The sequence below is a fragment of the Hippichthys cyanospilos genome, chromosome 4 (assembly GCF_059441005.1).
Source record: "Hippichthys cyanospilos isolate Australia breed blue-spotted pipefish chromosome 4, RoL_Hcya_1.0, whole genome shotgun sequence".
Taxonomy (NCBI): domain Eukaryota; kingdom Metazoa; phylum Chordata; class Actinopteri; order Syngnathiformes; family Syngnathidae; genus Hippichthys; species Hippichthys cyanospilos.
The window spans coordinates 12,821,384-12,893,472 of NC_142372.1; the positions used below are offsets into that span (position 1 = coordinate 12,821,384).

At 37.7% G+C, this 72,089-nt stretch overlaps 1 protein-coding gene across 2 annotated transcripts; it reads right to left on the reverse strand.

The window, feature by feature from the left end:
- Positions 1-4,252: 4,252 nt before the first annotated feature.
- spon1a (spondin 1a) lies at positions 4,253-57,691 on the reverse strand. Of its 2 annotated transcripts, none has more exons than XM_088413910.1 (16): positions 57,083-57,691; positions 56,018-56,124; positions 50,468-50,601; positions 43,507-43,580; positions 43,056-43,178; positions 40,788-40,936; positions 22,228-22,292; positions 16,656-16,857; positions 12,381-12,521; positions 10,234-10,309; positions 9,956-10,138; positions 9,405-9,575; positions 9,143-9,310; positions 7,649-7,813; positions 6,312-6,581; positions 4,253-5,275 (listed from the first exon to the last, which is right to left on the reverse strand). In XM_088413910.1, exons 1-16 carry the CDS (start codon positions 57,312-57,314, stop codon positions 5,112-5,114), a joined length of 2,424 nt encoding a protein of 807 aa, XP_088270036.1. In that variant the 5' UTR covers positions 57,315-57,691; the 3' UTR covers positions 4,253-5,111. The 2 variants fall into 2 exon arrangements, with proteins under 2 accessions (XP_088270036.1, XP_088270035.1); XM_088413909.1 differs by having other exon boundaries at positions 9,956-10,141.
- Between the last annotated feature and the right edge of the window lie 14,398 nt (positions 57,692-72,089).

Sequence of the window (72,089 nt, forward strand, 5' to 3'; positions counted from 1 at the left end):
TATGGTTAGTGCATCTACTTGAGTACTTTTGAACTGTTATTCCAGACAGCATTTAAAACGAGCTAAAGTCATAGCAAAACCTCTGGTCACTCGATGACTCACCAATATATTTGATATCAATAGTTCCTGGTGATAATTTATTGCACGTTCCTTTTCCAGCAAACTTTCCTCATTCCAGTTCTTCATTTTGAAAATCTAATGGCAAAGGTGCAGCTATCTTTGAAATACTGCAACGGAGCATTTAGCTCGCAAAACATTTCTTGTCAAGGAGACTTTTACAAATCCCTTACTTAAGAGTACAAGTACAACTGCTTATCTTTTAGCTCAAAGTCAACGATGCACAAAGCAGAAAGCTCACAACCAAGGACTACATTCAAGATTCTTTTGAGAGATAATTAGCTCGCTGGCAAATACTTTTTCAGTCTACCAGTATAAAATTAGCTATTGTATGACCAAAAAGTCGATTTGCCTGTGACTACGCAGCTTCTAGTTCGCGTCACCAGAGCAGCCAGCTCAAAGCCAGCTCAAAGCCAGCTAGTATTTTTTTTACAGCATTGAGACTGTTGGAAAATACGAGGAAGAAAAAAAAAAAAAACATTGAAACTCAGAAGGCCACAATCTAGTCAAACGTAAATGACAATCATGGCTGACGGCAACTACAAGCAAATATTTGTTTTGTTAAGTGATGAGACATCATCACTTGACATCCTGACAACAAACTTTGTCTTTTGTTTTTAATTTGCCTGTTAAAAAGTGAGCTTCAAAGATTTTTCAAAGCAAGTTTAAAGCTCAGACTTGTCACAGTCTATAAACTTGTGGATAAGAGTCAGCCACCGCATTGATTTTTCTTTGGAGGGTTATTAGTTTATGAAATTCAATATTTCCGCTCCTTCTGTGGCCATGCCGATGAAGTGCCCTCAAAGCCAAAAGCAGTGCGCTGTAATACAATCTACTTTTAAGTCTCCTTCTTATCAGAAACTTAAGAGCATCTTTTAAATGAAGTCAAGGAATTTTGTGGATTTTAGCAACACTTGAGGATTATTTCTTGGTACTAGGCTTAGGCAGAGAACAAAACTGTTATGATAATCTGCTACAATACTAGAGAATGTTTAAAATCATTACAAAGATCTCTTGTTTTATGATAATGATTTTTTTTCCCAAAATACAAGCCTATGAATAGTCAACCAGCATCTTGAAACAAATCTCTAAATAGATTCCAAAGCTTATGTAATTGTCCTATGCATACTATCTCACAATTAACTATTCAAAACTTTTGACTATACACAGAAATATTATTGCAAAGTGCAAACCCATAATTCGGTTCATTCAAAATGGGACTCATTAGCACATATATTACAAAGAAAATTGAGTCCGGCAGAGGGGAGAAATGAAGCTTGTTTATAGTCAGCCAGCTTAAAAGCTTAAAACCTTTCATCACATCATGATTATATAAAGAAGAAAATGTGGGTTGTAGGTAGTCGTTATAAAACCTATTTATGCATTTTTGACACAAATCAAAATGAAATGCCAATAAAACTAAAGCCTCTTTTCACACGTTCAGCAGGGGACATGGGAAAAAAAAGTCTCACCAAGATCATCCATTTTCAATATCTGAAGTGTAACGTTCATGCAAAATTTCTTTAAGCAGTTAACCAGAACAGTGACATCAATCCACAGTTGCACAAGCTGACGTTAAATTAGATTTAGTGAATGTGCATGTCATTAAAAATGTTAGGTCATCAATTATATTCCTCTACAAAAATTTCTTTCAATGGTCCATGCAGGTTCATTTATTCAGATGAGAAGTCTAAGACCTTACTTCATTCCGAGTTGTAAACATTCAAGAGCAACTAAAGTCTCCACTGTAAACACATCATATATTTGCAATGATCAGGAAATAAAGATTGAAAATGTTTAGTTTTGAGACCGTGCCAACCCCTTGGCAAAGCATAACTGCCATTATAAAGTGATCATGTCCCAAACATACAGCAGGTGAATCTGAATTTGTCTTCTGGGGTCTTTGCGTATTTCCGGAGCTGTGATGGAACAGAAGCCTTGTTAATAAGGTTTCCAGGGCTTTCATTGTGTTATCACCCTCTGTTGGAGAAGATGTGAGGCCTTTGTCCAGTCCTCGGTGTGAAATTCTCCTCCTCAAATTTCAAAATGTTTCTCACCACTGAGTATTCCATGTAGCACACAGGAAATGGTGCAGTTGCTATTTAGTGCCGCCTGCTTCCCAGCTATTGTAACATCACTTCCGGTTGCCGGTTGAGTTTTGAGCTGCGAGGGCTAATGGGGAGCTTCAAAACTATACATTATTTTTGTTTCCATCCATTTTCTACTGTATATCCGCTTATCCTCACTAGGATTGTTGGCTTGCTGGTGCCTATCCCAGCTGCCTATGGGTCGTGGGCGGGGACAGCCTGAACTAGTTGCCAGCCAATTGCACAGCACACAGGAACAAAGAACCATGCAACCAATCAAACCTAAGGGCAATTTAGAGTGCCCAATACACTCATCATACATGATTTTGGAGTGTAGGAGAAAGCCGGAGTGCCCGGAGATAATATGTGAGAAGACGCAAACTCAACACAGAGAAGGTGGAGTGAGCTAGAATCGAACTCAGGACTGAAATGTGAGGCGGACTTGCGAATCACTCATCCACCGTGCCACCCTCTTTTTTTGTTTCTTGTCAGTAGATTTGTTTCAATTTCCACAGCAGTGTGTGTTTTAGTAGCACAGTTGCGGCTTCAATATTTCACCCTGCATGTTTCCAAATCCCGTGGAGTGTGTAGGATTCACATGTGTGGTTGTGTTGGCATGGAAACAGGATTGGCATTACGATGGATCGAATTTTTTTTTCACCCTGGGTCCCCTGTTCCACGTAGAGGAATGCATGACACCCTTCCTTCCCCCCAGCTATTACGACATGAAGGGGGGCGTGTGTGTGTGTGTGTTGGGGGGGGGGGGGGGGGGGGGGTTAGTGTTTCAGCAATCACCTATGGAAAAATATTAATTCCGTTTTTAAAATGCTGACAATAGTTATCCCCTGGACACCAGAGGTTACGTTATGCATGTATACAAATTTTGACAGAAAGTAATAAACTAGCTTTTATAGCCACTGATTAGACAGTTGTCGGACCGGTAGTCATCACCCCCAAACATACAATTGATTACGTGAATCCATTTTTTTTAAGTTCAATCATCATATGACCATCCATTGCGACTGTTTAAGAAATAAACTATTTAATAGTGACATCTAATGGTTGCACATAAGAAATACAGACACCGGCTCATTCATGACGTCGTAGTCCATAAAATCAAGGTTCTAAAGTTTTGGATACAGGTGCTCAGACATGTTTAGGGCTAAGTGCTCAAGCAATTAACCATAAAATTAAGAAAGAAACAAAAAGGAGTTCATGTTTAAATTGAATATTTATTTGCATTCAACACAATCAACACAGTCTAACCAAATATGGTAAAAATCAAGTAATCGGATGAATAAATGAGTAAAACATATGAAAATATTATGATTTAAGATTTATTGTGAATAAATAAAGTAACAATAAAACACCAAAATATTTTCTTTAATACAAAAGTAGTGAAAGTAGGTAATTTACTCACTGCCAGCTCGTGGAACATTTTTATATTCTTGGTATGTGCTGCAAAGAAAATGACAAGTCCATGTTTTCCATAATGATCTACTGTGATTTACTGAATCTCTCTCAGGCTGAGAACATAGTATACAATATTTGACTGTTTTCTGACAATAATGAAGCATTGCAATAATTGTGAATCCATTTTCTTCTTGAAAACGAAAATGTTTTTTTTTTCTTTTTTTGGTGACATACACATACAATCTTGGAGTTGAAGGTGCTGCGGATGTCTGCCATTCTGTGTTTAACACTAATATTGCTGCTTTCAATGGCGCAGCAATAATCAAAATCTGTAGTTTAAAAAATGATCGAGAGCCACATGAGAGCCTCTGGTTGCTTGTTGCCCAACATAGTTCTACAGATTCACAAATGTAATGCTACTGTATTTACCCAACTAAGTTATTCCTTATTTGTAAACCTCAACAACTGAAGTATAAAGGTAAGCATGAAAATGTGTCCTTGACTAAAGGTTATTCCTCCACATTAAACATTAAATATTCTCCTGAAAAATGTATGTGATCATACAAGGTAAAAGACAGGTGTACATACGCATACAAGATTTGCAATGCTTAACATTCTGAATAAGACCACAGATCCATTTGACAAGTTGCCACATTTACTTTTATTGTAAAGGTAATGTTATTCCAAAATATTAACATGTTAGGGAAAAAAAAGATAGACAGGGGTAGGAAAACATTTTAAAAACATCTACACAACACTTTGGTAAGAATCTTACGACAGTCTTTAAAAAAAAAAATCCACAGGGGGGAAAAATATTAAGAATGTTAACATGAATTCTGAATGTGTTGCTCTAGTGAACAACATTGTTGGAGGTCAAAATTCAATATTGGGTGACCCTAAAAAACAGCAGAAGTCAGAGAAGAAAGGTGAAACGGCTGGGCACCTGTGCTTTAAATTACTATTGTGTACTACTAGGAATACCACAAGATATCATTTATGTTCTGAAATAAATTCGGAATAGTTTTAAGATTTATTTTATCACAACACATCCTGCAAAGGTGTATAAGAGCTACAGCACAGAAGAATGAGTTTTGTTTCAAATGGCAGAGCGGCAAATTTGCGATAACTTAAAGTGTAAGACACAAAGGCCCCCTTACAGCTTGTGTTAGCCTTTAACAGGACGATGGAATGAAAACCAAACCGATTTGGTTGCACTGCTAGAATTGTAGCGCCTCAGGGAAAAGCCCTGAGGAAAGTAGAGTGGACAGCAGAGGGGATTATTAGAACTTGAAACAACCAACTTCAAATCCCAGCCGCCACCCCTTGTCAATAGCGCCAGTCGGAATCATCAAAAATGAACAGAATTGTATTTACTAGTAGATGTATAGTATATGACATTAGAGTATCATCAGAGCCCTAAAGAGAGTGCACTGGGCCGTTGTGTGACAATGCCTGGTCTTGTCAGCCCCCCCGATGCCGTCCTCTGGATCCTTCCTAGCAGGGGTGCACGTTACAAGCTCGGATCTCCTTCCTGTCCTTGCAGCTGGACAACTGTGCAGTCTTGAACCTTTGCTTCACAGTCATGAGTCGTTCTTGAATACCTCCGCCGCACACTTTGGTACATTCCGTCCAATTGGACCATGGCCGCATTTTACATCCTAGGATGACAGGAAGAGGTTATAGACGCTTGTCAAATATTCTTTTTACGGCATTTGAGTGTAACCATTTAAAAGCAGCTGAACAAAAAGGATTGAATGCTATTAACAGGCTAATTAAATGGCAATTCCTCTTAATTTGGCAGCAGCTCTACATTTTCAAGCTACTCTGTTACTGCCTTCCACTACACAAACCTAAACGACTTATGCCTTAAATGCTTGCACCCTCTGCTGGTTAATGTAGTAAATACACCCCCTTTCTCTCTCGCTGGAACTGGTTAGTCAATCAACACCACTTTCCACTGTGTGTGGCGTCGTCATCCACCCAGTCATTAAACATAGTTGCTTATCCTCACAAGGGTCACGGGCTTGCTGGTGCCTATCCCAGCTGACTTCGGGCAGTAGGCGGGGGACACCCTCAACTGGTTACCATTGTCATATTGCATCATATTCTGTGTTGCAGCAGTTTTCATCCCTGCATTTTTCTTAATTTATATTTTCAAGTTGATGTCCATATTGTCTTTGTGATTGCACCTTTTTCTTTTTCTATTGTGCAACAACTTTGTGTTCGCATTTTTGGTTTACATTTTCATCTCTATGTGTTATATTCATTTATTAATTTGCATTTTTGTCGTAAAGTTTGCTCCCATTTCGTTTTTTTGTGATTTCATCTTTTTTGTTTGCTTCGTGTTTGCATTGTTTTCTTTTGTTTGTTTGCCTTGCCCCTGTTTTTGTATGTCTGCTGGCTGCCCCCGCCAGCCGTCATAGCGTATAATTTAACTGTCAGATCTTTCACTATACAGACAGCAAGAAGCTAACAAGGTTCTGTACATGAGTGAGTTGTAATTACCGCACATTTATTCAGTCTTGTATAATACACCTGTTGGTAATAATTAGCAACATGATGATGATCTATGAAAGCTGCCTATTGTGTTGGTTGACTTCACAAACAAACACAAATTTGAATATGAAAGTGCTCAAGTGCTCTTCTGAGACCATAGAATTGATTAAATGACAGTGAATTGAAATGGATACCAACCTGGATGCTCAGATGCAACCTCAGTCCTGCCCTGTTTGCTCTTCCGTTTTTCCCGCTGTTCCTTGCGCCGTTTCTTCTCATCACTGTTCCCCTGCCCTCCTCTGGTACACTTCCTTATCTTACACTTCTTCCTCTGGATGCTTTCGGGACAGTGGTCTCCTCCAAACTGAGGCTCCAACTTCACTGTACGAGTCCTGATCGTGTGGCCTTTCCCGCATGACTTATTACACTCGGACCAGTCGCTCCAGTCGGACATGACACAGTCGATGGCTGATAGGAGAGCAAGAAAATAAAGCTATCGTCATTCATCTATATTCTTATAAACATATCTCACCGCAAGGACACTTACAACTTTGAAGACAAGACGAGATGAAACAATTTTTGGAGAAATTGCATGTGAATGCAGAAAGTAAAATAAAAATTATGGAAGCATGTGGATGTGCATGCAATAAAATAGAATTATTTTGAATTACAGTGTAAGGAAGGATAATGAACTGGAACTATATGGAGAGATATTCAACAATAAGGAATTATGAGAAGCGTTAATTTTTCAGGGGCCTTTTTTTTTCTTTTATTCAAAAATTGAGTGCAAACAATTGTAATAGGGAAGGGCAGCACAATTATTGCAGTAATGTTTGAATTGGTGAAAAATTATGATAATTAGGAGGGGAAAAAAGCCATGGGATTTTGCCAGTCTAACAGCCGAGTCCGAGTCAAATGGAGTCTGAGTAAAGCCCTAGGAAAAAAAACAAATAGAAAGTGTTCAGTCAAGAGTCGGGACTCAATTACTACAGCCAGAGGGAGATAGTGAGTGTATTGGTGAAAGGATGATGAAGCTGGAACAGCCAGGCAAAAACGTGAGAGGAAGACCTAAGAGAAGGTCGATAAATGCAGTGAAGGGAGGCATGAGTGGTGTTCGTGTGAGGGAGGAGAAAGAAAAAATGACACGCTGTGATGACCCCAGAAAAAACTGAAAGGACAACTTCTGAAGTATTTGCAAACAACCTAACAAAGGTCAAGTATTAATATGCTGACCCTAAAATTGCCTGGGTCTTGTTTTTATCTGATCCTTATCTCTTACTTTCACAGTTGAAAAATAAAGTAGTTGAAATTACCCTTTAAATGAAATACACATTAAGTTAATTAACTTTTTATTAGAGGAAATTCAATTAGCACTTCCTTTAATGCACTAAACCAGGGGATATAAATGCACTTTAAATGTATTGAATAATTGGGGTCATCAATATCCTTTTGAACTTGGGTGCAATTAACTTCAGTGATCTCCTTGCAAATTTGTAGGTAAACTAGACTGTACATGTAAAATTGTTACAACTTACGACATTCCGGTAGCATGCACTTCTCCACCTGATCCAACTCTTCGGTGCAGTCTCCAAGTTCAACAGGCGACTTGAGCATACGCTGGCGTGTTCGTAGGCCCTTCCCACACGTGACGCTGCAGTCGCTCCAGTCAGACCACATGGTCAGCATGCACGGGATTGTATCTATAAACAGGCAAACACATTAAATCTATAAAAAAAATAATCATAATCGCAATGTTTCTGTCACCGCTATTACTGTCTGTCACCAGTAATGAGCTATTTTCTTCATTGAATAGCAGCTTCCAGAATTGAGTAAAAGAGCCACCTATCTGAAGTTAATTGGATGGCAGTTAAAAGAAATTTAGACTCAGGGAAGTTTGACTAAAGACACATTTACAGTGTCCTTAAAAGGAGTGTACGTAACTCATGTTGGTGCCAGCGTGTACTAGTTAACCCCAAGGACAGCAAAAGTAGCCCAGAAGTATGCTTAAAAAAAGGTCCACCTGTAATTGGACACTGTGACTTGCAGTGAAACTGTAGGAATGTTAACATGTATTTATTTATTTATTTAAACTTAGTGTGGGCATGTGTCTTAACTCACTCATTGCCATTGAAAACTCTAAACATCAACAATCAGTTTTAATGGACGAGTTAACCTTCATTCCTTGCCAAGTCCATTTCATCTTTGATGTCTATGTTCGTAGGTGGCAGTGAAGGAGTTAATGTATAAAATGTATTACATGTGGCTTTGAACTAAAATAGACTGCTGTCAATTTCTTTACCCAAATCCCATGTTAAAAAAGGACAATATAAAGCATAATATTGTAATTAAAGCATGACAGATTATTCAGCCGGCTCATTAAATGGCCCTTTAAATATCAGCCAAAAGTACTTGACCAAATGGCTAATATACGTTGATTATTTTAATGTTTGACCTTTAAGTACTCGAACCCCTTATGGAACTTGTACACAAGCACCACTAGTGTCATTATTTATTATACATATATCTACACTAAAAAATTGTATAAAATCGTCTTCATAAATATCAAGAAATCAGTTAAATGACACCCATTCAACTACTAGTAACACAAAAACATCTGACAATAATCAATGCCTTTCTAAGTTCAGTAAATGTGACACGAAATGCGTTCTGTGAGCCAAAAACGTAACATTTTTTGGACAGTGATACATTTGACCATCCCGGCCCGCCGATAGGTAAACCCCACACATAATTGACGTTTGTTGAAATGCATTTGGAGAAAACAAATGTTATTCTTTTCCATTATATACTTTTTAAAATTAATCAGCATCTGTAATTAGTATTTTTTTTTAACAGAAATCGGCATTGACCTAAAAAAAATCTAGATTGGAAAGTCTCTAAATCTCAATCAGGGCCCAAATTATGTAATAGTTTTGAGGAGGTACAGTATTACAATTATTTTAATACCCATAGTGGTAGTTTTTATGGCATCAAATGTGTGAGAACTACATGTGCTATTCTCATTTACTCACGACATTCTGGCATCATGCACTTCTCCACTTCAAGAACCTCAGCCCCACAGATGGAACCATCTGCAGGAGGCATCTTCACCATGCGCTCCCTTCGCTTCATGCCGAGACCACAAGTGGCACTGCAGGCATCCCATTCTCCCCATTCAGTCACCAGGCAGCTGCTGGGAGCTGAAGGCAAGCAGGGGTTATCAGAAAAAAAAAGAAAAAAAAGATGTACAAGTTTTAGTAGCTGTAAGAAACCAAAGATGAGTTTTCATCTTACAGCATTCCTCATTGACAACACAATCTTCAGTCTCCTCCGTGGTCAGAGTGCAAATTGAGCCATCGTCTGGAAACTGCTTAACGTAACGTTCCCGGGAACGAGAGCCTTGGCCACACGACACGCTACATGGAGACCAGGTGATCCAATCTGACATCATGCAGGTGGATGCATCTAAAGAGTCCAACAGAAAGTGAAAATATACTTTGAACAAACTTTCCCAAGTGAAACATTTTCACAAAGCACATTTGAAAATCTCTTTAACTGAGTCGCCCATAAATTTGAAAGCTTCCCATAGAAACAACAGGTTCTCTAATTTATGTATGACATTATGTATAACACTACACTAATAAACTATGGTTGTAACACTTCACTTTGTAAACAGTAAAAAGGAAGTAATAACCCATAACTCTCAATAAAACTGAGCGAGACATCTAAGTGGTTGTAAAGCAGCTAAGGCAGGTGTCATCCTTCAGACTGAGCGTCTCAAATGATGACTTCATCTTTTTATGTTAGCTAAAGCTTTTTGGGACCTTGAAATGTTTTATACATGCCCTCATCACTGCAACCCGGCCCCATGCAAGGCTCAAAATCCTGCGTGTGAGGACAGGGAACGCTGAGATCTAGCTGGGCCTTGAGCATCCTCTGCCTCATCCGCTTGCCCTTTTCACAAGTCGCCGAGCTGCAAGCGGACCAAGGAGACCAGTTGGAGTAGATGCATGTCTCAGGGGTGTCGTCTGCTGGGTGTGAAAGGATAGAGACATTTTAAATACCCTCTTCTGGAAAAGAAAGGATATACAAGTGTGAAAAGATAGACGGTTAGAATCCAGACCTTCCTCTTTCTCTTCCTGAGCTATATCTGCCACAATGTCATCAACATTGTCTGGCACAATGTTGCACTGCTCCCCCTGCGGATTCAAAAACAACATTCATTATCTTTTGGTGTTTTTTTTTTTTTTTTAATTAACCTAGGCTTTGACAGAGTGCAGATAAATCAGATATGACAACATCCTGTATAGACTTATTCAACACCTGGCGAAATACTGTATAGCATTTTTTTAATTGATATAAGATCCCCAAACCTGCCTCTAGATGACACTAAAGGACCTCTGATGTTACATGACTCGCTCCATACATTTCTACGCTTGTCCGGTTGGACTTGTCGCCAGTCAATGATGGGAAACAAGTAGAAAGTGACAAGCCTTTCACACTCACATTAACACCATTACTGATTACGAATAGAACGCACATTGCATGCACAGCAGGTGAGTCAGGTGTGTAAACCACCAAAACATCAGGGTTATACGAATATCACACCTACAGTGACTTTGAGTTACAAAAATTAAATAAGAAAAAATATATAAAATTGGGATCGTGATCAATTACATACTGTTATAGTTAAAGCATTTTTTATTGTGTTAATAACTTTTAATCCCTAACTTTATGCTTTCTGTAGCATCTAAGACTTGCCGGTCAAATTAATGGTAAATTTAACTCTAAATATTTGCCCCAACCGCACCTTTTGATAAAGGTAGAGCGATTCAACAGTAGCCACAGCTGAGAATAGCAACAAAGACGCAACTCTAGCAACCCATTGCAAAGATCTTTACCAAACTAAATAGAACAACCCGCATTTGAGCGAGTCCGTGATGGACAAGATAGATGATATTTAATGTATCTAAATGTAAATTTCTAAATACTTGGCGATTGACATGAGAAAACTGCACAATTCCTCGGGATGGTCGAAATAAAATATTAGAGCCTGACTGAATGCACTTTTTGTTGTTGTACAGAATGCCAATCGTCTGAGCCACAACAATAACATATTGTGTTAAAATAAACTTGTTGAAGCTTTTTGTCAGAAATATTGAAGTGAGATTAAAAACGGATTAGTTAAGAGAAATTATTACAGTTCTTAAATACTTTAAAATGTTTTGATCCCTTAACAGCACGATAAAAAAGGCAACCAACTTTAGTTAATGCTCCAAAGTTTAACTTTCTGCTTTTTGACCACTGCAACACCTAACACCTCTTCCTCTTAGCGTTGATGGTGTAAAAAAAAAAACAATAATGAAGGGAAGCCAATTCCACTTTTATGTGAGTTCTAATTTGTTTTTAGTAGGAGCAAGAAAGAGCATTAGCCTTGGGTAATAAAATAATACTGTGATATACCTGTGATAGTCAAGTTGTAAGTACTGTAGTTTTAAAATGCTCAAGTCAGTGTAATAAATGCATTCCATTTCTAAAGGCGGTAAAATATTTGCAAAGTTTAGTAAAAAAAAACAACGGAATGTTTATGTATCCTGCCTCTGAAGTCATTCAATGCAACCTTAAAAAAATATAAAAAAAAAAAAAAATGTAAATAAGTAGCCGGTAAAGAATGTTTAGACACCAAGGACATGTAAATACATCTTTGGTACTGAATGAGTTTAACCTTTGTGCAATATTTTGACCTATTTTAGGTCATTTTCTTCCACCTCATTCTTACAGTATTTTAGCCAAGGAATGGTGCACTCCTGGTAGTTTGATAACTGTTTGTTGAAAACTGACAGGTTACCATCTGGGTGAAATTTCAGCTCCTTTGTGTCGTCTTCTCTTAATGCCTTCCCTTTGATATGAAATGACGATGTCAAGATCAAAGGATGGACAAAATACTGTATAAGGTTTCATTAAAATCTGCTATCAGCTGTCTTTTCATACCTTGATTTCTGTGTCAAAAGTAAATGTTTGACTGTGTCGAGAAGGATTAAATCAGGTTAGTTTATGATAGAACAAAATCAGTGTGGTGGTGAGTCTTAATAGGCAAGATCAGATAGTGACCACAGACAGTAAATACTTTTTCATATCAGTAGAATCAAATACTAAGGATTTACTTTATGATATCTGAAATTTAACCATTGCGTTGGATTTACATCACACTTCAGTTACTTTATATGCTATTTGTTTTCGTATGGTCTTTTGACTAGCGTGGCAACCGACCTTTCTGGCAATACGTTCCACTAAGACCCTGGCCACAGGACTGATGGCTCCTCCTTCGGGATCATAGAAAGGACTTTGAGGATGGTCCAGACTGGTCAGAGGCCGGATCTTATCTTCAGGCACCGTAGGCTTGTTGGGAGACTAAAGGAGATATAGAAAAATAAAAAAAATGTGGAATTCATCACACCTTGGAACAGTCTACTTAGCATACCAATAAGAATCACTGCCAGGAGATGGTGTTCCATTGCTGTATGTGGAAGTATGATTCAATGTTGGGTAAATTTCCCATTGCGAGGAGAACTTAAAGGTGAAAAGTGAAAAACAATTCTAAATTTTATATCGGCTCTAAAATGTATATGGACCTCTCATACTACAACATTTTGTGAAAATGATAAATGTGCTTGAACTTACAGTTAGTGCTACCTTAGGCTCTAAAAATGCTTTGCACCAGCATCAGGAAAAACTGTGTTTTGCTCAAAAACACTCAGACATAGTCAGGACGGTCAGAGGATCGCACCCACGACTTCTCAGTTGGCACAAGAACAGCTGTGTGAAAACATTACATCATCATCTTGCAAATGGAGATTTTCTTGCAATTTAAATGTACTTTGCATGTGATCTCATGCATCTACAGTCCATGTAAATCTTTCTGTGCTGAATTTGTAGGGAATGAGAGGAACCGCCATTTTCATTAGCTATGTTTTATTTTTTTAATGTTTTGCATCAGAAAACGCTTTGCGGTAGTAAGTGGGTACCTGGCTCTAAAATATAACAAGGGTTCTAGGAAAATACCAAAACTTAGTTCACCCATGCAGTGTGAGGGAGATTCATCCGTGTCATCATGCTTTCAAACTGTTACCCTCTGGTCAGCGCTAAAGGGCTCATAAAAGCAGGCCAAACAGACTCAGTGAGCACTTTTTCCACAGAGCTGTTGATAATTTGAAACTGAATAACAACACAAAAAAAAAAAAAACATTCTGATTTCAATTTTTTAAGTTATGATTTTTATTCTATTTATTGTGTTTATGGTTCCTATTTATTTGATATACAACATATATACGTATATACATATTCATTTAATATACACCAATCGAAGCAGTGCTCCCAATTTTGTTGTATACCTGCTGTACAGTGAAAAATGTCATTCTATTCTACTGACCTTTGTGGGGTTATACTACCTGAAAATTGTGACCTGCAGAACATAGACTTTAGACACTTATATAAGCATATGTACGCTCAAGTTTCTACTATTGCATGTGTTTGTGTGATATTTATCATAAATGTTCCTAAAGTTGACTATTTATTCCTGTTAGATGCGAGTAAGAGTTTAGTCTACATTAACTTATACAAACACACACATACACACACACACACACGCAACTCTCTTAGGCTTGACATAAGGCACATAGTAAACGAAATCTCAAGGTGAGGACAGAAGAAGACGATGTCCTTGTCGGTCCTCGGAGAATTTGACGGGAGAGTGTTTGGTTGGATCTGTTGCAAACTGGCAGTGAATATATGAAGAAATGAGGCAGACTGTGATTGCCAATGCGAGTAGTAGGCAGGTAGAGGGAGACAAGGTGCAATGACAAGGTCAGAACGCTTGGAAGAAAGGAAGAGGAGGGGCGAGGTTATTCAGGGGGAAGGAGAGGAGAGGGGAAGTTTTTGTGACTTCAGTGGTTTGATAAGGTCTGAAATAGTGCGAAACAAGCGCAATCAATTGAGAGTAGAGGCCATAAAGGCCAAACACCAGTGTCCTGTCCGTAGCAGTAATATCTTTTATGGCTGAGATCTTTCACAATGATAGATTAGGAAATCTGCTTTAACTGTATCTTCACCAAATGTAATATTTTGTTCCTTGGGTCTTACTTTGTTGGTAAAACATAAGACATTCTATGACTGGTGGAAGATATTGTACAATATCCAACTGCGGTAAAATTTGTTCTGTTAAGCACACCGGTTTATAAGGTACCCATATGCATAAAACTACCAAAAAAAAAGCAAAAAATATCAAATATGAAGCTCTTAAGCAACAGCTTGGTGGCCTTTTTTCAGTGTCCTGGCTGGTCAGTGTGTGGATTTTATTTAAAAAGGTGATTAGCATGATTAGTAGATGCAATTTTGGTGAATGGAGTAGCTTGGAATAGACAAATAAATGATTATTTGGTCTTTGCCCAACTCAAGCCCGCCTGACCTATCCCCCACTTTTTTTTTTTTTTTTTAATGTACCACATACAGTACATATAGTCAATGCAGGGCAGGCCTTAGCCAATGTCTTGCTCTGAGCAAGATTTGCTAGAATACCTCCCTCCTTGGACCATTGATGTATACTTAAAATAGAAGTTAAATATTTAAAATAGACTTTAATAGAATGTCACACAATTTTAAAAACATTTGATTAATTTTCGTGACTGTTTCATTTCTGTCAAAAGAAACATGCAAGTGACTTGCTGTTTGCCACATCGAAGTACACGAATCAAAAGGAGCAACAACTTCACCTCACCTATTGTTTTTCCTCTTTTTTCTTGTTCCTTGTACCCTGATGGTTTGGGTAAATTTGCCATGTTCACACACTTCTCTAGGGTCGTATCAATAACTTTGACACTCTCTCCACAGAGATCAAGAAGTACTGATCCTATAGCAGTTCAAGTTTTGCGGCTTCACTACATGCTGGATTTTTTTAAAAGTACAGTAAACTTCACTCATTATAAATGAGTTTTCTATTCTCTCGCTTTGAACCCTGTGGCTGATAATCCACTGTGATTTAGTTAGTTCACATTCCTCCACAACAAATGGTACTGTCATGGCTGTTTTAAGTTTTCTCAGTAGCACAAAATTTCATATTTATGTCCGCATTGCCTTTTAACATAACATTTTTTATTCTTAAAAAAATATAATTACAACTAATTATTCAAATTATCGAATAATTCATTTTCATATACCATTTAAAAATGAATTGAAATTTTGTGTAAATACTGTGTAAATAATCCATTTGAATACTTGTAATAAAGGTGAAGTTTCACCTCTGATAGGTGAGCCGACCCTGACCACGTGTTTTCAGGGGCTGTCTGGTTCGGATTTCTGCAAGCTGAAAGTCAGCAGAACCTTTAATCTTCCCGCCATATCCCCACCAGTCTCACTTGTCCTCGAAATTCAACGCACTGCATTATACTAGGGGCGGCTGGTGGAACAGTGGGCATCACGTCCGAGTCCACCTTGATCTGGCCTTCCTGTGTGGAGTTTGCATCTTCTCCCCAAGCCTGCATGGGTTCTCTCCAAGCACACCGGGTTTCTCCCACACTCCAAAAACATGCATGGGAGGTGTATTGGGCATACAAAAGTGTCTTTAGGTGTGATTAGTTGGTCGTCTCTGTGTGGCCTGCAATTGGACAAGCAGCTATAGAAAACGGATGGATGGATGGATTGATGGATGGATGGATGGATGGATGGATGGATGGATGGATGGATGGATGGATGGATACACTATACTCTGGACCACACAAACGCTGCAGGGACTGATTGCTAATCAGCAACCTGCTGATCATACTAATAAGATGGAAAGTGGGTAGTCACACGGTTCATGGAATCTTTGGCCTGCTCAGTAACTCCAGATACCGCAAATGTCTAAAGTGCATGTTGCAGTGTAGATTCACCAGCATATCTCCAAGGATACATGCCTATGGGATTTAGTCGCCACTCGCTAATTGCTCGAGCAGCCCTTACGATTATATTACCTTCCTTGACTGTCCTCTCATTTGCACTCAAATTGCACTGCATTGCCCCTCCCACTTTACACGGTTAGCACTGACTGGCTCATTACCTTCTCTTCCTTTACCCTCTGTCCTACCCTTCTTCTCCAGTCGTATTTGCCACCCACTGCATCTTTCCCACACAAGATATAATGCTGCCTCGAACACACTATAGAAATAATGCAATTCCTGCATTACATTACTGTTGTCATATAACTTTTTACATAGTTAATGTTTTCTGTTACTTTGAGTTGTCTGACAGCATTTCCAATAAATATACATCACAAACATATAACCACAGAGGGAGTATGTAAATGTTCCCCGTTGAAGACAAAAAATATTCCGCATTGAAAATAATAAAAAAAATCCAGAGAATCCCCATAATGCATAACTAAGCAGAGAAACAGGACCGATAGAAAGACCAACAAACAAATAAAAAAAATATTGACATTATGGTCATGAAAATGACCACTTCGACACAAATAATCACAATTATCACAAAATTAACACACTATATCTCACTGACCTCATATGACACTCCACTGTCAGTGCCAGCATCCCAAGGGATGAGATCCTGCACTACTTTTTGGGCCCATCCACAGTCTTTAGTACATAGGTCCTCTGCTGATAGACCCACGTTCCAGTCGGGACTGGGCCCCAGCATGGTCAGGAAGGACATGAGGTGGCGGGTCCGGTCAACCGAGAACTCTGCAGACGGTGCAGCCCGCCTGCGGAGGAAAATGAGAAATGATGGTTTGATAACAATACATTGTAACCTCAGCAGGCAACTAAATAAGATTTAGACCAAGTCTACCACATCCATTGAGGTCATTTACAGTCCAAATCCAAAACAGAACTTATATATGGCTAGTGTATGGATTTATCATAAGGACTGTAATGACCAATCAGTAATGTCACATGTCATGCTTTTCTCAAGGTTTCTGGCAACTCACTGTGTTAGAGTGCTTTCACAGCAGGGCTCTGACAATAAGCTTCATGTACAAAAATTGAGAAAAGAATAGCTTTCAATAATGCAAATATAATCATCAAATGATGCTTTAAAATATTAAAATGATATCTAGCTATTATTACATTGACTAATTGAGTAGTCCCTTTGTTTTTTAAATAATCTAATGATATTTAACATGAGCTGAATTGATTGGCTAATAACAACTCATTATCAATTGTTATAACTTTGCCAATGCAAACTGTTTAGCAATCACAATCAGCATTAGTGCATTAGCGATTTTACCTTACTGGTTAAAATTTGCTCCCCTAAAACCGAGCCAATATAGACTGTTTGCATTGACAATTTATATCCTCTAATAATACAGCCCGAATGCTTTTTGGGAAGTTCTTTCTTTAAGAACGCTACATGTGCTAATAACAAAAGTCGCTTAATACTACTACTAACTACTGAATCACAATGAGTTTTAAGCACACAAACAGCATAAGCCATTCGGTCACTAAGTGATGCACCAAAACAAGCAAGGGCATGACAAGATGGACTTTGCATATGTATTGTTTTTTCCCCAACAGGTAACAGCAGCTCACCATTTTCTGAATTTGGTCATGTGACATTCTCAAGCTGAACCATGAATGGTCATTACAACCTGTACTATCGTTTTCAGTTGACAACAAGTGACAGAATGGCCGCCCCCTGAAATGGATAAGATATGGTGCTTCGATTTTTTTTTTTTTTTTTTTTTTAAACGCTTAACTTACATTCCATAAAAGCGAGTGTAATGTCAATACTATGTTCATATTACTGGATCTGTATAAAACATAATATAATTTTGTAAAGAACATTTTGAGGTTGGGTGTCTACATGCCAGAACACATAAGTGGCATCTCATTGTTGCTATTGTATTCTAGCTGATGGGAAACTAAAATATTTGCTTGTTTTTCTTGCCTTATGAATGGCAGATAAACCAATTAAAAGGATGTACAAGTTAGAAGTGAAACAATAATCAGTGTCATAGACACTTAGCAAGACAGTTTTTTTTTTTTTTTTTTGAACCTGACACTTTATTAATGCATTTGACTTCAGTGCACTCAGTCTTGTCCTTGAGCACTCTTGCTAATGATGGTCCCTGAAGGCAAGGAACAGCCTTCATCCCCTGGGAACGTGCAGCCGGAGTCTACACGCAGTCGCCTTTTTCTCAGCAAGCGCTGGAACTCTGACATTTATCTTCGACACCACCTGGGTGCCACAAGAAGTCACTGACAGCAAAGGAGAGACAGAGCAGGGCTGGTCGCACATAAGGAGGGCGTTAATCACTGCAGACTACCACAGCAAGCCACTTTTGTTAGTCCAAAATTCTTGGTGGCCTTGTTATCAGCTTGCAAAAGTATAAATTTAGCTAAAAATGTTTTGTCAGCTTGATGCTGAAAGGTGAGAGAGGGATGTGCACTTTCGTGCAGATTCACTGCCGCTTGCTCCGTGCGCCGATCTGATCAGTCAAGTAGTTCAATGCTGGACGAACAAAAAACATGCAAGTGGAAAGGATTTTAAATGTCACGATTTGAATATAATTCCCATTGTACTTTAACAATGTCAGCAAATTCAGCAGGTTCACTTCAATCTACACTGATTATTCAGCGATGACTTTTTAGTACACATCGGCTCATTTGGAGTGACCCCCATTGAATCGCAGGGTTAGATTTGTCAATGAAGTTGCCGTCAAGACTTCATCTGATCGGAAGCATAAAGGCAGGTTCAATTTAAAACATTTATATATTTATTTGGTGATTTTTTTTGTTTGTTTATTGATTGTAAAGCTCATTTGTGATGTCATAAATCACTGATATTGTCTCACATTTGTGATTGTTTAAGAAATATTCTTATAAACTAAGCTCATATAAGCGTGACGTTTAGGACCTTGGTTCATGCAACAGAAAAAAAAACCCTCCTCAAACAAAGCCAGAGCTTAAGTCTCTCACGCAGATTTGTTCTTTGACCAAGATTCAATTGGAATTCTTTATGTATGCAAAAAGTATTATTTCTATTTAGTGAACATTTTGGGGATGAGGCTAACGATTGTAGAAGAGGAACTTATAGTACCTATATTTGTTCACTTTTAAAACAACGTAGGAGTAGTTTTATCGTATGTTTTTATTATCTTTCATACTCTGTCAATCGTTTGCTTCAAATTAAATATTTCATTTGGATGTGTCAGAACACTATCTTACCAACGTAATAAGAAACAGGACCACATTTTTCGAACTATGAGGCATAATGGCTTGTAAGACACAGCAACTCACATTGAACAGAACATCTATTTTTATTACGTATAGGTTGCACCAGACTATAAATTGCAGGCTGTAACATCAGATATTTACACAGAAAAATGGTACTGTATTTGGATTTTATTTTTTTTTTATTTAAAACTTTTTTATGCCTGGTTACAGCAGCACCATGCTGTAACCACAGATTGAACATACCTGCACGTATAAGAAAAAAAGCAGCGCCAACAAATGTTCAATATAACACGGAAATACTCAGATTGTTAGATCACTGCATCAACACAAGCAACAAGCTAGCTTGCATTTACTGGTGAAGAGTGCCCCCCTGTTGACAAGTCAAATAGAAGTTTAAACTCAAAATCAATACTTAGATCGTGTCTTCTTCTGTCTCCTTTTGTTAATGGGGAGATTGCTCCTTGGTGGCTAGTAAATAACTGCAGATATGCCACACTGAACTATAAAGCTGCAGACTTCAAAGTGTGAGAAAAAAGTCCAAAATTTATGGAATTTGCACTTTTTTATGTCCAGCGTTACAACCCACAAGCCTTTTCATTTTCAGATAAACAACCCGTCTTTTAACACACGCAAAAAAAAACCGACAGCATCAATGCACATCACATACATAGGGCTTAATAGGCGTACCTCTCTGACTGAGAAAAAGACACTTTTTTTTTTTTTTTGCTTTTTGCGTCTTCTTTTTAGATGGACATGCAAGTTATGTTGATGATTAGCTTTTCTTCCTCTGTCTACTATAACTGAGCTGTCACACCATTATTGTTTTGCTACGCAGTCACAGGATGAAACAATGAATTGGCTTATACAGCATGGACTAAGCTAATTATTCCTGGTGGATATCCTGACTTCTATTCCTGGCTATGCAATACCCTTTGGAGATTAAAGTCATCGGCCTTTTGGTCGGGGACTAAACAACATCGCGCAGGTTGTTACCATTGAAGTTCTTTGCACGCCGAGCCAACAAGCATCTTGTTTTTCTCATGAATAAGAGATTAAATAGCTTCAGGGGCTAATGAACTCTGTAAGAATGCGGTAGACGGCAGTTTCTGGGATGGGTTTGTACTGATCAGCAAGTACTGGGTCCAACTTGGAAGATGCTTAACTGGCCTCTAAAATATAGGTCATACATGTACGGTGGTTTTCACTTCGGCGGGCCAACCAGTGAGCAAACAATTTGTTTCTGGACACAGGTCAAATTATAAATTCGAAATTTTTCTTTGCAACAAGAAATATGACAGTCAAACTGTTGATATCATAAAATCTTAATAACCGTACAGAGTAAATTTCCAGTGTACATTTTACTCTGGAAAAGACAATATTTAGTCCGAGTCTAAACATAATGAATTATATATTTGGATTTACTAGAATATTGTATTCTTTTCAAAGTCTAAATTTACTTTTAAATTGTATTCAGTAAAATTTACATTTGGATTTATAATGTTCCCTCGCTTGATTGCAGTTTGCTTATTGTGTCTTCACTTTATCCAGATTTTCATTTATGACCATGACTTTTTCTATTACAGGTTTAAACTGTTTTTATTTTATTGCTATTTCTTTTCTTTTTTTAAGTTAGACCAGTCAAAAATAGCCATTCTAATTATTAGAAAAAAAAGATTCAACCTCTACTAAATAGATATATTCTTTTATGACCATATCTATTGATGATTTACCTCATTATTTTTCTAGTTTTTCTTCCTCCAAAGTCTGACCAGACAAAAAAAATATCAATTTCATGTATGCTTTTGGATAAGAAAAAAGTAACAAAAGCAAAAAAAAAAAACAATCTCTAATTCAATCTGTACTTTGCAGATTTTGGTTACATAACCTCTGTGTTAAATGAGGGAACCCTGTACTCTGAATAATTCCTTCTTTTCCAATTGTAAATCTACTTTTTTAAAAAAAAATTGTCAAAACAAAAAAAATATAAAATGCGACACAAAATAATTTTTTTTTTGGTGTAAAATATACCTTACAATTTTTGGGGGTTCAGGCAGTAGCCTGATCAAATCTTTAAGCAACAAATGTAACACTTAAACATAAAAACAATACAGCAGTCTTATATTAATTTTAATTCAAATAAACACATACACAAGCTAAACTGATGTGATCTGGACTAACAAAGAGATTGTGTTCTGCTCACAGCTAGTGTGATGTCAGAAATAATGGTCTATTTTTAGTGTTAATTCTTTGATTTGTCCAGCTCTCATGTAACTTCAAAGACCTTTTATGACACTGTACATCAAAAGCCCTAAACAACAAAACCTTCTGTACCATGAGAAGTACATTACCTTTGTATAAATAGCTTACCTAATGCCAAATAAAGACTAACCGAGCTTAATATGAAAGCTGTATTAGCAATTTAAAGATTGCCGATCAATCCTATATTTTCCTTCATCCAGAGTCCTTGAAAGAAACTCTGTGTCAACGGTTTCTCTCACTGTGTCATTATTGAATGTTCTGTTCTCTCTATGGCAACAACTTCCATCACCATTACTTGAATAAGGCAAGTGTTCTGTACTGTAGCTCTTTGACAACTGTTTCATAAGTGCACTGACCAATTACTTCTGCAGGATGGCTAGTCTTAACAACTGTCTCCATCGCCGACTCACTATCTTTAGGCATAAAGCTCCAGAGAGGTTGTTAGTTTCATACCGCCACCCCATCATAGCACAGCCCTCCGGTAATAATATAACTCTTTCACACTATTGTGGCTCCCTTCTGCCTCTTGAGGGACACATAAGTACCTTGAGACAAAATGAAACTGCCAAGTGTGTTGAGACACCATCACCTGATCAATGTATTTAAGCGCAGAGGTGTAAATGACACAAGATACTTACACATTTAGTGGCTGCCAAGCCGGCCACTGCGCCTTCATCTTGATGACGGTCAGGACATCATCACCCTAAAAAGAAATAAAAAAAAGAAAAAAATACCAGTAAACCATTAACTTTCTCTAGAGGATGATTAAATTGCATCTGTGTGTCTTAATAATGCAAAACAATCCCAGTCAGTTGTAATGCACTAACGTCAAAATTAAACCCCAGTTAACAAATATATTACATTAACAGATCGCTAATGTTCTCATTTATTAAATTCTATTGCAATAAATCTGACAGGTTGGAGCAAGCATGAAAGCCTATTTAATCCTGTTTCAAATGTAAGGGTTTTATAAAAGGCCCACGACTCCTGTGAGGAAGCTGAATTTACAGCAACAAGAGGGAGGTGATGTCACTAATCCATCTAACTGATGCTATGGTGGCCTTTCTAAAATGTCAGCACTACTGGGCTGAGTTTTGAACAGGCTTTATCACTGATATAGAATAACATTAACAAAGTGTTAATGATTTGGAATGATTGTTTTTCATCTTGACATTTGCTACTTGAGCGTATCATATTTTTTTATGATATATATATATATATATGTGTGTGTGAGTGGTTAGCACATCCGCCTCTTTAACATGGGGCTGATAATGACTTATCATACAGATTTATGAACTTAATGACTCTGTGCAACACATCATTACCTTCTTTGCACAGACAGTCAAGCCTTTGGTCGCATTCCCCATTTAACAAGTAATACGGAATAACTCCCTTGTTTTTTTTCCAAACCAGGAATATCAATAAACTGGTGGGGATAAAATGGCATATGGTAATACCTCCGAGTAGTAAACATCAGAGTTAATAGTAGCATAGGAATATTTCTATAGTTGATTTCCTTTGCATTGCTTATTATTTAAAGATTAACAAAAAATTCTACAAAGAATTATTCACTTGAGAAATTGTGCTACAATAACTAAATACAGCACACATTAAAACAGACAAAGCTTTCAGAGCCACGTTTGTTATTTTTCTACATCATTAAAGCTCCCTTCATTAAAATATTTGATCTTAATAAGCAGGCATTAACCATAGGTTTTACCTTCCAGCAACACATCAACAACTTTCACTGGGACTATGTCCTGCCTCATAATGACAAACATAGCAATGATATACAACTTTTATTATAGTTAAAATCATGGTTGAAAATGATGCTGCTTTCATTTATTTAAAAGCAGATGTGATGTGAAGTGTGCCGATATGACTCATTTCAGATGAACAAAGGTAAACACTTTACCTTAGATTGATTAGTATCGTTTCTTGTCCCGCTGAGCGCTTTCCAGATCAGTAATCTGAATGTGTCTACAGGCCTTCATATAATCATGCTGTTTGCAAAATATTTACTTTACTTCTGTTTACAAAAGCAGTTGATATACAGCATATAGGGGTGTTTATTTGAGACTGTTTACTTTGACCTATTTCAATTTTGAAGAACAACAAAGGCTTACTACAAACAGCGCTATATTGGATTTTTACAATCTGCATTATTTTAAGCTTACTCCCCACCAATAGAAGATAGAATACACTTTCAATGATAATAAATAAGATGACCTCACTGCTGACAGAGGTCTACAATGACGTCCCTCGCGTTTCATGCTGTATGGGTTTAATTATCAGTGTTGCTTTTGTCAATTTAATATAGAGCCAAGTGAATAAATCGCTTGGTTGCATTTTCTAAAATAGAAGATTTGTCTCTGTTATTACAGCAAGTTTTACCCTTTTCAAGTTCATTTTTAGTGTCAGAAGATTTGTTTAGGATATTTTCCTAGTTTTGTAGGATGATTAAAAGCAATGCATGCACCAGGTCTTTTTTCAACTGCATCACAAAGCAAATAAATGAAAAAAGCTTGCATTCTTTAATTTACCATTTGATCATGTTTTGGGCATGTCGGAGAGAAACCGGAGTACGCAAAGCTCTGGATTCTGGATCCCATGACTGTGAAATACTCATCCTACCTACTATTTTATTGTGATTCCTTTGAAAAAACAAAACAAAAACAAAAAAACATTTAATTTGTGTCCACAATTGGTTTGGATGGATCGTTTTGGGACGAAAGCAAATTGTGTATCTGCCCAAATGGGTAAGCACGCACACGTACATCTGTAGAGTAACGCATGACTGCCTGTAATAGTAATGCAAGACCATTTGTCAACATCAGAACACCATGTATTTTCAATTACTTATCTAAACATATAATCTGAAGCATGTTCCTAAATTGTGAGTTGCAAGGCTGCATATTTTAAGATAACCACATTTCGCAACAGCTTAGCCAAACATTACATCATGTACTGGGTAACTGAGCCACTTAATTATTTATTGCAATTGAATGGAAACCAGAAACACTGCTAATTAATCACCACATTTAGGAAATGAAATATTTGTGATGGATTAATACATTATACAGTGTATATATATATATATATATATATATATATATATATATATATATATATATATATATATATATATATATATATATATATATATATATATATATATATATATAATACAATGTTTCAAGAACAATTTAAGGCAGGGCTGAGGCCAATAGCCGCCAAACTATCTCACAACAAAACAGTCTAACATCATAAACAGACAAAAATGAAGATAAGACCAACAAATGCATGTGCTCCTATTATCAAGTGCAATGCAGGCGGGTTGTTCACTAAGTCAATAGGGAGCTATTTTGCCTCTCATTCTTGCTTTGAAGCGCTGCTTTAAAACATCTCAGTGTAGGATTCAGAGCATGGTCAAACTGAGAACAGTTTCTCTGAGCATCTGGCACTGTTGTGGCAGCTTTTATATCTGCTTAATACATTTATGACTGACCCGAGCGGTGCTGAGTCTGAAACAGAGTCATTTTATGTGTGTGATTCAGCCAAGATAATTACCTGGATACTCATCATCAGGAGGGCATATTTTTCAATCCAGGCTTTTAAAGAAAGCCTGGCATTGTGCAAGACATATGAAGACAAATGTAGGTTATGAATTATTATGGTGTTGATTCTGCAGGTGTCCTCTCATGCATGAAGGGCTAAGATCCATCCATATTTAATAAAATCCCCTGTACTGTGAATTCATATATGTGTTTGTAAATACATTATGCAAATTTGAAGAATGGCTGTATTTTTTTCATATTATTTTGTTAATTATCCTATCAATTATCCCACCGATGTGAGTAATTGAACCCCTCAAAAACCATTCAAATTGATGTTTGTTTTTTTAATGTATATACTAAGTTTGAACATGAGTTCAATTTTCTTACTCATTTATTAACTTCTATCAAAACTTGCCTATGCTGAAATGTTGGTTAGCAATTGTGACTAGCATTAGCAAGCTAGAGATTACCATTTAAGGTCAATAAACATTACTATTACGTTCACACATACATATAGTCATATGTGCAATACGTTAAAAATGTAAGAGTGGTCTCAAAGTCACTTATAAACGATGCTTCAACAATATTTCGTGAATAAACTTGAAAGTGGAGCTGCCTATCAGGCTGCTTAGAGGTCAAAAACTTCCTGTTCTTCTTTGTCTTCTTCTTGACAAGCAGAATGTTTCAAGCTTGGTTGATCCCTACTGGTGAAAATGTCAAAGCCTAAAACGAAGCCACTATCCAGTAGACAGTTTGCAGAGAAATATTCTATTTCTGGAAAATACAGACCTCATGCTTTTTCGGAAGTTTGCAACTTTCCTTCCTTTATTTTGCGTATCCCACTAACTCAATGATTCTCAATTATATTTTGCACTATTTGAAAAACACTGCACTAATTACTAAATCAGTGAGTGTTTTTAAGCACTAAAATAACATCAGCCATTCGACCACGAGATGGTCGTTATTCAAGACGGTTTTTGCATACGAGGGTTTTCTGTTTAAGTGTGGCAGGAGTTGGAGTACTGCTGTGGTATGCCACTACAATATTCACTAAGCTAACGATCTAGCTACGTGTATGCCTACACCCACAAACGCATTTTCTGTGGGTATCAACATTTATAGAATAGCCTGGTAGCATTATTTAAGTTACAATTGAGGAAGCGACTAACTCTTGTTACAGAATGGACAAGACTCATGACCCAGCGGGATTTCTTCCAACTACCAAAGGTTTGAAGCAAATATATTTTTGTACTCAATCATGGATGTGTGGTATTTGATTGACAGCTGAGCAAGGTGCGCTTTCAGTGTATCCATTTGAGAGCGCCGGTAAGGGCTTGCTTTTTCTCCAGTCAGTCCACTCCTTTTATATGCTTTAATTTTTTTTTTTAAGCATTCAGATTTGACAAGCCGTTAAGAGCAAGCAACCTTTTCTGGTGTGTCAAATTGACAAGTAATGTTTATTTATTTTTTTGTTCCCAGGCACTTTGAAGGCATACATTTCTATGGGTGTGATTTGTGTTCATTGCACCTGAGTCCTTTATTGATACGAAGACCGATGACATGCATGCTTGTGCATTAATGGGCTTCCCTATGCTTTTACCATGTTCCACATTGGAAAGCATTTTGAGCTCACATAGTGTGTGTGTGTGAATGTGTGTGTGTGTGTGTGTGTATTTGTCATTGGTGCAAAGAACTCTTTATGCAGTCTCAGGCATCTCAGTGGATCTGAAAAAGCTAGAGGGCAAAGAGACTCTTCTCAAACATTTGAAGGATGATGTAAGCGGTAGTTACACTTTTATGACCTTTGAACCCTTTTACCTAGTTTCACCTTGTGCATCATTTCTCGGTCCATTAATATTTGAAGGAGAAAAGGGAATAGTATATAACATCATTCTAGCCACAGTGGATGGATACAAAGATAGTCTTTTAATTTGGAGTCCCGCCAATCACACAAAATATGGAGGCATGTTGAGATGAGAATCAGTTAATAAAGCCGTTTTGTTAGATGTCACGCAAATATTAGCATATTGTGCCAGACTTCAGTAACCCTAACCTCACTTCAGTGCCAATGTAATAATGGTTTCACATATGCCATAGCCATGCCAGCCGTGTAGCGGTTTTCAGTGCCAATCAGATCATGAAAAAATGTAGACTCAGTTGTGTCACCTTGACAACACATCTTTGTATCACAGCTCATAGCGTTAACAGAATAATTGTGAGATGAAGATTAGAAAATAGCTTCAATATACTGAGTATTGCTTGCTTAATTCAACTTTGTTTCACATCATTGCCTCTGGTGAAGTTATTATGAAGGCAGGATGGCCAAGCTGGAGTGATAATAGCACCAAACTATATTTGCATAAGACACAGATCACTAACAAGACAAGTGGTGAGCAGAGTCCGAATGAGAGCATGATTAGTTTTATTGACTAAATGTTCTAATTGCGAGGAAATATTGTCTTTGTTTACTGAGGTGTCGTCAGGCCAGTGGGCTTTAATCACACCAACGCGACAAGAAGACAAAATCACGTTGCATGACCCTGCATTTTAGAAACAAAGCAGTTCTCTGGATGGAAAGGGTTGTATTCTAAAGGTTGGGTAGGTCAGAAGTCATAGTTCATTCAACTACTGAATGTGTGTTTCCATTAAGAACATTTGCACAAAAAAAAAAAAAAAACATGTAACAATAGGAATTTTTAGCTGCAGTAGATTTAAGGCAGAGCTCAGAAGAAAAGAGCTCAGATGCAACCTGCTGGTTATTTTGTGGCCGTTAAAGAGCAGGCAGGAAACTCATCTATGACATTTCAATCACAATGTGATCTTACTGAGAGGATTGGCCGTTGTGTGACAAAAACACTAGATAAGAATGTTTGTGATAAACAGTTTCAACAAACAGTGCTTAAAATATTTCATTTATTTATTTAAGGCATTTGGACCGTTATACCTCATGATAGACCGATTATATGAGATCAAGGCTCCGGATTTCCACACTGCCTTTGGTAGTCCTTCCTTTTTGTTTCCTACCTTGTTTTAATATGTCATTTGACTTTATTTTTGTGCAGAGCAAAAGTCTAGTGCAAAGCCCAGGTTAACTGTGCACACAGGTCGAGGTCTCTCTTTTTTGGTATTTTCCAAGACATATCACATGGTAGAATTGAACATCGAGGGGCCTTTGCGCCTGTGCTGTGTTAAAAATCAGGGTGTGACAATTGTAAGAGAGGTTTGATGCTGCAGAAGTAGAAATACAATCATGCAAACAAGTCACTTCATACAGTTAAAATGTAGGATGTCCACTTGCTGTGACAGCTGTACATGTGATATGTCTAATTGGATACTGTACCTGTAACCATACCTGGGTGCCCCAAGGTCAACTCCACACCCATCAAAAGTTCTGAAGGGCAGTGATAGCACAGAATAGAATAGAATAGAATAGAATACAATACAATAGAATAGAATAGAATAGAATAGAATAGAATAGAATGCCTTTATTGCACAGCAGGTTTATGAGGGGTGTAACTAAAATATTTTTGAATCTTTATGGCCGAATTTATAGGAGTGCTCATCCCTCTCCTGAATGCGTGTGTGTATCCTACAAGACATGTGATTGGCTCCCGGCGCAACTCTTGACCAATGAGGCTTGTAGTTGTAATCTACTCCCGCCCCACACTAAAGTTAGTGTGCTAAACAAATAGATGGTCATTAATGGGTAAAAATGATCCATTCATCCATCCATCCATCCATCCATCCATCCATCCATCCATCCATAATAATAAGTGGTTTAAAAATAATTGTCCCACACTATTTTCATGGAAACTACATTCAACCGTGTGTCATTCGTACTCGCCGCCCACCCTCAAAGTCGTGCAGGGCAGTCATGGCGTGCAGTCACAGCTGGTATAATTAAAATATTTTTGAAGGGCCCTGATCATGGACTAAATAACTTTTTGTAGCCTTTAAAGTAATTACATTAATTATTCTATATTTATTATTAACAATTATACAAATTTCTCTGCCTTATTGCCTTAAACGTGTTCTTTTCCTTCACTGATCACTTTCTGGCGTGTTCTGCACTCTGGGCATCGACTCTACCTGAGCCGATGAAAAGGGCTCTCGAGAACCACGATGGCATCAGAGCAAGGAGAAAAGCACCTAAACACCGTGCCTTGTACTGCCCATGCAGGGTAAACACACACCCATATTACCTGAGCACATTTGCTTCCAGTTTTACACCAGAGTTGAGGAGAAAAGATTTTGCGACATTTCAGCCAAGTAAACCACAATGTTTCACTCTTTAGTTACAAAGTTTTACTGTAGAAAATGGCAAAAATGTGCGCTTGGGAGCACACGGCTGGACAACCTGCAGGCATTTGTGGTCGTCATCATTTTGCGGAGTGTATGAAGCATGTGCAAAGTTTCAAAAAAACATTTTAAAAAAGAATATCATATCAAGGCATTGTTAATTAGGGATGTTGACAGAAGAGCTGGCCTAACTAATGTGTTCTGAAGCCTCCATGTAAAATCTGTTGTACATCAAATAAAGTGTCATTATGCATAGAAGAATCAGTTCTCTAAACTTCAGTGGAATCATATGCAGGGCTGAAAACTGTGTGTATCCATTAGATGAGACACAAAAAAGATTCTCTATTATCTTGGAGGGAAAAAAAATCATATTGCATGAATAATTTCCATCTTGTCCTGACAAGTGCGGTGAACCTTCATTTGCAATGCTTGATTTAACATTTGTAATTCCCTCTTAGGCGAGTGGCGACATTCAAACTGGCATCATCACAAAATCTGATTTGTGGCGTTAATATGGTTTAATAATATCTGCTTGTTAGACCAACACATAATAGCGTAACATTATATTCGGAGAACAAAGAAGCCATTTGTCATTCAAAGATGAAAATCAAAACATTTCACAGTGAGAATTCAATGGAAAATCTACAAAGCTTGTGTTAAAGCTGCCCTAGATAAAATTCTGAATATTATTAGCCTAAGAGCATAATTTTTCAAGGTATTGTATTTTTACCAGCTTCAACCAGTTCACTGACCAAAAAAAAAAAAAAAAATACGACATTAGCTGAGAGAAATTGAAATCCACTATGGCAATTCCTTAGTGCAGTATTCCGTAACTAGGAGTTCAGAACAGAAAAATAATCAAAGTAAAAAAAAAAAAAATGCATCTCTGAATGGGTTAATTTTTCCTTTCGTCATTGTAAAAAGACACAATTTAGCACAATCATCATCCTATAGAGCAAGGGTTCTCAAACATTTTGGAGTCAGGGACCCTTTTTTGAAAATCAAATTTTCCAAGGACCTCATTGCAAATGTTTGTGGAAACAAAACAAAAAAAAAATACATATGACAGGCTGTTCTTCTTCTGATATCATTATTATTATTTTATCATTGTTTTTAATCAACCTATTTTTAAGGTCAATCTACCCTAATTGTTAGCCTTTTTTCCCCAGCCTTACATACAAGCACTTTTCCTATAAGCAGCAAAAGATATCTGTAATTATGACCATTTATACCCTTCATTAGTAGAGACTAAAATTACATGTTTTTGATTTAGTCAGTTTTAAACAGGCTTTTAAAATCCATAAATACCCGATGATGCCAAATGTCTTCATACTGTATGCGAATAGTGGTGCTAACACTAAAAGCTGTTTAATGTATTGAAATTAATTGGGAGTTAACACAAAAAACTAAATATGGATGGTGAATTGTAAGCAATGTAAAATTTCAAACCGCATGACAAAAAGTGCCGTAAGTTATAAAGGTCCCGTCACATGAGTCATTGTAGGATGTATGGAAGATGTTACCCCTTTCCATCGCTTGTATGTTTTTCATTATGTAACACATGAACAAATGTGGTTTACCATCATGAGTGCTGTGCACATCCTATCATCTAATAATGAGTACAAGTGAATTATTTTCTTCCAAACCATGGCTGCCAACAAAGAATGCAATGTTTGGATGTTCTTTGCTTTTGGTGTGGGGTATAAAGAAGAGCTGTGATTTGTCTTTGAATGGTGGAGTGGAATTCTATTGTACAAGCCATGTTCATGGTTTGTCTTATTTCTACTGGCACCTTTTGTGCAAGTGGGTGGGTGGATCGAACATGTTGCTTCACTTGAGCAGTTCAATTTTGAATTAATCAGCTTTGCATGATCTCTTGGAAAAACCTGCTAGTCTTAAAACATACACAGACATTCAAACAGACACTTCTCAGGTTTGTATTAATTATACAGAGACAATGTTTCTTATCCTAATTTAACAAAAACAATTGGGGAAGGAGGTAAGAAAACCAGTAAATGCTTATGCAAACCCGAAAAACAATGGAAGACAAATCGTCAGTCTCGCAGATACTCAATATCTCAGCTAGCTCTGGGGACACAGGGAAAGTGTTACAGTTCAATCTTTATGTCCAAGTATGAGAATGTTTGAATTTACAAGCATCGCGTCTGAATTTTAATCAAAACAAATCCCCCTGATATATCAAACTCAGAAAATGACGGATGACTATCATGGGTTGAACACAGAACTTAAGCTATCTGCTCATCAAGTGAATAGAGTGAGTTTTCCTCTACATTTGCAAAGCTGGGAAGCACTGAGAGCACTCAAGTTTGGTTTGACGTTGGTTCAAAGTTCTGAGTCCACTGTGAAATGAGAGAGAACATACACATGGCAAAGAATCGACTGGAGTTTTTGCCTTTTCACATCCCCTGTGGAATATCTTCCTCGGCACGTCATATAATCACCATGTTAAAAAGATCATTAGTACTAATTACCATGCAAATACCGCTGTTATTTCTTTCCTACTATTAACAATATTTGGAGAGCTTATTACCTTGAAGCACTGAACTATGCAAATAAGGCCCTCGCTAACACCCGCATTATTTTTTTTATTAAAAAAGACCAGGCATCCTGTCTATCTTGGGTTTAACACAAAAAAATAAGCACGGTTTTCCCCGGAGACACGTCGTAAACAACTCTGCTTATTTGTGCGCATTTGGCAGGATAGCTAAAGGGATTTGCAAAGCCCAGAGATAGCAGAGCACTTATCCAAACTGGTCAAATATCCCTACGGATAACACAATTATATGAAATCGTTGGATGTTTTCTGCCTATAAGCCAAGGTCTAAGTCGGCTTAAAGACGTCTTTTCTCTGGATAAGATGAGACATCCTCTGATGTTGTGATCAAAGTTCTGTTCAGGCATCTCTGATCGGTCTGTCACCACATAGTCTCCTATTAATAGACACCCAAACGGTGCAAAATTCCAACGGGATGCAAGCTGTTATCAGCGCCTTGCGCAAAGGTTTGCACAGCCTTCAGGTGTTAATTAAATCTCCGCTGACTTCCGCAGAATCGGCTGCAGTTGAATCAAGAAAAGACGCTCTCATCCCACCGATTGCGCTCAAGAGAGGCCGGCTTCCTGAGAACAGAGGGAATCGGCAGAGCTTGAAGTGGGCCGGTTTGTAAGCGGCCGCTTCGTTTCTGGAGAGCTGGGAATTGATTTTCTGAGCGTGGTCAACCTCAGTGGACATCGCTGAGCCTTGAAGTGCAGTCTGGATGTCTGTAGTGCTGCTTGGCATACATGCATGGGAGCTCACAACCCGAGGCCTTGCACATGTGCGCGCACACACCGGCACGCACACACACCCCCGAAAGCCCAGGGCGGTGAGGTATTATTACAGAAGAATTGAGCAAACGGCCTTTAATGACCCACTTTAAACTGTCTGCCATTCTATGTGCCTTTCCTCAAATTTAATAACTTCCTTTCCATCTTGCACAATCCTTGCTCCATGCGGAGATAGACGGTGACTGACTATTTGGGGGGCGGCAAAAGTAATTCCTACCTACTCGCACCGATCCTCGCAATGTTATTCCATGTATGTAACACACACAGGATGTGTTGTCAAAAGCAGTCTCCAGCACCAATAGCAGTCTCCAGCACCAATAACCAGAATACATAAGTTTAATTAAGTCTCACTTGAGACATAAACCCTACATTACCTTGAAGAGAGAATATGCATAGCATAAACAAGAATACCTTACTTTGCATAAACATATGCAAGACCACAGATATGTGGATATGTTCTTTGGGAGGCACATACTTCTGCAGGATGGCGAGAATTAAAAAAAAAAAAAAACAACTAGGATATTGTGCAACTTTATTATTATTTGACCCAAAATAAGATTTTCTGAAATAGTAATGAATAAATGAAAAATTACCGCTACGTAATACAATGTAACATCTACAGTGGGTTTATTTCAAGGTTCAAGCCTACTTGAAGGCAATACATGCATTTATGAAAGACCAACTCTAAACGTAAATCAAAATCAGCATGCTGGTGTTCACTGTTACAGTTGTTCCATCATCACTTACTGCCACATGCTAGCTGTGTTTTCTTATAAATGAATGCCGGTTGACTGACTAATGTCTCTTGTGATCCTTAGAAGACATTGCAATGTATTTTTTGCAAAATATTGCTTATTTTTGCAAAGCATCAAGTAAGCTAGATAAAGTTACCGTTGCCTCATTATAGCTACCTATATTACACTTGGCAGGCCAATTGAGCATGTACTCATTCAATCCCAAAGACATTTTTAGATATCTTTACAGAGACCAGACATTCAAACCAAGATACTTGACAGTATTACCAAATAAAAGGTAAAGGAAGATATGAAAGTATCTGACATTGAATGAGTTCCGACACCCTTGAATATTGTAAAATATAGTTTATCCGACTGTCTGTGGCCAGTCTCGGATTGGTTTCTTGATATGATGCAACCATTTTTTTTTTCCAGAAGAAAGGGATGGTAGTGAATTCTAGACTGGTGATTAAAACATCTATACACACTATGGAGAGAATTTGTGATAACATTTTGAATTTCAAATTGATAGATTAATTGCCAGCCTTAGGGGTGGCGAGGTGTTTGGTGAAGGTGACACCCCTTGCTACAATATAAAACCGCCTATGGTACATAGACAAACAACCTTACATTCATGTCTAACTTTGGAGCAAAGTGGATGGAAGAATGGAAGAATGTTTAATGCAGTACATCATATTAGCTCAGGGGTTTCAAACGTACAGCCCATACACCAAGGAGGCTTGATCCCACAAGATGATTTTTTGAAGCATTAAAAAATATGAAGATATGAATATACGTAGATATAAATGTAACTTGCGGATCGCTTCGGTGGCCAGCTTTGTCGTGCTAATACTCAGTGCAGTTAAATTCTTCTGATCACCCCAAAGAGGGTCACGATGAGAGGCGTTCACCACTTCCGACAAGATCTAGAGCATGTACTTTGGTGTTTGGTAATGATGTTAAGCTCCATCAAAATTACAGAAAATTCAGTGAAGATGTGACATTGGGTGGAGGGAGACATGACCGTGCTCATAAGGACAAGATAGCAAGGGCAGTCATTACCGGAAACAGATTTATCAGGATTAACTCATGAATAAAAGATCACAGGGATTTATAATGAAGGTTTATTGTGTTTAGCTGGCCTTGATCTTATAAAGATCTGACAAATATTCAGGATGCACCCCCTCCATATTTAAGTAGCCCGTCCTGCAGAATCAGTGTGTCTAATCTGAGATCTCTATCTGCCTGTTCGCGGATTGCTGCTGCAAGAACATTCAAACAGACCATTTTATTACACTGCAATTAGTGCTGAACGCACCGAATGTATGGTAAGCAGCGACCACAGTTCTGCGCAGATGGGTCGGAATTGACATGCGGGAATCGTTTCTTTCATCTTACCACGCTCATTTACAGCATATGTCTATGTCTTAAAATGTTGCCAACTTTGCACCCATAAAATGGCTCCTCTTCCATCACTTTTTGTTAACTACTGATTATACTCATGGCTTTTAGGCATTGAGGTTTCAGTATGGGTATGGATATGCATTTGACTAAGACTATTAGAAATAAACATTTGCATTACTGGAAAATATTACTTTAAGATGTTTGTTTTCTCACGCAGACAATTTCCAACAAATGCATATTATCAATCAAACAATGATGGCTTTGTTTAAAAACTAAAATGTGCAGCAGTGCAACAGAAATGAATCATGCATTATACAGTACAACGATGCCTTGTTTAATTCTTTTCATTGGAAAAGAAAGTACAACCTCTTACCCGCAACACTAATTTAGAAAAGTAAAAGAGCACATTATAATTGTGTGCTTAAATTACAAAAAATATAACTTTTTACTCGTCAATTTTCATGATACATGTATCGATATTACATGAAACAAAATGACATTTGCTGAGAACAATGCATAAGTCCACAGAAACACGGATCATGACATACTGTACTCATAGATGTTGCTCCCTGGACTCCCTTTTTATTATAACTGCCATTGTGCGCTTGTGAGCTTCCTTCTGCTTTAACCATGATGTTCATGTAGGCCTAAGCAACACTCAGAAGCAGTCCAAGTTTAAATGAAAGACCAGCTAAAACACTTACGGAAATGAAATCATACCAGTCAAAAACAAACATCCAGATACGCATGTGGGAATCTATTGTATTGGAACCAGGATGCATTTTCATGAGAACAACATAGTGTACTTCATATTAAAAAAAAGAGAAAACATTCACATGTGAATGGTAAATGTGCCAACAATGCACATGTTGGTTCCCTCATCCGTTTCAAATTGGACTCGCCTCTGGCTGCACTGCTCGATTTGAGCGATTATAATGACCGTCCTGGGATCCAAAGCATGCATGTAAGCTTTTGGAAAGCTTTGTTTTACCAAACACGAATATCCGCAGGGATCATGAAGCAAGTTAACAGAGGAGACTTCCAGCTGAGATGAAATAATTATTTAATCCCTTGCCATTTTATTTTCTGTTTTTCTTTTATTAATAGACAATGATGCCACTTTTAAACCACCAAATGACATTACAATCAAACATTTTCAGCAGTAGAAAGGCTCCTTCAGAATATTTCAAACCATCTTGAATGAAACTATGAATCTTCAAAAAGCAAACCCCTTTCTATCATTGACAATGCAACGTTGCACTCTGTCTACATTTACCATGTGTCTTCCTGAAATGGCAGCATTCTTAATGCAAAACACTGAATTGACTTTTATTCAACTTTTATTTTTAATTGAAAATGTGAAATTTTAAGTACCTTTTACATTACTGACTAGGGATGAAAAAAAAAGAACAAAAAAAAACAACTTCCAAACAATGCTATTTAGGGAGGAGTCTTTCACGCTTCCCCTATTCTGCTTTCTTTACAGGTGAGGAGAGAAATGTAAAGTATGTGTATATTGTCACCATTGTATTATCCACATAGGAGCGATATAATGCACAAGGGATATGCATTTTAGTATTCTTGTGAATCTATACCATCAGTGTTCAAGCACAAAGAAAGAATAAACATCAGCTCACAGTCCTCAAGGAAGTTTTTAAAGTCATTTCTTGCTGAAGAACTGGAAAATAATTTGCAAGGAAGGCACACAGGGTTCCATGACTGGCAAGATTCAGATTCATCCAAAAGTACCTGAAATTCTTATGATGGGGCAATTATAGAGCAATTTTATCCGATGAAAAAAATAACTATGAAAAACACAATAAAAAATCAATATAATAAGATAGTCAGACTCATCATAGTAGGCAACAATGAAAACGCCTGCCAATATGCTCTTTAAAGACAACTCAACTATAGTTGTGTTTCCCTAGAAACACAGATCTGCAATTTCAGTCATTGTTCTGTAATTTCTGTTTTGCCTTAAGTCTAAACCATCCCTGTTCTGCATTTCACCTGCTGAACAGAGTTTAATGGGGAAATCAGGCGACGTCTGTATTTTGCAGTCACAGAAAAAAAATGCCCCACACTGCGAGAGGAAATGGGAGATTTCATAGTCCACATGGGGTCTTGGCCCTGGTGTCTGGTCTTTGGAGAGAGTCTCATTAGACTTCTCATTACAGACCCAGCGAGCTCCTGTAATGACTGCTTGCATTTACAAATCGTCTCAGACATGAGAGGGACGAACACAGGCAATCTCATTGTGCCAAGTCCTCTGATTAGAGCATTTGAACAATACAGGTAATGCATATTTATGTTTATGGTTTTGTATGCTGGGAACAATTAAAAAACAGCAACCAGGTAAATCACCTAGCAATCTGACTACATGCATGTGACCATGAAATATCTATTTGACATACATCACTGACTATGGGATGTAATAAATGACTTTAAATGTGGGCAGCATCTCTGGTGAAAAGCCCCTGTGAATTAAATTGAAGCCACAATTGTCTGTTATGTTCAGTGGAAGTCGCAATACAGATTCATGATTGCTTACTTGGATTGCGGAGAATGTGATGGGTAGGCTATTTAAGAGGGTGCTGGCAAGCAATTTTATATTTATTACCAGGCTATCACATTATACTATATGTTTAAAATGAGTGGACCCACCTTATATGTTGGAAATCGAATTCTTTTACTCAGGGAAATTGTCTTTCGGGGGGTAAAATCTAAAAACGGGATAGCATGTGTATTTTCCATTTGTATTTTATTGTGAAAGTCAGACAGGCCCCAGGCTGAAGTAAGGATTCGTACTGTATACATGCAGGATTAAAGACCAGGAAAATAAAATGGCCAACAACCTTTCTCGCACTACGGGAAACAATTGAAAGTGGTATGTCAGTCCCTCTGCAGGAATGCCAACCTATAGAAATTCACTTTCAGAAAATCTAACTGGATTTTGATATTCAATTGTAATTACATTTCATATTCAATTTAAAATTGAAATATTATCAATTCTGTCATGAACATTCTATCTATCTATCTATCTATCTGTCTATCTATCTATCTATCTATCTATCTATCTATCTATCTATCTATCTATCTATCTATCTATCTATCTATCTATCTATCTATCTATCTATCTATCTATCTATCTATCTATCTATCTATCTATCTATCTATCTATCTATCGTTGCTTATCTTCACCAGGGTCGCTGGAATGGTAGTGCCTAGCCCAGCTGACTTCGGGCAGTAAGCAGGGGACACTGAAATGGTTGCCAGCCATTTGTATGGCACACAGAGACAAACAACCACTCAATACAACTAAAAATACAACTAATATCACTTTCATACATAGAATTTACTAGTGCACAAAAGTACCCATTTATTATCTGCAACATCACACTGTGGCTGTAAAACGTCAGTGGTTAGTGAGTTTCATAACAAAGTATGTACGATCTGTAACAATTGTTAGCTCTGCCTCCTTTGTAATTGATGCTGCCTCCTTTGTAATTGATGTGAACACTTATGAAATGTGTGACATATGTCCATACGTACGCGTGTTTGCTTGTTTGTGTGTATGTGCATTCACGTGTGTTTGGGTTGTGTATCTTTACTGTTTGTATGTCTGCAAATGAACACTTTGCTACGCGCGGCCCATGGCTGGAGTGGAACATGGCAATGAATATCAATTTTGTATTCATCATTGACTGCGCCACCACACCCCGCCCTTCACCCCCCCCACTCCCAACACAGAAAGCACACCTGACACTAAAGCTAATCAGGTTTCTGTGTGTGTCAGCATTTGTTAAAAATGTGAACACTTCCAAAGAAGGAACCTACCTCAAGCACGCAACAGTTCTTCATTCAAAGGCATTAATGTGAATATTAATGACAGCCTGTGCGTATATAGTTTTTTTGTATTGTTTTGTTCACTGATTATAATTAACGTGTGTTGCTGGCCTCTATTGATGACAAAATGTATTGTTGGACCTTTACTTGTGGAAAAACATAAATATTACAATACATAAGAGTAACAATTTCCATACATACCAAAGAAAAAGCAATCTATTAAATCTTAAAGGGGAGTTTAATGCAAAAATATATATAAAATAATAATAATAACAATAAAGTGTTCTCACCCCAATGAGTCTATTCTGATTAATAATGCATTTGTGCAATATGGTTTAAGCGGTAAATTTACCCAGTTTTCAGAAAATCGGATGTGACAAAACCCAGTAAATGGATGAGCCATAATTGGTCGTTACCTCATATAAAGATGAAAAGTGTATTAATGATTAATACATAAATACCATTAAAATAAACACTGAAATCTACAGCAGTATCACATTCAGTCAAATGTAGTCGATACAACCTCGTTTTGTCAAAATCAAAAAGACTAGAAGGAATAACGAAGCTCATTTTTTGTGCATTCAGGTCTTCTATTGTATGTACTGAGCATAAAGTGCTTTTTGTCTCGAATAATATGACTAACAATAACAATAAGACTAAGTGAAAAGCAGCCCTCCAAATATGTGTGTCAAAAATGCTTAAGTGAATAAGTTTTGATTTTTTTTAATCATTGCATGAACATGAATGGTAACTAGATAAATATAATACTATCTATTAAAGCATTGAATGAAAAGAGCATTGTAACAGGCTGATTGTGCAGTGACTAATTTTAGGTTAGGAATAATAGCACTCAAGTCTCAAGAACCATCCCAATCCGGATTTACGTACATGCAACGTGTACCCATCATTCACCTGCATTCATACTGCAGGGAATTTTGCCCTGACAACCAATGGCCGTACATCCTGTGCTACTTTCATAACTAAATACAGAAACCTCATAGCAAAAAAATCAAATGTATTTGCTATCAGCTCAATTCATTTTCTACGATAAAACCGACCAGATTGTCGAATTCAAACCGCCCATTGTGCTCATTTAAATCGAATGTCTAATCACCCCCTTTAAATAATTTGAAAGAAAAGTAATAGCAGCCAGAAGTCAGCAATGGCAGAGACCCCATTGCTCACACAATGCTCTCATTATCTGCTGTGACTTCAGGTCTTCAATATTAGCCAACAATAAGCCCTCTGCAGGACCAACTGCGTTGCCAGTTATTTTAGGACTGGGTGGGAGAGACAGCCGTGGAGCAGGAAAAGGCGAAACATAACATGCTATTTGTGGAGGTAATAAAAAGACATGAGACCGAATCGGGAGAGAATACAAGACTCGGAAATGACTATATAAATGTATGCAGACCTTGACTATGAAAGGCCTCCTTGAGCCCTGTCAGGGGAAAAAAAAACTACCAGTCCTTGCTGCGTGCAAAGCAAAAATGTCTAGTCATGACTTTCATCACTGACTGACTGATTTGCAAACAATAGTGATGAGTCTACACTTTTGGAACGCACCAGCAAGAGAAAGTTAAGAATAGAATAGCCATTTCAATGATCTAACAAGTCTGGACAACAACGTTCTACTAATTGAAAACTGACTTCAGGGACCTGATGTTTAATACCAGCCAAATGAATAGTTGCTTCTTTGTCTGCTATTTAAAATGTTCCAACTCAGAGGATTTTACAGCAAGCATGTATAAATATTGTCTGACCTAAAACTGAAATTCCTTTCAAGAAATGGTGGAGAAGTTTATGCTACCAAAAATTTTAAACCACTGATGCAGACTCCATCTCATGTTGAACATCAGAGTTCGTAAAACTCCCAAATGTTATTTTAGAAAAATGGGAGTTGAAACAGCTGTAGGTACAAATTACATCTTTACATAACCAATTGCCATATCTATTTGTGATGGGCAGCGGTCTGACTGTTTTTGTCCCAACAACAACAAAAAAATATCTTACTTTTTGTCTGATCTCCTCCTCCATTTTGACAGGTGATCCAAGCTCAGCTACTTGTCTGACACCTTCACTGGCCAAGCCTCCATATTCCCACAGTACATAGTTCTTGGAGTGGGATGCACCAATAAGGGCTGACCAGTGATTGGCACGACCTGGTAAAAGGTAACTTCATTAGGTTAGCATACACATACAAGGTCTGTTGCTAGTTATTCTCCATGCATGCAGGAACACAGTGACCACAGTGACCACTGATACCCTATGAATAAAAAATAAAAAAAGTTTAATTATTGCAAAAATCACCTGGAGTGAGGTTATACTTAAACACCACCCATATGCAAAGACCGGCGACATTTGTTGTTTTGATGTCATCACTTGATGGCCAAATGGCTGATCCTATTTTGGTGCTTAAAAACAGATATTGATTTGGTAGTTAGCCGGCTTTCATTAAAGACTACGTTACTACACGGAACTTCCGAAAAGAAAGTTGTAAATTGTATTATCCAGGAACACAACCTGTCACTACAAACACTCTATAGTGGCTCAATTTTAGGTGTTGAAACAAACCAGGAGGGGGCAGTCAAATGATTGATTGATTCATTGATTGGCTTAGCCTGGACTTCCATTAAGCAAAAGTCTTAAAACGTCATAAAACTCTAATTATGACAAAATAAATATTCCGAATTGAATTTCATAATAAATAAATGTAAATATTGTTATTTTTGCTATTTTTATTTTTACACTTTGTGTGCCCTCCCCGGACACCCAGGGGTTAAAAAAAGACTCAATCGTGACAGCCCTACATAGCAGTATTTTTCCTGAATGTCAGAAAATCAGTTACTGTTATTTTTTAAGGTAACTGTGGTAACATTGTTAATGGTTCAAGTTTTAGTTATTTTATACGGTGAATGCCAGTGTGTATAGTTTTCTGACGATATATACTGTATTTTATACAGTATGTGCCCTGTGACTGACTGGCAAACAGTCCAAGGTGCCGTCAGCCTCGGTGGGTTTTAATAAGCTCCGGGTCACACCGCCTCTGTGCATGATAAGCATAACAGAAAATAGAAGGATTGTTAGAATAGCAACTTAAGAGTAGATGAATTCATATTTCATTCGTCTTGCCCCAAATTTGCAACCTGAACGCTAACACACACTGGTGCCAGGTATAATGGTTCTCGAGATGTTCTAAACGTAAACTTCAGTTTACGGTGATCTGCTTTAGTTCATGATGACCTTAACTTGCTTTTAACAAGTGCTCCTTGGAGACTTTCATAGAGCTTGAAATATTAATGTCATAACAATGGAAATGAAAAACGTATTTTTACTTAGTTTTGGAGATTTGAACAACAGATTCTGGAGCAATTAAATCACCTTTAGATAATCTGCCTTGTGAAGTAAATTAAATAATAGTTTCAAAAAAATCTGCATCAGCTTAATTAATGATTCAACTGCTTTTGTTCATCTAATTCTTGTAAATTGCAAATACGTACCAGCTGATCCTAATTAGCATAAGTAAACACCACTCCCAGCACATTAAAGCAGATAGCAGGGTAGTGTGAAAAGAAAACACAACAAAAATCAATCAATCAATCAATCAAATTTTATTTATATAGCCCTAAATCACCGAAGTCTCAAAGGGCTTCACAGAATGAAAAGAGGTCATACAGAGACATCTTTTCAATGTAAGGTACACAACAGCATCCCCTGTCAAAGCTCCCAGAAGATGAGAGAAATTAAAACGTCAATGAAAAACTAGAGCACAGCAAAAAAAAAAAAAAAAAAATGTTTTTGAAGTGGCTGTACTGCCTCGGGGAAGCAAATCTGTAACTTTCTGCTTTTCCAATGCATTGTATGTTATTTTGCTGCCTGTTAAAAATTTGTCCGTAAAGAGTTTATAAATTGGCGTGCCTAATAAAACGACCAATTGTAAGCTACATGTAAGAACGTGTTCCATACCAATCCGTCTCCTTGTTAGATAGTGAATTAGGGTTCTCTTCGATCCAAGGGTTTATCTTCTTCCACTCTCAACACTATATTGATCCACTGGGTAGGAATTTTAACAAGAGAAGCACGGTAATCCCTGAATACATTCACATCCTGATAGTGAGGCGCAAGGTTATGAACACACACACACACACACACGCACGCATACACACACATGCACACCTCACGGAGCAGCAAGCCTGCAGTTTCCCAGCAGACTCATGATCAAGATGAAATGTATGATAAAACAGAGGTGACACGATAAAGAGCAGATTAGTTTTCGCTTACGTGGGTAGTCTTTGGGATGAATCTTCTCTGACCAGTTCCCATAAAAGGTGACTCTGTACTTGGCCGTTCCACAGGCACAGCAGTCAAGCAGGGGTTTATCCGTAGCATCTCCATACAGCGATTCTGCATTCAAATGAGGGATTGGGGAAACCGAGAGAAAGGGAGATTGGCAAGAAATATTACACTGGAGATCGGTCATTTAAGTACTGTATGTTGGAAGCCACAGGAAGGTAAAAGTTGGCCATGTGCAAGAAGCATGCTTGTTTTTGTCAGTGCCGTATCCAATGTCACACATCTCCAGGGGGTCAATCCCAATTACAGCCATTCACGCCAAAGCCCGACGGCGGAGTGGAACATCATCAAAACCAAGAATGAGGCAAAGGGAAAAGTGGAGCCAAAGTGAACTCCCGCAGGTAAAATGAAGCATCCAGGAACTGGCGGGGAATCCTACCTTTCTCGCACATCTTCTTAGTGAGTGAGCCTTCATCTTGGAAATAGATGATCCGCTTCTGCACAATGCTTGCCCTGCACATGTACAGTAAGAGATGAGGCTAGTGAGAAGGTCATCAAAGCAGTGAAACTATACACCCACCGGAGCTGGAGGCAAACCCATGGCCTCTGCACTGCGAGGCAGACGTACAAAACAGTTTTCCGCCGTTCCACCCAGAACTTGCCATAGATGGATTTAAAAATATATAGTAAAAATACTCTATAATGCATATAGGCATTACAGAATGAAACGTAAATATTAGCTCAAATGACGGCTGACTATAAAAACCAATAATTCCATGTCATTTCAAATATTTTACGAAAGTGTGCATTTGCAATTTCTGTACAAATTGTGTGTGAAGGATGAAATACTGAAGGAAAAAACCAAAATTCAAACATGGAATGATTTAATATGGAATGATACTGAAGAATAAAGAATGGGATGAATTGAATGAGCTGAATAATTTCTGTTTGAAATTAGAGCGATGTTAATATGTAGAGGAATGTTCAATTGAAATGAATGACAAACATTCTATGAGAAAAACTTTACAATCCATTGCAAAGGTTTGTAACGTCTAATTGAGGGACATGATTTATTTCTTTTTATGACATTTTAACAAGAATAATTAAGTATTCTTGCAGTTGTATTGTTTTTGTTGTTACATTTCTGTTTAGCAAGCCTTTAGTAACACCTTATGAAAGTATAAACATATAGAGATACAGAAAATTTGAATTTGCCGACCACTGTGTAATAACCATCAGTTTTATATATATATATATATATATATATATATATATATATGGATGGCCAATCCCCTTCATGGTTAGTCAAGTGAAGTTAAATTTATTTATACAGCCCTTAATCAATGCAGTTTCTCAACTCAAGTTTAGCTGTTAACTGTCTTTAGAATGACATGAAATCAATACTGTTATAACTGCACATAATTTGAACTTGATCCAAATAAAGCCGTGGCCTGGTCTGCTCACAAAATCCTCTCAGTGGGATACAAATCGGGGAGTGCAAAGAAAGGATGAAGGAGATCAATTTATTAGAGACTGTCAATCATTTCTCTGAGTTTTAGTTTGGTAATATCCAAACTAGACATTGAGTTAGAACTTTGAGGTGTTGAGGATCCATCAAATGCCAGTAAATAAAACGTTTGCTCATATTTGCTCTGACACTCAAGCGCACCGCAGAGCGTACACGGTGCAACAGTAATGCTCGCTGTGATAGAAGTTGAGACCTTGTGCAAATTGAGCTGTCAAAGAGACTTGTTCCTCTAACTGGTAGGGTCTTGACATGTAAATTGGTCCCAAACAAACCTTTTCAGACGAGAGCAGAAAACAAGGCCCCTGCCATCTGACATTCTAACACAAGCTCTTTTAGGGCAGTCATGGCTGCTGGGATGTTTCCATGGGAATGAACCCCAAACAATGTGGTGTGTGAATGTGAATAGAGGTCGCTGGATGGTCCAGCTGGACTAGTCGCATACCAATTATAGTGGAGTATCAAACTAAGTTTAGCTGGACACATCTCACATTCATGAATAGAATGAATATACACGGTGCATAAAGATAGATTCACAAAGTGGAGTGGATATTGCCAGATACTGTAATCCTCTCTTGGATTCATTGTTTTGATTTGATTGCTAATGACACCCAGAAGTATATTCCTTTCTAAAGTTGAGAACATTATATTTTGGGCTGAATTCACCTCCCTTTCTAGATCAAACAGGAAGCTGAGCAAAGCAGTATTGGTGGACCTTGCTAATATTGACTTTGAAGCACTACTATGAGTTATATATTCCTCCATTAAGCCAAGATGATATTGGATTTGGTTTGAATAGACTGGGAGCCATAACTTTCTTCCCTTGCACACAAAAAGGGCTTGCACACTGATATTGCACATTCATTTTAATTTAGTCTTCGCCGGCATCTCCAACACATGATTGAGGCATACACGTAAAATATGTGTGAGGTTTGATGCAGAATATGAAAAGCACAATAATATACGACAGAATTAATTTTTAATTACTGTCATTAGAAATGATTATATTTGTAATAATGATAAGAATGATACTACTGAATTAGTTTGACCAGCTGCAAAACAATATCAGTGGCATTTTTAAACAAGACATTGGTGGTCTTTAACCAGACAACAGTAAAAACAAATTACAAAAGACATTACAAATTACACATTTTAGTAGACCTACTTTGTATTGAACTTTTATTTGTTTTCCTACTAAACAATAATTATGATTTTTTTTATTACTTCCAGAATACGATTAATTAATAAATTCATCTTGTTTTACTGTGTTTACAAAAATCGAAACAAATTATGTATACTTGCCAGATGTTTTGAGATATTTAAATGGATAGGTCCAGATGGTAATTCTTCCAACCATGCGTAATGATTAACCAGTGAAGACACACTGAGTGACATCACAGATAATGTATTGCTGCTAGAATAACCAACAGCATCTTAGCCAATGTTGCACTATCACTGATTGAAAATGTGACCAATGGCTCTACAATTAGACCGCAAAAAGTGATAACTGAAAGTGTATCATTTTTGCACTCCAACATTGGGTAAATAACAAACGCTTATGTGATATGGTCGGATTTGTCTTCTTTTAATATCTCTTTCGAATCATGTGGCAATTGAATGCAAAAGCACCATACTGTAAAGAAAAAGATGCAAAGAAAGTGATACCACAGGCGTTCCTCTAATTGTTCACGCTTTAATTCAATCTCACCCCAATTTCATATATCTCATTGAGAGTCACATACACTGCTGCACCCTCACCCGCTTTACTGAGCTGGCCAGACAATCAAGTGAAGTAATGCTTACTTAACATCCAATTTAAATTCTATCTCTCTTTGCTAGGTCCATACCACAACCGATCTCAATCACCCCAAAAGTGCATTGATTTGAAAGGGTGTGTGTGTGTGTGTGGTGTGTGCGTGTATTTGAGAACTAGCGCTAGCAGGAGAGAGAGAGAGAGAGTTAATATGATCCTTTTCTTTCAAAAACTCTATCCTTTTACAAACTGGAGAGTTGTGAAGAAGAAAAATTCAATTCTCATTTTGCCCTGCTCCGGCTTTAACCAGAGATTAACCGAATTAATTTATTTCTGTCCGCGCCTCCTTGTAGATAGACTAAAAAAAAAAAAACACTTTGAGAAAATGTGGTGTGAACAGTGCATGAAAAGCATGCGATAATGGGGGTCTGTTGTCCTATCGGTATTTGAAAGAGGTAGAGTTTGACACCTGCATGTGGTAGGACGTTCACTGATATACTGTCTTACTAAGACCGCCCATCAGAGTGCAACACACGACCCCGCAAATCTCACACCAGACAGAGATGAGGAATAAATTGCCTCCCACCTACAAATGGAGAGAAAATTGATGGCGGAAACTTCACAAGTGACTGCTGTACTCGCATATGACTTATTATGGCTTTAAGGACCAAGATGAATAAAGCCTGCAGGTTCAGCTATGGCAAAGTACTTTCACTTAAGGCATTTACAGGTCATATTCAGTTTCATGATGAGATGGCTCTTAGTGAAATGCATAGAAGGCAATTAATAAAAAACAAAAGAGAGAAAAACATTAGCTTTGACGCGAACAATGAGCACAATTCATGTAGGATATTCATCTTATTAGTTTCACGGGGTGACTTGACATACAAGCAATGTAATTTCGGAGCTATGTAACTGTGAGGGATCGGTCTAGAGCACAAAACCAAATCATGAGTACGGCAGCAGAAAATTAGCAGCCGTCTCAAATGGTCAAAACACCTCACAGTCATGTTTGTCATGGAATGTGTCAAATAAGAAAAACAGTTAAATACTTGTTGACTGCTGATGACTGTGACACATTTTCAACAAAAGTATCCTGCTGCTAAGGCAGTGCTCAGTGAACACTGTTCAAGTTCTCCATTCAAAATAATACATCCATCCATTTGCAATAGCCGCTTATGCCCACAAGGGTCGCAGGGGCCTATCTCAGCTGGCTTCGGACAGTTGGCCGGGGACACCCTGAACTGCTTGCCAGGCAATTGCAGGGCACATAGAAACTTAACAACAATTCGCGTGCCCAATCACACTTAAGGACAATTTAGTATGTCCAATTCACCTGCCATGCATGTTTTTGGAATGTCGGAGGAAGCCGAAGTGACCGGAGAGAACCTACGCAGGCTCGGGGAGAACATGCAAACTCCACACAGGAAGGCCGGAGCCAGGTGGATTTGAACCGGATCCTTTCAACTGTGACGTGCTATTCACTGCGCCACCGAGCTCAAAATAATTCACTTGCAAATAAAACACGGCCTCACCAAATATCACAGTGACACATGGTACTATAAATGGATGCTAATGATTTTTCAGATGTTACTGGTGAAGACTTAGGACAAGAATAAGCATCATAATCCAAATCGGTCATGAACCAACCTTAAGCCCAAGCAAACCGCCACGCTCAATTTTTCCATCTGAAAGACAGCAAGTGCCCACCAATTATGCTGCAGTAAACCACTCGGGAGGGGCAACGTGAGCTTTTAAAAGACATGCTTTTAATTTCAAGGACATATGTTGTTTTTATAATGACATCTTACATTTAGGCTGACGTGCAGCTTTGCTCGGGAAACGACTGAATTAATTACAAGTATAGGATGCTTTTTAGGATAACCATAGTCAGCAATGCTGGTTGATTTGTATATTCGCAGAAATAGACAAAATCTCCACCAGTGATTTCCCTAAAATGTAATAGCAAGGTGGTTCTTGTGAACAAACAGAACCTCTTTTGTTTTGATGGCCCTTCATCAAATTCTCACCAAATAAATGTTCATAGTAATGCAAATTAAACTTTTAGTGTTATACTTTTTGTTGGTTTGTAGAACACAACCTTTCAACATTAGTTGGGGTGTTGTTGTCAGCCTGTATGCATTGACTGCTTCTGTCTATTTATGCATTGAATTTTGTTGAGAATCTTCTCCGTGAATAGCTCTTGTATTTAAAAAAAGGGAAAAAGCATGCGCTAGATAGGATCTTACATGTGTTGCTCCTCTTGGATCAATATGACTTTATTAAAACTTTTGTTGCGTTGCATCCCACAGGCACACAGCAACCTTCATTTTGACATCTGCTGGTAAGAGAAGAAGCCATGATAAATACGCTCTGCCAGCCTGTAATCATGATTTCTCGAGGTATCACTTTTGAACGGCAATCTTTTCACACTCTCCTTCTTTCCTTCCACAATGTCAGGGCTCTGCTATCGTGCTTTTATTTTGAGTGTATCCATCCTGGCTGCACACTTGCAGTCCTGTGAGACGACTGTAACAAGACTGATAAAGATGAAAAAAAAAAAATTAAAAAATAGAAAAACAAGTAGACTGTAATGATCAATTATGAGATGTGTTGAACTAGCAATCGGGAGCGTATTGGTTCACAAAGCTGCCTTTTGTGCATCTGACATGTGCCCATGTAAGCTCTGCAGTGACCCTAGGATACAGTAAGTGCCATTGAGATGGATGGATGGATTGATGGATGGATGGATGGATGGATGGATGGATGGATGGATGGATGGATGGATGATGGATGGATGGCTAATGTCTTATGACGTCCATTTATTATTATCATTTTGATTTCTCCATCCCAACCACTCTGAAAAAATAAACAGCAGGGATGAAAACAAGGTAAAACAATTCACTGATCAGAGAAAATATGTTTTCCAGCTGAGGTATCTTTTAACAAACATCCCCTCAATGTCACCAAGGTAGCGAAATAATAGAAAACGATATCTGCCATTTTCATCTGAACATGAATTAAAAAAACAAATCTGAGTGGGCCTGGGAGGCACGCAACAAAGGCGTTTATTGGTGTCAATCAACTGTAAAAAGCAAGACATGTTAATAAATCCCGAGAGGCCCAGTGGGTAAAAAAAAGATATTGTGTTTCTCAACCTGCTAAAATTGTAAGGGGCATTGTAACGAAACAGAGTTCTTACCAAGTCTTGATATGGGTGAATATCAGGGCTAAGTGCAAAGGAGTTCAAACAAAAGGTTGAAATGCAGCACCAGACTGAACAAATGTTAACAATGAAAAAGCATAGAGTAGAGATTGTGGGGGGTTATTAAAAATGAACAGATGTGACAGATTTTTTTTTTTTTTTTTAAATCGGAGGCATTGCTAATAGTTTCACCGTGAATTAAAAGAGAGAAAATGAATTACTTAGTGAGGAAAAAAAAATCTATGAGCTGTGACATGGCTCGCACACTAATAAGGTCCGGTCTGGATTATGGGAAAAGAACATGGTAAAGTGTTGCATTTTGATAGCCAGAACACTACCTAACAGATGCATTCAGAGAAGGAGTCATCAATTCCACAGTAAAGGGAAAAAAGAGAAAATAAATTCCCATGTTTTAATTTTTGTCTACATTTTGAACAAAAATAAATTTGACTTTGCCATTAAAACATTATCACTTCCCTTTGAGCTCAACAGAAGTATTTAATTGGCATATTGTAACTTGATGAAAAGTAACAAAGTTCTTGCAGCCATCAACCTCTCTGCTTACCCAAGAGGGAATTTTGGATGATAGCAGAATTCGAAAGAAAATGAATACATACAACACATATTATGCACTGCACTGTAGTTCAGGAAGGACACTGTTGGCCTCTACATGCTGAAAATGAAAATGTAATATGCTTCTCTATCCATGTTTAATCTTATGCACACTGCATTCAATCTTATGCATTTCTTTTAAAAATATGTTCACTGGGTACATGCTTCCAAAGTATGGTCTCTCCGTGACGCCGTAGAGTGTGTGCTGCATTCGCATAACACCAGTGAAAAGCAACTCTAAATATTCCTCCCTGCGTTTTTAAATGCCATATGCAAAAACTGAACCTAAGATTTGACATACATACTTGAGGAACACACATCCAGAGCCGCTAGGGGGCGCAGTCCAGAACACCTGGATGCTGGTGCGGCGGCGAGGTGTCCCCTCTGTCACTGCGGGCGGGCAGTTGATCATGAACTGAGTTTCCTCCTCATCGATTATCTGTAGAAATCACACAAACATATAAAGTAGATTAAAATAAGACTAGGTCTTGCGAACCTTTCAAATAGTTTTATCGACGTTTACTTTCGGCTTTAAACGGGAGATGGTAAATGTAGCTGCCATTGGAACTTTTCCACTGGTTTTTAAAGATCGAGGTCACCATTTCTTTACAACATGTCTTTAATCATCTTGAAAGACCATCTTTGTTCTCTTGGGCTGGTTGATGTAGCCAAAAAATAAAATCGGATTTTTTCAATCATTCTGGGCGTTTATGATTTTAATCCATTCCAATGGAAGAAACAAACCAAGTGAAGGTGATTTAAAGGTTTGATTTATTTTTTTTTAAATCCTGTAGAAAATAATCAGGCAAAACTAACTGATACGGTTTTAAAATCAGTTTTAACATAAACATCACATAAATCGCTTGTGCAAAACTTTGTCAAAGGGATAGTCCATTTATTTTGCCATTTTTATTTGGAAAAAGTTATATTTACACTGTATATATAATATATATGGTATATATTGTCGATAATTAATTGGAGAGCTAAATTATTTTTTACATACTATTGAAACTTTTAAAAACCCATTTTTTGTGATGTGCGATGTCATTTTAGTCAACAAGAAATGTAAAAAAATGATGTATTTTTAAAAGTATTGATTGTATGGGGGAAAAGAATTTAGTAATCTTTTTTTTTCAAATATTTTCAAATGTAAGTCGAATGGATATCTAAAAAGTACCAGAGCTAAAAGAGTTAACTATAGACAAAATATTAACATTTTACTGCTAAATATCCTAAATAAATTGACTATCCCTTTAAGTTTTGTCTTGTAAACCACCCATCTAGCACTTATGCAAAATCTCTAAATCATGATTTAGAGCTCATTTAAAAAACTTTGTTTTTTAAAATGACCAATTGATCTACTTAATTTGATTCATTGCCCAGCCCTAATTTTGATGTGTGACTTGTACAGAACATATCTGCACATTTTCACTCAATAGCCTATCAGTCTTCTGAAAGATGATTCATGCCATAAACGTTGTCCTTAAACTTGTGTAATTAAAACCAGTACGATCAATAAGTGAAACATTTGCGGTCATTTCATTTTCATACTCTCCAAAAGTCAAGTGTAAGGTAAAGATGAACGTGTGTGTATTAAAGATCATGCATGAGGGAATAATATGATATGTGATGGTTCATATTTGTACTGACATTATTGTTGGTTATACTCAGTGGAAATCAAGTCCTGAACTTAAATGGATTTTACTGGTGAAATAAAATAAATTGAATTGGAAAGATCAATAACAAGCTCCATCAGAAAATACAACCCCGCATTCTCAATCATCACACTATTGACCTGTGTCATTTAAAAAATAAAAAAAAAGCCCAGTTTGGTGCATGCACATGACCTACAGTATGAGCTATGTTCACAATTCATAACCCTTACTATATCAGTCAGTATAGTCAAAATTAAAAACAACTGTGAAATCCAATGTTGACTAGGGGCACAGGGAAGACATTTATTTGAGAAACGGCAACATCGGAGCTCTAAAAGCAAGAACTTCCTGCTGCCATGAAGCTGTCAGCGAGGAATTTTCTTTGTCAGTTCACGTTATGAATGATTCCCCCTGGAAAATGGATGGTGCAAGGTTTAGTGTGGGTGTGCGTGTAAGTGTGTGTGTTCGTGTAGTGGACTTAGCTCGATGTGAGGACACTCATCAAACTGCAATGGAGAGCACATTTTAAGTGTGAAGTGTGTGTTTGTGAACTATTCTGAGTGCGTGTCGCCAAATGTGTACATTAAGGAACGGGATGGATATATTCCTGAAACTACATTGTGAGGCACATTTTGAAAAATGGAGGGCATTATGTCTGCAACCTCTTAGGACGTGATTTACTCAAGCGCATCAAGGATCGCATCCGGAACATTTTGTACGTTCTAGGGGGCATTCGTGCAAAATGATGTACGTATTTAGCACACACAATGTGATTTGTAAGTATATGTGGCAAGTTCTACTGCATTGTGATAAACTAAAAATAATTGAGCCGTAACATCTATTCGCTAATGCAAATTTTGGAGCTGACTTGGAGTTAGTCACAAGAAGATGTCATGCCGTATCACCTATGAGTAAAGTTTTTGTCAACTCTGCATATGGGTCATTTCAAGGCATTGTGACAATTTGTGTTGACCTGTCCCAGAGCAATTTTTTTGTAGAGTTTTCTGACGTTTTAAGTGTGATAAATAAGATATATCCGAGGTGAATTAATTTTAAGAAGAAAAACGTAGCCTTTCTTTTTGGCTTTCGCCAAATTATTGGCTCAATAGATTTCTTGATATGTTGTTTGTCTTCCACTAACACGCCACTTTCATTACTTCAAACTTGCACAGTTAAGATGGTTTTCCAAACATCTCCTTGGAGAAAACCATAAGAGCTACATAATATGTTAATGCACACAATTTGGCATCTTAGTGAATGGGCCTTGGTGCATGTAATTGTGCACTGTTTAGGTTTTGTAGATGATCATGAGCTGAACTGGCTTAGAGAACATAAGGACATTTGGAAAATGGGTTCCTCAGTTTGTATTTGTGCTGGGATGATGATGATAGTGTTGATATGGGCATGCCGCAATCTTTCTGAGAACATCTTTAAAAGAACATAGGGTTGCAGTAGTTTGTGTGTAGGTGGTTGGTCATGTGTGCATTGTGGACATTGGAGTGTGTAGAAGATTTAGTGAAAGTGAAGACATTTTCAACAGGCACCACTTTATCAGTAATATGTGATGTGTGTATTTGTGTGTGTCTGTGCGTGTGTGTGTGGGCGGCCTGTCAGATTAGACCCACTCGATACAGCCATGGCTTCTTACAGGAATCCTCAAGTGACCTGACGAGATGTCAGCACGTGTTAAAATCGGTGAAGCCTCGTGGGTATCAATTAAACAAAGTCTACAGGAAAAGAGGCAACCGATTACTAAACGGGGACTTTGACCTTCTTTGTTTACAGACTCTTTCCGCAGATGTAACAAAAACAGATAATGGAACGGTTCAATTAGGGGAAAATTGGCATTGTGCTTGTGGTAGATCTTTGACTTTAAGTACACCGTGCACACATGGTGGCAGCTGATGCTTGGATTAAATCACTTCTCACGAAGTCAGGAGCCACCCTGAGATGATGACACGATGAGGCACACTGAGATTTCCAATGAGCTGTGCGTCACATTGCATCTTGTGCATAGGCTCTTAGCTTTTTCTCCTTGCCTGAATGCCTACCCGTCGATGTAAGAATAGAAGAATGGAGGAGTTAAATGTGTGTGCTTTTGGGAAAGATGTGTGTTGGGTTCACAATAGGCTTAAAACACAAAAGATGAAGTGAGATGGTGACAAGAGAGGAATATACTGAACAGTATATTTTGACAGCTGTTTATTTTCACTGTGGTGCCACATGACGTAAGGAATAAGACAGTAGTCAAAATGTCAACGCGCAGTGATGGAGGGTAGGTTGAATCGCCAGGGGCAAGCCAGACAATTAAGGATCCCTACACCTTACTATCACCAGTCTGAACCAGGGTTATAATAGTTTGGGATTTTTCACTATAGTTATCTTGTTTCATTTTGTCTTTTCACCTTGTTTTTAGGTTAGGGTGAACCCAACAAGCAATCTAACTAGAGACCAAGCAGTCAATCAAATGTACTTTTACTCGCTCTGATTGACTGGATTAGTGGCACATTCGAAACGTGTGTGCCACACTGAGCGCACAGAGTACACAACTTGAGTGAGTGGAGAGCTAGAGGTCGGTGCATTTCACACTTAGGCCACATGCATTTCACACTTATATTTGTGCCACAGTCGCGAGTGACTAATTTTGACAGCGCAAGAATAGATTGTGAGCACAGAAAAATATATTGACTCAAAATGAGCAGCTTTGCATCACTGTTAACTGTGTAAATTTTGGACATTCCGCCACTTGTGGACACATAGACTGGCTAAACTGAGAATAAAGTATCTGCCGATGGTCCCAAATGAAATGACAGTTAATTTGTGTTCAAGCGCCAAGTTTCATTAGAGAGAGCCCACAAAAGCTTGGGGAGAACATGAAAACTCCACACATACATACAGACAGGCAGACAGACAGACAGACAGACATAGATGTGTACATTAAGATTAGGAATAAAATGGGTCATGTCATAGACCAGCTCGCAACCCTATGAAAGCCACTTAGAAGTGGTCTAAGCATGCGTGAGATTTAGATTGCCTTTCTGCCACCAAATTGTCACTACAGCAGACATATTTAACAGGCTGCTTCTGTTGCCCCAGCACAACGTTTGTCATAGATCTGTCCCATAAATTGGCAAATAATGTGCAGTGATCCTTGTGGGTGATACAAACACAAGGATCCAGCAGCATTTGCATGGTTTACAAATATAGATCCCAATGATTTTTTTTTTTTCCATTTCGAGCCTATTTTACGTTGTGAACATCAGAGTGGAACCCCTCAAAACTGTTTTAGAAAGAATCCCCGCAAGAAAATGTGAGGAGTCTGCAGTGCAAAAATAGAATATTCAACTTTTTATGTCCTCAAAATTTAGAGGCGAAGTTCACAGCGAGTGCCACCACAGAGCAATGTAACTCTGGTATATGTGGTCAGTGTGCACAGCAGATGGGACGACAGATTCAATAAATCAAAATAAAGAATTCTGAATATGTTACTAAATCTGTCTTGTCTAACAAAACATTGATTTCATGCTCAGTGCACAAACATGTAATGTCTCTAATTATGTTTTTAAGCGAGATTACAAAGACACTGCATGGTAGGCAAAGCAGTTCCATGTGTTCTATAAAGCTGCCTCTGAAAACATGCATACCACCATCAACTTTGGGCAGAAAAGTTCACATAGCTCTTGCATTTCATTAAAGTATATGAGTGTACTTAATGAAGCGTACCGTTGGTGATATATATCACTTTAAACGTCCGTGTTGAAATTAATAATGAAGACAGAGAACAATAAAAGTGAGTCGGGCATATTTTGTGACGATCATTTCTCAGACCATCAAGCAGTATTCTCCTCCTATCTGCTGCTCGGACTGCAACGGAACTCCAAGTACTAATTTGGACCCTTTGCCATTGTCAGGTGTGTGTAACAGCACCCCCGCTGTCTCTGTCAACTCTACACTTTTCATCTTTCCCTCTTCTTCCTCAGACTGGACGTGTTTCCATAAAATGCTAATTGGCCCCTAAACTCCACCATTTCCTTTGAGTATACAGCAAACCGCACACGGACTACCTCTGAACTGTACATGCCTGGGGTTCACAGAGCAAAGCAGTACGTACATAGGAGCAATATATAGGAGAAGGGGATGTCGAGAATACATTCAGCTTGTTAAACGAGTTGAAAATGCTGATGGAATATATTATCTTACCTGGAAATGTCCTATGTAGTCCTCCTCCTTGTCTCCTGCTGCGCCCTCCTTCAAGGCGATGAGGGTGAAGCCTCTAAAGTAGGAGGGGTTGGTCGCAAACAGAGTCACTGGATGGAGGTGAAATAAAGCAGCGCAGGGAAATGGAGATTAAGTTTTATTCTGATGCAACGTCCGTCCGTGTTGACAATGTATTGTATTCATTTGACTATGTTTCAGATATCCAGATGTGTAAGATGACGTTTTACATGTGTATTGAGCTGAAAACAAAGGTTATATCACCAAAGTGGTGCTCTATTTTTGGTTGAGAGTGACTCATAGTAAACAGCAATGTGACAATGGAATAAAGGAAGCAGTGCGGTTCAAACCCCATATACTGTAAGGTTAACTTGAAAATCAAGCAAAACCCTTGTTGAGTCTTAGTCAATGTATTTAAAATTACAACCAGATATATGAAAGCCACACAGAAGATAAAATAAGAGAACCAACATTAATGAGAAATTTGTCAAAATGGGGCAGAAATTCACAAGTTCAAAAGTGAGTTACCAGAGGTGAACTAGGAGAAAATCATCAGCGCCTTTCATTGAAAGCCACCTCCATTTTCCTTCAACGAGTCAAAGAAAAATGGTGCACAATAAACTAATTCCCGAACCTGGAATTCAGATCTGGCAAAGAAAGATCAATTTACTTCATTTCACTGGACATTGCTTCGTTGTTTTGTTGCATTATTGGGCCACTGCTTTGTCCTTGCAGGTTTGATAGATTTTTTTTGAAAAACATAAGACACATTATGGAATAGGGAATACAATGACAACAAAATCAAAACTGCAACCAAGGGTTGACTGACTTCTGTCATTTTGGAGCTTTATTTCCATCCTTTGTAGTGATACTAGTAATAAACATTACTCTTAATAGACCAGCTTTAACACAAACCTCCTCAACCAATGTTGCTCTTTTTCAAGACAATTTATTCACCGCTGAGCTGAAACTGACAATTGATTTGACTTGATCTTTGATTTCACTGATAATAAAGACACTTTGCAACAGAGAATAAGGGCGCACGCAAACCTCTGTAGGTGCTCCCTGGTTGGTAGCTCTCGGGCTCTCCTTCCACGCGAAGCCTGAACTCGCTGTTGCCGTCCCTCCTGGCGCTCTGAGCCCGCAGGATGCGGCTGCAGTAGCCGTCCGACTTGGCGCCCGTGTCAGAGGGCTCCTCGGTGGACATGAACGTGTTGCACTCCGCCGAGGACATTAGGCATAGCAAGAACATGACTCGCGGCTGCAGCCTGCGTGATGCCATCCTAAATCTTGTTGAACTTACGGAGTGAGAAGGAAGGGGATCACAAACTTCCAACAAAGAGCTTTTTTTTTTTTTACTCCGAAATGTGAGCAAAGTGCTGTCTGTTAGGATGCAAGATCCATGCTTGGTGCGCGGGAGAAGGAAGGACCGGACGGAGTGCGACGATGTGCACTCTCCGAAGGAGACGCGCACTCTGGAGGCGTCTGGAGAGAGTGGCAAGAAGAGAGAAGGCGTCCGTGGAAATGGCCGAGCGTGGAATCAAGATCGCTCGGCTTTCTACACGACTGCGGCTCGTCCTGTTGACAGACCAACCAGCGAAGACAAACATTCCCACATTGGAGGCGATGCGTTTGACATGCTGAACTCTTTGGGCGTGCGCGAGTGTTTCAGACTGCCACGGCCACACGCAAGAGGCGCGCGCACACACATGCACACAGCACAAACACGCCCACAAAGTAGTGGTAAACCTTCTAAAAAGGTGACAGTGATTGATTGTGAATCCCTGAGTGAAAGTGAAAAAAAAAAGAAAGAAAAAAAAAAAAAAAAAAAAAAAAAAAAAAAAATATATATATATATATATATATATATATATATATATATATATATATATATATATATATATATATATATATATATATATATATATATACAACACAATGTTGGAGAGGAGATTGGGAAATGCAGATGACTCTATGTCTCCATTGCCCTGCAGACGACAATACAGGCAATACAGACAATACAGACGACATGTAGTGTATGTCCGTATGGCTCTACAGACAGCAGGAAATCAGAGCCATTGCTGAACAATTCACTGGATCAGAGTGCGAACTTTTAACCACACCAGTCAGTGAGACTGGCAGTATTAAAGCCATACTATTGTGAGCAAACTCACTTTCATTATTGTGAAAAACAGATCATACGTAACATTTGAAACCCTTTTCATGCTTTGTTTGAGATCGCACTACCATCTAGATTCTAGAACTCATTTTTGTCTGGGCCATTTTGTAGAACTTCCTTCATTGGGCCGACATGTTGAGAAAACCAAGTCGATTTTAAATTGTATCGTAGTATTATTACTGTACACAACAAATTGATGGCTTAGTTTTTTTTTAAATTAGAAGTAAAGCAGCCTAGTTTGTTCATTTATTGTTTGCATTACAGATGTTGTTGTTTACATTGTTTTTTACTGTAACAGAACAAATCGAAAAATCTCAACTTTATTTTTCATCATACATGACAAGCTAAAGTTTAGCAAGGGTCATGGAAACTTACACGATTTACTTTCGCGGGCCACATAAAATGAAGTGGCAGGCTGGATTTGGCCCCTGGGCCTTGAGTTTGACACCTGTGATCTAGAAGTTCACAAGCTCCTCAACGCAGATAGTAAAATTACTTCTTTAGCTCTGGGCACAGGAGTCATTTGCCCGAAATGTTCCTATTTAGAAATGCAAATATGAAGATTAGGGATTTGTAAATGATGCACATCAAACCTAGGATTTCAAATCGGCAACATTGAAATTGTTCAAATTTTGTCAATTAGTGAGCTACCTTTCTGATTTGTAAAGCATTTGATAGGAAATTAAGTGCAGAATTAGAATATATCATAGAATATATATATCTCAACTTTCATATCACACTCTATTGTCCCACCACTAAGTGCATATTCATTAGCAAATCAATAAAATAATTGATGTAAGATTCAAATGACCATGAATACCCCCTGCATTCCCCACAGTGTTTCAACTAAAATTTACATCAACATCTGTAACTGCCACACAGCAGAAAAACAAGATAACCACATAAATATGTATTTAATAAAAAATTAACCAGTTGAAATTTAAGGTGTAATTTCAAGATTATACTTCATACCCCCCCAAAAAATTCAAAGAAATTCAAAGAAACAAAGCATCACAACGCAAACAGTAACACATGCACATCTGCATGCACACATACTGTACATATACACAAATTTGCATAAAACACAAAAATTGAACACCCATCTTTTCTTGTCTTGTGACATATTTTATAGTCTGACTGCTGCGGGCGGGCAGAGGAGCAGCTCTTTGTCTGTTGCTTCTGAAATTCTATGATGTAGCTGACTATAGTTGACTTCTCAGCAGTCTTTGTGTGTGGGTTGCCCATGTTTGAGGTAGTCGGTCGTGTAGTGGGGGATGTTTGTGTGTCATGCTCCATGTCAGTCGGATGGCTGCACGTTCCCTCCTGCTTCGCAGTGTTGCAAGTTGTGGTGAGGTGGGCCTGGAGAAAAAGTTCTTTTCTGAACTTTGATGCTTGTTGTTCACGGCATCCCAACAAGAATACTCCTCCTTTGATAGTTAGCACTATGTTGTCCAAATTGTCAAGGTGGCAAGTTCAGGTTCAGAAAGAAAAAAGCTGCCACAGTTAAGCGTTAGGCGCGAGTGTTTCTGGTCAACCTGCAGGTGGACGAGCGTGTGCGTTCTGGTCTAAGCAGCCTAGCCCATCAGGAATTGTCCAGAAAGTCCATATTACTGCTCGGGGCCTGTTGGAAACTGATGGTACTTGACTTTTTCAAAATGCATATTGTCACGCATAAAGCTTCTGTCCTTTGGAGCATTTTGGCAAGTCAAATTAGCTCTGCTTTTACAGTTGTTAAATGAAATGAAGCCTGCAAAGACAAGAATGTGCCTTGGTGAGGTTAGCTTCCAGGGTTAATTTGCTGCAGGGTGTCTTGAATCCGTGCAGGATACTATAAAATCTCAAGACTACTCTGGGTGGAAGCATCATACCCAGTGTCAGAAAGCTTGGTCTCAGCCGCAGGTCAAGGCACCACGAATAGGAAAAAAAAAGACATTCAAGAATGGCTGGGGGCTGCTAGCATTAAAAATTAAAACATGGAGAGGGAATGGGAAGCTCTGCAACAATTTTCAATACATGGCAAAACTATGAGTTCCATTCTATTCAGTAAGTTTTCATTCATTTATATTCTGCCTATAATTTACATGCAGATGAACTCATTCCTAATGTTTGACTACTCACCATGATTTGTATTAATCATGAAAAAAAAAAATTACACAAGAACAGCGCCATATAGTTTATAGTCAGCTTTGGGAGGTAGACTACATGTTATCCAAGGAGACATCTTGCAGCACCCCTGCAGTTTATTTCAGTCTTGAAAAGGGTCAGCGGGTGTGGAATGAGAATGCAACCAGTTCTTGGTGGGTTCTGATAAATGTAGAGCGTGTGCGCTTTTTCAATGTACTGCTGGGTTGATATAGAGATGCAGGAAAAGTGTCGGGGTAGTAGGAGACCATACCAGCAGGTGTCATGAAAGCATTTTGTCTTCCATCCCACGCTGAGCTGATTTTTTTCTTTTTCTACGCCTTCAAGTTATTCCCTGCTGTTGGCAGAATATAAGTATTTATCTGTGAGCAATATGCACAAATTTGCTGCATTTCCTTGAAAGAAATTTTGGGATCAACGCTGATTTGCAATTACTGTGCAAAACAACACATTATCTTGTCCGCGGTACTTATTTTCCTGCTTGAATAACAGAACAAGAAGAAAACATCAAGACAAAAAAAATAAAGCAAAAGGAGTACCGGTAGTACTGCAAAATGTATACTTTAAAACTGGACAAGACACACAAACCAGCAAACAAAGATTTTTTTTTTTTTCTGATATTGATTTTCAGACAAATAGAAAAAGATTATATTAAAAAGACATGTCAAAAATCACCCAGTTTACCTTGAGACTTTGGTTGAATGGGTACTCAACCACAGTGAACTTGTCCTTGTATCACAATTAAAATTGTTTTTGTTTTTTCATTAGAATTTGTTTTTCATTTTATCATTGCATTTATGTTGATACTAAGATGCAGTTAACAATAAGTAAGGTGTAACAATTCACTGGTATTACTATATTGTAATGAGATTACTTTATAGCATCAATTAAAAACTAAAAATAAGGAACGGGTGCTACAGGAAACTTTGCTTTAACTATAAAATGAATGGTCACAATAGCAAAAGAGTACAAATAGGAGGCTTAATCTTGCCCTTCAAAAGTTTTATGCAATTTATAATTAGCAGACCCAATCAATGATGTCATTGATTGCACAACTGATCACCAAATTTTCATAAAATGCCAAATGTTGCTCAATCACAATTAAGCTGATCAGATTGTGGTAAAATCTAGTAACAGATCCATCTAATGTTGTGGACAGTGAACGTATAATTTATGAGCAGGCATGAAATATAAATGGGACACTGTAGCCTTTCTGTCATTGCTGTAAAAATGTCAACACAACGCTATCCTGTAATGTTGTGATGGGCTTTTGTATAAGATAAAACATACAGTACAAAACACGCCGTTGTTTTTTGTGTGGTAAATACAGCCACACTTCAAATGATCATAAGCGAGCATTTCTGCTGCCGCCACTATCTGTTCTCCTTGGAATCCTGACAGCAAGATGTCACCTTTGTGTTGAAGGGATGATTGCCTTTGACACCTTGGGTAGAATAGACACGCAACATTTTCAACACTGTCTTTATCTGAATTGAATGCATAAACGGTGAAAACTTAAGATCTCGTCAACACAAGGTGATGGGTAGCATCTGTCACAAACCGCATACTTAATGATTGAATGTTTTATGTTTTTATACGATTGCTCTTGGTAGGATGTTTTCGTATTACCTTATATGCTATACGAAGTTTTCACATTCTTAAGAGATTGCCTGTTCCAAAATATGCACATATGTGGTTTAGATGAAACAGCTATGATCTGCCATAACCTCAAAAGCTAATTTTGAGTGGGCCACTTAGTCTTTAACAGCTCCAGGGGAGGGACTGAGATGCAGCGACACTGTCAATGTAGTGTGTCGAAGCTGTCTGTGTGCACATTTGTGGACCACAGCTGTGCTGAAAATAGCCTTCACTTTTGGCTGACCTTTTTTCTGGACAAAAATAGGATGACACTAAAGTATATTGGCTTTATGTGAAAAGTTTGGGGCTGGCTGTGTTGATAAGAGTGTTGTTTTTCTTTAAAGAACAAAGTGGATAAAATTGGAATTTACACTGTGAAGATTGAAAAGCAAGCTGAAGTTCGACAAGAGTGGTGGTGATGTCATGTATTTTCAGCTGATGTGAAACTTGAAAACGCATTAGCTTGGGTGCGTGTTGCTTTTTTTGTGTGGTTTTTGGACACATTCTAAGAGAAGGCCAAATGAACTAAATAGGCTCTAAAGAAGATATTAAGAGATCATGCCAAGATTTTTGAAGAAGAACATTATTACAGTACAGCACATTGTTTACATGGACCTTTGTTTTTCCGGTTTAAATCATTCCAAATGAAGATCTCCGTTCACCTGTGTACGTGTGACCTGATTTTTTTTTTTCTGATCTGCCGCTTACATGCTTGTTCAATTGATCGGATCAGCAGGGTGACACTTCGAGATCGAGCCCGCGGTTTTTAAAGACCTGGTTTATTCATCTATACCACAGCAGTTGCAATTGTTTTAAGACTCTTATTAAAGCAACATATAGATACTGTATATGTATTTAAATGGTTACAAGTGCTTTAAAGGGAGTTCAGCTGTCGCAGAAAAGCTCCAGTAAGATGAGGCCATTTTAATGTACGTATATGACAAGGTCATGATGCATTTGCATGCGCAGACTGGATGCAATTTGGCCTCTCTGATTGAACTGTACGCATGATTGACAGTCATTCAGATTGGCAAAAGAAAGACACCGCGCCTGTGATTGGGAATAAAATTCCATTTAAATTTGACCCTTTCATTTTTTTTTAGGTGTTTGTAGGGGCATTTTTATCCTGCATGGTCATTTGGATTTTTTTTCTAATCAGAATACAATGGCGGCTATTGTAAGAGGAGTGGAAATGGATGGGAAGTGATGTAAAGTAAGCAGACTCACATTGTACATGTAGAATTTATTCTTCGACTTGTTTAGCCAAATAAGACTGTTAGCATAAGTGCTAATCTAAGTTTTCATGCTTGTAAACTTTGTAAGAGTTATGAACCATTTCCACTTGCATGTAAATATATACTGTATGTATCATACATAGTGTATACTATATTTCAAGATTTCAAATTTTATAATAAGGTGTAACCAACCACCAATTTTTCTATTTTTGATACTTCTTATGGAAGTAATTTTTTAGGGCGAGATCTGAGCAGATGTTGAGATGCTGACAAATCTTGAAATTGGAATTGCTTTTGTGTTATTTATGCCATAAGACTCAAAGAAGGGGCCAGGTTTTACAAGAATTTAAAGGCTTGTGAAATAATTTACAAGGAAAATAAAATATGTAAAGTTTCACTGTGAGTGCCTTCATTTTTTTTTTTTTTTAAGAATTCTCATGAACATCACTTCAGTCCTTTGGGTCTCACTCGAGAGCAATTATTAGAAAAATGCAGTTTTGTTGATGAGAGCAATAGAGGTCAAAATAGAAAATCCAATCGGGCCCGAATTTAATGCTGGTGAGAGCCCTGATTAAATAACTGAGCCCCCTGCTGCAGAGTCATTAAGGCTGTATTAACTATGTCCACAGAAGCCCACCCATCCACCTATCTTATACTATACTGCAAGGAAGCGGTAGGGTACACCCTGAAATTGTCACAGTCTATTATTTCATTTGAAAGACCAAAGACAAACATTCAGTATCTGGCTTGTATCGTTAAATATTTCTTCAGTATTATTGCCATGACTAAATGCTGTGCTGCCAAATTGATGACATTGATTTCAATAGTCCTTAATATAACATTAGGTAACTTTAAAAATGATAATTTTGTAATTATTGTGTGTAAAGTGGACCAATGTAAAGTCTCCCAGGCATTGTTGCATTTTTGATATTTTTTAACAAAATCAGGACTTCATTCATCTTTGTTGTATTTTGACTTTTTTTTCCTCTCTACCGTGGCCTCAATACTTCTTTGTAACAACGTCCTACATTTTGTATGAGAACCCACTAAATCCTTGTGAGAAGAAGATCCCTGGCGAGCTAGCACAAATGCGTGTATAGGTTCATAAACATTACAGTGAAAGGTGATCTATTATGACATTATTCACAGATGCTTTGAAAGCACACTGACAGTTATCCATTATTTATGGCTGCCACCTCAATACAGTACATCTCATCTGGTCCAGCATGACAATGATGTATGCTAATCCATGATGCTACGCAACCATAAACCCGCCAGCGACAATATAGTAGCAACTCAATCATTGCCTGCATGATTCCCCTGCAAATTATGATATATTATGAAAAGAGCTGCTGTTCATCCTCATGACAAATATTTGTCAGTAGAGCAAGAAAAGGACCACCCTTGTAAGCAAAAGAACAACTTTGGATGAAAAGTTTTAACTTTGTTTTCTCTGTTTGAAGTGTACTTTTTCAAAACTATTTATAGAGCAAATAAATTCAATATATATAAGTCAAGTCAAAGTCAAGTTTATTGTCAATTTCTTCACATGTGCTTAACATACAAAGGAATCGAAATTGCGGTTCTCACTATCCTGTGCGTTTTACATGTAAGAGTTTGCTTCCCAGATTTACGCCACTTTTTTCAATCAGGCTAGCAAGGAAACATCTGAAAGACATACAACCCGATCAATAAAAACATTAGATGCAGCTCAATACTCCTCAATAGCAATTTCAAGCACCGTTGACAAGGCAACCAGCTTGTGTATTACTGGACCTTTTTTTTATTTATTTTATTGATAGAAGGAGAGTTGAAAATGTTCAAACAACATTTTCACACTTATGACATATATGGATCATCTTAAAATATGTGCTGTAGGTATTGTGCCCATCATTCCAAAAATAATTATCATTATGAGCATTGTATTCTTTTTGGATTTTGAGCAGATTGGGTTATGTTTCCCTATAGTTGAATTCATCGTTTTTTGGCCCTGCAAATTGTTTTTGAGTTTGGATTTGGGTGGCCTAACACCTGAAACTGGCCACTATTTTGACATTTTGTACTGAAGTTGAAGTCAATTTAATGAAATATTTTTGGTCCTCTTTTGTGGTGGCTGAACGTCTCAGTGGACAACACTACTGCACTGCACATGGGGCTCCGTGTTCAAACCCCAATAAGAGAGAACAGCAACATCCATTTGGGTCCCTGTGCAAGAACCTTGACGCCATATGCCAATTCTGAGCCACCGTCTGTCCAGCCTAGATGAAAATGGATTGGTTGTGTCATGGAGGGCATCTGGTATGAAAACTGTGCCAAACATATCATGTAAGTAATTCGCTGAGATGACCCCTGACTCTGATTTCTTTTTCTGAAAAAATGAATCGAGAATAAAATTAATATTATTTTTAACCGCACCTATATAGATAACATGTTAAGCCATTTCCTGGTCACTTTAATTCATCTGTGTGGTTACATTTTACCATTTTGTACCTCATCGTGTTGGGTCAAATTATCAATCCAGTGTGCTAAATCTAAATTACATAGCATAGACAGCTGGGTTACCTTAACCCAGCAGGGGACAACTGTTCACCCTCTCTTGGGCTACCATACAATATGATACCCTTAAACACAAGATTGTAATTTGAGAAAACACTGCAAGTGTAAAAGCTTGGATGATTTCACACAAGTATTCACCAATGCTTGTAAAATTGCATTTTATTTGTGCTATTTTTTATTTTAGTCATTTATGTGGTGTTCCATTGAGGATAGCTATTAAAATGTATTGCTACCAAATGAACTCTTACGCCTTTTTTAGTTTAACTAGGAATCTAAATATCCCGACATTTGTAGCTTTAATTATGACTGCCCAAAACACTTGCACAGATTGAAATTAGTATTTTATATGCCACTGTGGAAGCTCAGTAGGTTTACAGAGGTATGTATGATATGTATGTGGCATTATCTTCTGCAAATTGTAGCCATGTTAGGTCCTGCTGGTGAAAGCAGACATTTAGTTTTGATTCAATCTGCATAAGTGGGACAGTGTCTATATAAACGTGAAGGCCAGGACATCCAACCGTGCGTTTGGCTTAAATGTCACATTAACATCCATGCTGCCTTTGCCATAAGTGCTTTGACATTCTCTGAGAGACTTGCAGGCAACTGATTCAAAAATCTTCTTATTTACTGCAAAGTCTTTCATTGGAACGACAAATTGCACACGGAACGAAGTGTTATTCTGGTGATCACTGGTTCAATGGTTTGATACTGTACGTTCCACTTGTTTACGATGACTATTGTCACGGGGAGGAGGGTTTCAACTTTTTGCGGCTGACCTTTAGCAAGGGAAATGCACATGTGTGTGTAGATAGTGAGTGCAGATGGTTCTTTGTCTCTGTGTCCCCTTGCCCACTGCCCGAAGACTGCTGGGATAGGCACCGGTAAACCAGTGACCTTAGTGAGGATAAGCGGCTATAGAAAAGGGACGGATGGATTTTTTCAATCTAACGCCTGAGAAGAGTGGAGGTCCTGCATGCCGCATTACATTTACAGCATTACATGTACTGCTCTAAACACTGCCACAATAATTTACGTCAAAGCCCCACCACATACCACCAAGATTCCGAAAAAAAATGAATTTCTCGATGCTGCATCCAGTGCACAGTGAGTGACTTGGAAATTGTGTTGCATTCAAATTTGAACTACAGAAAAAGAGCTCTAAGTGAGCAACACTAAATGACTGTGATGACTAGGCCAAATACAAAAAGGTGCATTTATGGATATTGGGGAGGACTATTACATGTTGGATTTGGTTTGAATAATGTGTTATGTGCATCCATCCATTCATTATCCTCACAATGGTCTCGGGTGTGCTGGATCCTTTTCCAGCTGTCTTCGGGTACACACACAAAAACAACTAAGGACAATTTAGTCTACCCGGAGAAAGCCCAGGCAGACATGAGAAAAACATTCAAACTCCAGAAGTGGACACACAACCTCTGCACTGTGAGGTGTGCTAACTACTCTTCCCCTGCACATTAAGAATTGTATAAGGACAGTTTACTATATCCAATACATTCGATTACCAAATGAAGTCATATAAGAAAACGACTCCTGATACAAACAAATCAAAATTCCAAATTTACTCCCAATCGACAATTTATGATGCTAAGAAACGATATAATTAAGCTGACATTGATTTAGGGCATCTGCCAGTTTTTAACGGTGGCTCCGGCTCCGTTAGAACTGCGCTCAGCATAAATTAGCCGCTAGTAGCAGCACTCAAGTGCTCAATATAGGCTGGAATGATTGATTTATATGACCCTGCAAATATTGACGCTAAAAGCCTGACAGTGATCACATTTTTACAAATTATGCTGACTCAAGTGTGCCATTTCAGCTGGCAAATCTGTCTCTTGGAATAACATTAATGGGTAGGGATTTATTAAAAATGGAATGTTTCTAGAGAGGAAAGTAGTTCAATTTAAGTAAACAGGAAAGTTTCAAGTCCATAGAATTTAAAGAAAGTGTGCAATATTTACTTAAACAAAAGTGGGCGGGTGAATAAATTTGGGCACGCTTGTTGTTTTATTGATTTGAATACCTAATATTGCAGGGGATTTTTTTTTTTTTTAGCAAATATTCATCATTGACCCATGGCCTACATCAGTGTTCCCTGGGGAGACCACATGGTGATGCCAGAGAGGGAGCAGATTTTTTTTTTTCTCATCTTTATTTTCATCTAAATATATCAAAATTACCCTTTAACTGCAGCCCTAAATCAAAATGAAATATTACAAACAAATGTGTAGGGAAGGTGTCAATAAAATGCAAAAGCAACAATTGATTTAACATCACATCATAACAATTCCTGTGTACCATAGCAATATGCCGCCTATAGTTGTGAAGTGCTCGGGAATGACATCAAGGTCAGTCAGCAATTGGATGTTAAGTGGTTTTGAGTTGATGTCGTAAAGCCGATGCGTTTCCCTTCTTAGAAAAACCACTCTATATTTTGAACCCAATGCATGTATGCAAATGGGATTGATGCATAACAGCATAGTTTTACAACATTAAAAAAACACATTGATAAAAAACAGTGATGTTGTTTCAAAATACTATTAGGAACTGGTGTAAATTTAGCAACCAAGATTTTATACTGTTTGTGAATGTTTTAAATCAGACAAGGTGTGCCTTCAAGTATGCTCTGATACTTGCGCCTACTGTGATGTAAGAATTTGTTTTTTTTTTTTTGTTTTTTTTTAAATAATATTAGCCTCACACCATGTATGTCCATCTATGATGCAAAACCTACTTGAGTAAAGATCTGCCATTTTCTTTTTTTCACATGGCAAACACGACTACACAGATCATTAGAATGTGAAAGACAGATCAGAGCGGCAGTATTGTTGGATTTGCAGATTATCATTGGCAAACAGCGGGAGCCCATTTTCTCATGAGACTCACACAAATCAGTCATCATGGTAAAGAAAAGCTGTACTCATAGCAGCACACCCTGAAGTAGAAGAACGAATTATTGCGATTATTTATCCTCAGGGTTTTTTTTTTTTTTATACATGAAGCATGTCACATTTTATTAGGACACCTGAGGTTGTGAGGGATCATGGCGTGATGATTGTTTTATGGATTGGATAGTATTTTTTTCTTTGTTTGTTTTTTTATGACAATGGTGGATGTCAACTTTAAATTTAAAATTCTGTGATGCAATTAGGTTGGTCAAAAAAATGGATACCTTCATATTAAGCAATACTAAATCTTGTATCGATACATAATTTCCCATTTTCAATTATCTGTGTAGATTACACCAACATGCACACTCTTTCCAGATGCCAGTAGTGCTGCTGTGGACAGCAGTGTGTCAGAAATGGACAAAGAAGAAGAATGGGGTTGATTGCTCTGTCTAAGTTTATGCCTGTTGGGGCACTTTTAGCATATTTTTCTCCATTTTACACCTAATATGTTGCAGTGTTATTATTAAAGAGGCTAAAATCTCTCATAGAGAACTTTAAATTTGACAAACATTTCATCTGATCAAGCAAAACATCGACAAATAAATGTTCCTCCACAATTGTAGTTTTTATGCTAGTTTTTTCTAAACAATTAATAAAATGATGAAAAAAAGTCTGGTGTTACATTTGAATTTTTTTTAAACAGTTAAAATTGCAAGTTGAAAGGTAAATTGATTGTTGAATTACAATTAACTTCAAAATTTCTATAAATTTTTTTTCACCGCGTAACAGATTTCCTACCGAGTATTTTTTGCAGTAGGTTAAAAAAATGAAATTGCAATTTGAGATGCAACATCCTTTCATCTAAATAGCAGTTCTCAATCAACGACAAAACCAACAAAAAAATAATGGATCATACAGCCAGTAATATAATATGCTTTGGCAAAAACATAAATATAAAATACATGTTTAAAACAGCCTTCAGGCAAGATATATATCTCTGTAGTTCTCTATTACATATATGTCAGAGTAGCTCTTACTGTTACAGATCATCACAATGTTCAACCATTCCGTCTTTCCTCTTGCAAAAATCTATGCATTTTGTATGTGTGTGACACAGATGTTTTTGTTTTTGTGTGTTTTTGTGTTGAATGCTTATGTGATTTATGTCATCTAAAATTAATGGTAATTATGACAATGTGTGCCAAAGTGCCTAAAAATATTGAACATAACGGACAAGCACACGAAAGAGTTCAAGTTGTTAGGTTGTAAGCGTGTAACCTTCTTACTTTTACTCCACATAAAATTGCTGTTTTGAAGTTTCTTTACATATGCTGGTTAGGACTGAAGAACCCTGAAGGCTTGAATACAGCCTCGACCCTCAATTCTTTGTGTCATGAGTTTGAACTGAACATCCTGGCAAGTGAGACAGTTCCCTGTGCAGTCAGGTCACTGTGTGGGATGTGGACCAAAACACGGACAAAATAATTGTACGATCGCAGCGATGTAGAGCTCTCAGCTGTTCATGCAGCGCTTTTATTTTTTTCTTGCATTCTGTACCTTGTGGGTTTCATTACTCTGAATGAGTTCATTGAAAGGGGAGGGTTTGAAAAAGTATCACTAAAAAGTAACAGTAAAAATAGTATTCTGTTCTATTCTGACAACAACATAAAAATGGCACAAGTAGGAGTTTTGTGAGATGATAAACTGAGAGCGTTATGTGGGGTTGATTGAACCCTCTGAGACCGAAGGCGTGAATCTGCGGGGAACATTACTGATGGTTTGGAGCCGGAAACCTTTGGGGATCAGAAGAGGCTGGGGTACGCTCCAAGGGATATATTTCTCAAACCTTTGGATCTGCGTGTGCCTGGGCCTTTTTGTGTTGCTTAGAAACATGCCAGCATCTCTTTTAGCACAAACGTTTGATGTGGATTTCGATTGCTGACTCCCACTGGTGCTCGCTGCACTCAAGAGCATCGGGCACTATTGGGCACATCAAACTTTGATGACAGTACAGATTGATTGTGGTACATATCTGATTTGATTCAAAATCTTAAAATAGTGCTGGATCAGCTATAACAGGTCTCGGTTGCTTTCACTAAGCGCAGTAATAAATCAATCCCCTGGAAAGAGACTTGAGCGTAAAATCCTGCATTTTATCTCAGGAATATAATTAAATGGCCCATACATTAAACGTTTACATTTCACCCCATGATGGCAACCTTTGGTGAAAATCCTCCTCAAAGTGTGTGTTTAATTTTGCCAATAGTAAAACGAGCTATTAGCTGAGGTATTAAACTGCTTAATAGTGGAATTGTGTTTTTAACTCACTAATGTAAATAAATGTCCAGCAGAGCTGCAAAGAGCTTCATTAGTGCAACGACGCCATCGGCGTTTATAGATTAAGAGGCAATAGAGGAGTCATCAACCTCTTCACAAAACCCTCCTTTCACATCATGCGACTTGTCAGCTCAAAACACAACTTTAATTTTGTTTCTGTGAGTTCTTTCAGTTAAGGCTCACGGCAGTGAGCTGGAAGAAACAGTAATTGAGTTTTAAACACATACAATAGAAGGATGATCAATAAAAAGTTTGAAAAGAATATATATATATATATATATATATATATATATATATATATATATATATATACTATATATATATATATATATACTATATATATATATATACATATATATATATATACTATATATGTACTGTCATCAATATATATGTATACATATGTATATATATATATATATATATATATATATATATATATATATATATATATATATATATATATATATATATATATATATATATATATATATATATATATATCTCAAATTATGTCTCAGTATATTTCCTGTTTACAATTGGACATCTTCACAATTCACCCTGATTTAGTCTTGATCGGGACTAGTGCCACCAAGAGATTTATTTGTTTAGATCGGTAGTTACTAGACCCAATTAATTTCATTTTAATCCCTCCCAAAAATTCTTTTTTTTTTTTTTTTTAATTTAGATACATTGTGTTACTGTGGTTCATCAAACAATTGATATACATCAACAACAAAAATGGCTTGAGTCATTTATTTCATTAACAGATGCAGTCATAGCCATTTTTGGACCACAGTAATACTTGCCCTAAAAATGCCTCCTTGGGGTACCCCAGCATAAAAATAGCCCAATAAAGTAAGCGATTAGCAATGTGTGGCTAGGTATCTTAAATATTTGACACCAAGCACCATCAGGCTATTTCTGCACTTTACATTCTGAGTACATACTAAAGCTCACTTGAGAAAGTACAAAGAGAACAATTGAATCTCACACTTTGACACTGTGATGGGACTAAGTTTGATAAATCCCATGGAAAGTCGTTATTAATTGCT

What these genes read in the sequence shown, in the direction of transcription:
- spon1a (XM_088413909.1), bottom strand. Translation starts at nt 57,314, where the DNA reads ATGGCATCACGCAGGCTGCAGCCGCGAGTCATGTTCTTGCTATGCCTA. An exon ending in ACCAGGGAGCACCTACAGAG is followed by an intron (nt 56,125 to 57,082) that starts GTTTGCGTGCGC and finishes ACCTCCATCCAG; the next exon opens with TGACTCTGTTTGCGACCAAC. An exon ending in TAAGAAGATGTGCGAGAAAG is followed by an intron (nt 43,179 to 43,506) that starts GTAGGATTCCCC and finishes ATTTGAATGCAG; the next exon opens with AATCGCTGTATGGAGATGCT.